This window comes from Zalophus californianus, chromosome 4 (genome assembly GCF_009762305.2).
Source record: "Zalophus californianus isolate mZalCal1 chromosome 4, mZalCal1.pri.v2, whole genome shotgun sequence".
Lineage (NCBI taxonomy): Eukaryota > Metazoa > Chordata > Mammalia > Carnivora > Otariidae > Zalophus > Zalophus californianus.
In genome coordinates this window covers 2,231,612-2,299,944 of record NC_045598.1, presented here as the reverse complement: position 1 = coordinate 2,299,944, position 68,333 = coordinate 2,231,612, and the positions used below count along the sequence as shown (strand labels likewise).

The following is a 68,333-nucleotide window of genomic DNA, read 5'->3' as shown; positions in this document are numbered from 1 at the left end:
ATCAATGCTCAAATGTATCACATCCCTTTTCTAAGTAGACCTGTTTTTCAGAGCAGTTTAGGTTCACAGCAAAACTGAGAAGATACTGAGAGTTCCCATATTTCCCCTGTCCGCCCCCGACTATCACTCAGCTTCCCCCACTACCAACACCCCCCCCAGAGTGGGACATATGGTTATCATTGATGAACATATGTTGACACGTCATCATCCCCCAGAGTCCACAGTTTACACTGGGGTTCATTCTTGCTGTTGTGCATTCTATGGGTTCAGACAAAATAGAAATTACTCCCCCAGAGTCGCTTCACTGCCCTGAAAGTCCCGTGTCCTCAGCTCATCCGCCTGCCCCCACCCCGTCCCCTGGCAACACCAACCTGTGTGCCCCATCTACTTTTGCCTTTTCCAGAACGTCACATGGTTGGAATCATACAGCATGTCTATTTTCCTGATTGTCTTCTTTCTCTTAGCGTGATGCATTTGAGCTTCTTCCATGTCTTTCCATGACTTGAGAGCTCATTTCTTTTTAGCGCTGAATAATATTCCATTGTCTGGATGGACCACTTTTTTATCCACTCGCCTTTTCAAAAGGACTTCTCGGTTGCTCCCAAGTTTTAGCAATTACAAATAAGGCTGCTAGCAACGTGCTTATGCAGGCTTTTGTGTGGACATAAGGTTCACCTCCTCTGGGTGGATTCCAAGGAGCATGATTTCTGGATCACATGGTAAGAAGGTGTTTAGTTCTGTAAGAAACCACCAACATGTCTTCCCAAGTGGCCGCACCATGTTGGATCCCACCAGCAATGAGACAGTTCCTGCTGCTCCATTTTATTCTGTGAGCTTTTTTGCTTGTGGTTTTCCCTCACTATTTAGAAAAATGATTATATCTGTCTTTTAAATATAAAGGGTCAGCATATAAGAGACAGTCCTTCGCCATACAGGCCACCATCTGCTGGTAGTAAGGATGAACCCCGCTAACAAATCCACTGACTTAATCAATTGAAAATTCCCTTCAACTTTCTCGCCAGCCCCGCAGTGTTCGTGGAAGGCAAATACTGAGCTGTGAACATAGCAGTGTTTGGGTGGTGAGCTTGTGTTGTGGGCGAGAATACAGAGTTTCCTCCCAATCTTCAATCCACAACTTCCTTATACGCATTCTTACCACCATCCATCCCTTCAATAAATATCTGCTGAGCACCTAGCAACATGTCCCAGCCACTGAGCCGGGCTCTGGGGCCATGGTTGAGAGCAAAATACAGGCCTCGCCTTCCAGGAGCCCAAAGGCAGGGGCACAGCTAGTCTGGAAGAGGGAAATGAAGGGCATGTCAGGAGAGAGAGCATCCAAGAACATTCTCCTCCACCAGCTCTGGGCTTCTCACCTCACCAGAAGGGGCGGCCTTGGCCCAGGAGTGGGCTCCTGCCTGCTTCCTCCTGCTGGACCTGAAAGGGACTTGGTCCTGGAGGGAAGTGATGACCCTGAATAACTCCCAGTCACTTCCTACAAGGAGCCTCATCTGACAGCCCCACCCTCCACCCCCCACCACCCCTGCTGTACCCTGAGCGCCCATCCCCCTACCCCCACCCCCAGTTGACTAAAAGCATGACAAAGGCAGGCTGGGTGACTGGCTTGAGTGCACCAGCATTGTAACGCCAGGCCTAGCTCAGTCCCAGGCACACAACAGGAGCTCAGCACACAACAGGAGGTCAGAAAACACACACTAGAGGGGAGGGGGGTGGGGGATGGGTTAGCCTGGTGATGGGTATTAAAGAGGGCACGTTCTGCGTGGAGCACTGGGTGTGTTACGCACAAACAATGAATCATGGAACACCACATCAAAAACTAATGATGTATGGTGATTAACATACCCAATAAAAAAATTTAAAGAAAAAAAGTTCAAGGAAAGAATGAAGGACTCTTGCAAATTAAAGAAATACGACAACTTAAAAAAAAAAAGAAAACACACACTGAATGAGTGAGTGAGCGAGCAAATGAACACGCCATGCTCCAGGAGAGGAAAGAGGCAAGTTGCCCCTCGTCCTGAAGGAAAAGCAGAACGCCAAATAAAGCTATAATGAGGAGACTCAGCTTGTGGGGTGGCCTGGAGAGACGGCTGGTAATGCCCCCTCCCCCCAAGGACATGCAATTTAAGCTGATTTGAGGTTTGAAGTGGGGATTAGCCAGGAAAGATGGGGGGGGCTGCGGAGAACAGGTTTTCCAAGCAGAAGACACAGCACGGGGCTAGGTGGGGAAGGCAATTTGCTGCACTCTGAGAGCCAGGAGGGGAGCGTTGTGAGCAGCTGAGGGTGAGGAGAGAGGGCAGCAGGGCTAGAGGAGTCTGGAGGACGGGCAGTGGTGGGCACCTTGCCTCCTACACATTCATTCAACAAACATTCCCTGAGCACCTGCTCTATGCTGGGCCTTAGAGGTCGTGTTACGTCTGGTTCTTGACCCTAGAAGCAGTGCGGCAGCTCCCGAGAGCTTCAGCAGGGGGTCAGGCCAACACTGGTAAGTGACCACTCCGCTGCTGTGGGCAGTGTGGGCAAGAGGAGAAGGGCGACCAGCTGTGTGGTCTAGAATAGCAGGAATGGGCACTGATTGGGAGAGGGGGTGAGGGAGGGTGCGCTGACAGGGGTGGCCCTGGGTGTCAGGCCTGAGCAGCTGGGGGACGGGAGATACTGTTCACACAAACTGGGGTGGGGGGAGGGGGACAGGGCATCTCTGTGACCTGAGATGAAGCACTCCCCTCGGGGAGGCTGAACTCGAGGCACCCGGGGCCCGGGCCTCACCGAGCCAGGCGTTGCCCAAGCCGGGGTCCCGACATCCGCTGCCGCTGCCCTGAGCAACTGGAGAGCCAAAACCTGGCTGGTGGCAATCCACTCCCAGTTTATGAGAAGTGGAGTTCTGAAGGACTCCAGAATAAAACCACTGAACCTAGCCCATTAGGAAACCGATCGCAGCGAAAATGGGACAGGTTAGCTGTTGAACACGGTTTGGCCTTCGGTGTCCCTCCAACAGCACTGATTATATTACTGTCCTTTCCAAATGGATTTTTCCGCCAGCCCACATTTGTCTTCTCCCTTCCACACAGACCGCGGGAAAGAGCAGCAGGAAACACAGCCCTGGGAAGGAAGAAGGAGCCAGCAAGCCACCGGGTAGATGAGTACGTGTGAGCGTGTGAGCGCAAGTGAGTGTGTGAGCACGTGTGAGTGCGAGTGAGCACGTGTGAGCAGTGTGAGCATGTGAGCAGTGTGAGTGCGAATGAGCGTGTGTGTGAGCGCGTGAGCGTGTGACCGCGAGTGAGCCCGTGAGCATGTGTGAGCGCGCGTGAGCTTGTGTGAGCACCAGTGCGTGTGGGAGCGCGTGTGAGTGCATGAGCGTGTGAGCCCGTGAGCGCGTGTGAGCGCGTGTGAGCGCGTGAGCATGTGTGCACGCAAGTGAGCATGTGAGCGCGAGTGAGCCCGTGAGCACGTGAGCGTGTGTGAGCACGAGTGCGTGTGGGAGCGCGTGAGTGTGAGTGCATGAGCGTGTGAGCCCGTGAGCGCGTGTGAGCATGTGTGCACCCAAGTGAGCATGTGAGCGCGAGTGAGCCCGTGAGCGCGTGTGAACACGTAACCGGGTGAGGGCGCGTGTGAGCGCGTGCGTGCAAGTGTGAGCGCGCGTGAGCGTGTGCGAGTGCGCGCGCGCGCACCCGTCCCGCGTGTGTCTTCAGTCGCTGCCGACCCCGCGTGCGGCGAGCGGAAGGGGCTCCACCGGGTGCGCGAGGCGGGAGAATCTAATGCGTCTGACAAAAGCGCCTGATTTAAACGTTCTCACCTGTAAACACACCGGGACGGTGCTCTCATCCGCTCGCCGAGGGCCCCTGTGGCCACTGCTGCCGCTGTGCCGCGCCACCCGCAGGCCAGTCCCGCAGGGACACCGGGGGGCCAGGGGGCGGGGCTGCTGTCCCTCAGTCCGGGGGGGGGGAGAACTGATGGGTCAGGGGGCGGGGCTGGTGTCCCTCAGTCCGGGGTGGGGGGAGCTGATGGGCCAGGGGGCGGGGCTGGTGTCCCTCAGTCCGGGGGGGGTGGGGGAAACTGATGGGTCAGGGGGCGGGGCTGGTGTCCCTGAGTCCGGGGTGGGGGGAGCTGATGGGCCAGGGGGCGGGGCTGGTGTCCCTCAGTCCGGGGGGGGCGGGGAACTGATGGGCCAGGGGGCGGGGCTGGTGTCCCTCAGTCCCGGGGGGGGGGGGGAAACTGATGGGCCAGGGGGCGGGGCTGGTGGCCCTCAGTCCGGGGGGGGGGGAACTGATGGGCCAGGGGGCGGGGCTGGTGTCACTCAGTCCCGGGGGAGGGAGCTGATGGGCCGGGGGGCGGGGCTGGTGTCCCTCAGTCCCGGGCGGGGGGAGGTGATGGGCCAGGGCGCGGGGCTGCTGTCCCTCAGTCCCGGGGGGGAACTGATGGGCCAGGGGGCGGGGCTGGTGTCCCTCAGTCCGGGGGGAGCTGAGGGGCCAGGGGGCGGGGCTGGTGTCCCTCAGTCCCGGAGGGGGGGAGCTGATGGGCCAGGGGGCGGGGCTGGTGTCCCTCAGTCCCGGGGGGGGGAGCTGATGGGCCAGGGAGCGGGGCTGGTGTCCCTCAGTCCCGGGGGGGGGAACTGATGGGCCAGGGGGCGGGGCTGGTGTCCCTCAGTCCCGGGGGAGCTGACGGGCCAGGGGGCGGGGCTGGTGTCCCTCAGTCCCGTGGGGGGGGGAGCTGACGGGCCAGGGGGCGGGGCTGGTGTCCCTCAGTCCCGGGGGGGGGAACTGATGGGCCAGGGGGCGGGGCTGGTGGCCCTCAGTCCGGGGGGGGGGAACTGATGGGCCAGGGGGCGGGGCTGGTGTCTCTCAGTCCCGGGGGAGGGAGCTGATGGGCCAGGGGGCGGGGCGGGTGTCCCTCAGTCCCGGGCGGGGGGAGGTGATGGGCCAGGGCGCGGGGCTGCTGTCCCTCAGTCCCGGGGGGGAACTGATGGGCCAGGGGGCGGGGCTGGTGTCCCTCAGTCCGGGGGGAGCTGAGGGGCCAGGGGGCGGGGCTGGTGTCCCTCAGTCCCGGGGGGGGGGAGCTGATGGGCCAGGGGGCGGGGCTGGTGTCCCTCAGTCCCGGGGGAGCTGACGGGCCAGGGGGCGGGGCTGGTGTCCCTCAGTCCCGTGGGGGGGGAGCTGACGGGCCAGGGGGCGGGGCTGGTGTCCCTCAGTCCCGGGGGGGGGAACTGATGGGCCAGGGGGCGGGGCTGGTGTCCCTCAGTCCCGGGGGAGCTGACGGGCCAGGGGGCGGGGCTGGTGTCCCTCAGTCCCGTGGGGGGGGAGCTGACGGGCCAGGGGGCGGGGCTGGTGTCCCTCAGTCCCGGGGGGGGGGAACTGATGGGCCAGGGGGCGGGGCTGGTGGCCCTCAGTCCGGGGGGGGGGAACTGATGGGCCAGGGGGCGGGGCTGGTGTCTCTCAGTCCCGGGGGAGGGAGCTGATGGGCCAGGGGGCGGGGCTGGTGTCCCTCAGTCCCGGGCGGGGGGAGGTGATGGGCCAGGGCGCGGGGCTGCTGTCCCTCAGTCCCGGGGGGGAACTGATGGGCCAGGGGGCGGGGCTGGTGTCCCTCAGTCCGGGGGGAGCTGAGGGGCCAGGGGGCGGGGCTGGTGTCCCTCAGTCCCGGGGGGGGGGAGCTGATGGGCCAGGGGGCGGGGCTGGTGTCCCTCAGTCCCGGGGGAGCTGACGGGCCAGGGGGCGGGGCTGGTGTCTCTCAGTCCCGGGGGCGGGGAGCTGATGGCCACCGCGGCCTCTTCCCAGGCTGCACCCCGCGGAGGAAGGGCCGTCCGCGCGGCGCGAAGAGGGGCTAGCTGCGGTCCGCCTCCGCCGGGGGACAAGCTCGGGCGCGGTCGCCGGGGTCCCTGCCGCCAGCTTCGGAGCAGGACCACGCGGGGCCTCGCCGCGCCCACCTCCAGCCCCTAGGCCAAGCGCACTACAGAAAAGTCGCGACGCTCACACACCAGGGGCCCGAGCCTAGAAGCCGACCTTCCTAGCGGGCCTGAAAGAGACAGCCCTCTGGTGAACCACCACTTCCCGCCTTCCCCCCAGACACGTGGCCGGCGCTTCAGGGAGATGCCCCTCACAAACATGGCCGCAGCCCCTCGTAACCGCCGTGAGCGCGGAAGCGGCCCGGTAGGTGCCCCTCACAAACATGGCCGCCGCCCCGCCCCCTGCGTCCATCGCCGACTTTGTTGGGTCACATGCCTGGGGACGCCGGGCTGTGATTGGCCAACCTTCCGGTGGCGTCAGACGCCGGGGCGCGGGCCGAGGGCCGCGGGGTGCAGCTCCTGGAGGAAGCGTTAGGCCGGGACGCGGGGATTTGGGGCGGTGCTGGGGGCGGCAGCGCGCCGCTCACACTCATGAGGAGCCGGAAGGTGAGGGGCCGAGGCCGGGTGGGAGCTGCGCCGAAGAGGCTGGCGCTCCGGCTACCCATCTTCTGGGGGAGTTGAGGAGTGGCCGCAGTACGCCCAGGGCCGAGGGGCGGCCTCTGGTCGGCACCCCGTAGGCCGCCCCGGGGTAGGGGTCTCCCAGACTACGGCCCTGGGTAAGGGGGTTCCCAGACCGCGCCACCGGGTGGGGGCGGGATACCCTGGGTTACGCCCCCGAGTAGGGGGCTCCCAGATCACTGCCGTGGATGCGGGGGTTCCCAGAGCACGCCACCGGGAGAGCGGGGTATCCTGGATCACGGCCCTCGGGTAGGGGGCTCCCAGACCACGCCCCGGGGGGGGAGCCGGGGGAGAGCATCCTGGGTTACACCCCCCTCCTCCCCGGGTAAGGGGCTCCCAGACCACGCCCCCTTCCCCCCGGGTAAGGGGCACCCAGATCACTGCCCTGGGTGGGGGTCTCCCAGACCACGCCACTGGGAAGCGGGGCATCCTGGGTCACGCCCCCCAGATAGAGGGCTGCCAGACTAGTCCCAGGAAATACCGCTGCCACCACCGAAGCCCTCAGTTCTTCAGCTTGGCCGCAGTCAGCTCAAGTGCAGAGTGGGGTGGGAGGGGACGGACGGGGCGCTGGTTCGTGCACTGGGGACCTGGCGGCGGCCCCGGACCCACAGCTGGGTCTTGGGGTGGGGGTGGGGGTGTTTTGCCAGCCTGACATCTCTGTGTTTTATGGAATTGTTTGGCCCGTTCACATTTGAAGTTACTGATAAGACTTGGACGCACATATGCCATTTTCCTTTTGTTTTCTTTAAACATTTCTGTTTCTTGTTTAAATGGGTTAAAATGAATATTTTCTAATGCAGCATTTTAACTTCATTATTTATCCACTATTTTTTAACATTTTTCCCCAGCAGTTGCTCTAGGTTTTACCACACGCGTTGTAACTTAGTGGAATCAGCTGCAGATTTGTAGCCGCTTCATTCCAGTGAGACAGTCCCTTTTCCCGCGGCCTCGGGGTGTTGTTAACAGATTCCATCTCTTTGGTGTTAGGAGCCCGCAGTCCCCGCTCCAGGTCTCTGTCCGTCTGCGGGCATTTCCTCAGCCCAGTGCAGCCTTGCTCCCACCCCTGTCCTTTGTGCTGTTGTTGCCAAACAAAGCACATTCCTTGATGAGTTGTATACTGTTACTGTCTACAGCTGCTTTTTAAATCAGTTCAGAAAGGAGGTACATGTGCATGTAAATGGGGTTCTGTAAGGACAGAACCACTTTCCTGGTGCTCTCTTTGAATTTGAATTCCCATGGGGATCGCGGAACCTCCTTGAGTATTCCTTGTAAGGCGGGTCTGCCGGCAACAAATTCCCTCAGTTTACCTGAAGTGTCTGTTTTGCTGTCCTTTTTGAAGGATAGCTCTGCTAGATAGAGGATTCTTGGGGGATTTTTTTCTTTGAGAACTTTAAGTATGCTTGGCTGTATCCATTGTTTCTGCTAAGTTAGCAGTTTATTTATCTAGCTCCCTTGTAAGTGAGGAGTCGCTTTCTTCTGTTTTCGAGATTTCCCTTGTCTTTAGCTTTCAGCATTTAAACAGTGCTGTGTCTGTTTATGGAGCTCGTTGCATTTCTCCTGTTGGGAGTTCAGTTCTTGGAAATTCCTGTATGTGTCTGTGGTTGTTTTTCAATAAATTTGGGACGTTTCAGCGATTATTTCTCTGAATATCTTTTCTGCTCCTTTCCTTCCTGGTACTCCCGTTACACGTATGTTGGTGCACTTAAGTGTGTCCAGTGTTTTCTCAAAGACTTCCTTTTTCGTTCTTTTTTCTCTGTTCAATTCTTTAGCTGTGCCTTCTTTTAGCTCTTGAACATGTTCATAATGGCCACTTTTAAGGCTTTTTCTGATAAACTCAACGCTGGTCACTCTCATGGGCACTTCTGTTGCTGGCTTTTATTCCAGTAGAGGGGTCTGCTTTCCTGTTTCCTTGCATACTCCATGATTTTTTGTTGAAACTGGACATTTCAGATAATAGAGCAATTCTGGGTTCCTGTCTCCCACCCCCACCCCCATGGCTTGTCGTTGTTAGTAGGCTTTGTATTTGTTTAGTGACTGGGCAGATTATTCTGTTGGACTCCTGATTTCCCGGCTCTCACCAGGCGAGGGTCTGGTTGGCCTGCCCGGGGCAGCCCTGGGCACGCCCACATTCACCGTGGGTGGATGCTCTTCCTCTCCTCCCAGATCACACCTTGGCTGTTAAACTCCCATTAAATGCCTTTTGATTGCTCAGTTGTTTTCAGCAATAGCCTGGGGCATAAATTGCTCTGCAAACTAATCTGTCACTGGGTGGCTTCTTTGAAGGCCAAGGCCTAGTTTCTATTGTCCTGTTTGATACCTGTTCCGACCCCAGGAGGGCTCCTCCAGCTTTGTCATTCCCAGCTTCCCACCTGCGGACTATCTGGCCTAAAGTTTATCTTGATTCTTGTTGTGACTGCCTTTTTTCCACATCCTCTACTGTTCTTGAGAGCCCCCTAAGGCCAGACCTTCCTGACACTCCTGCAAATGAAGTCAGTTCGGTTGGGAAGAGATTAAGAGCTCCCTGTTTTAATGTCTGCCTCTCCCTCAGGCAAAGCTGTGAGTCGGTGCTCAGTCTCAGGACAGTGAGTGACTGGCTTCACTGCAAGACACCTCTCATTCGGAGTGCTCTCAGAGAGGCATCGTGGGGGTAGCAGCCTGAGATCCCTTTGGCTTGCTTCTCCAGGCCTGGAGCCACCTCCACAAGCCAGGGGCGGGGGTGATGGGGCCCCAGGCTTCTTGGTGCTCTGCCCAGGGTGAAGCCTCTGTCCCACAACTGGGGTCTGGGCAGAAGGAAGCCCCCTCCTCTCAACCACACCCCTCCCCCAGGACTTAGCGTCACAGCAGGTAGGATGAGGGCAGAATGAGAAAGGCTGACGTCCAGGGGCGCCTAAGTGGCGCTGTCGTTAAGCCTCTGCCTTCAGGTCATGATCAAGGGTCCTGGGATCCAGCCCCGCATCGGGCTCCTTGCTCAACAGGGAGGCTGCTTCTCCCTCTCCCTCTGCCCGCAGCTCCCCCTGCTTGTGCTCTCTCTCTCTCTCTCTCTCTCTGTCAAATAAAATAAAATCTTAAAAATAATAAATAAAAATAATGGAAAAGACTTTTTAAAAAAAAGGCTGACATCCTGCCCCGAGTAGGGGGAAAGCCCTCTGTCAGCGGTAGGGCGCCCTGTGTTCTCGCCGGTGTCGGTCTAGAGTTCACATACCACTGAGTTTTGTAGGTGGTCTTGAGTGTTTCTTCATTTGCTCTTTGCCCAAAGGACCATTTCCAAAAGCCTTAAATGGTTTTTCATACTTCTGCCAGTTCTGTAGGGGGTCAGCAGGGTTCCTCATGCTGTCCTGGTGGAGGTTGGTCTTGTCCTGCTCTTCTGGGAAACCACATTTTTGCCTTTGACATCCCAGTTTTTAACAGTCTTGGAAGGTGGAAGACCTCAACAATGGGAAGCTTTTCATTTGGGGATTAAGTGGAAGCAACCAGCTCTCCAAGGCAGAAGAAACTGCTTGATCCTTGACGTGTGGGAGCGGGCACCTTGGAGGGGGTTCCACCATGATTGAACTAAAGCCAGCACGCCGCCAGATTTGTCTGCATCTCCCGAGTGGGTGACAGGTGGGACCCAGAACAAGCACAGCTCCTGAGTGTTGGCCTAGACGCACCAAGTTTGCGTCTTCGGGGGCCTGGAAAGTCGGAGATGAACACGCCCACCCGGGGAGCCAGGTGCACCCCAAGACTACAGTCCCTGCCTCAGAGATGAAGACAGAAGGCATCTGGAAGCACACTGCCTTGGAGAAGACCCAGGACAGCTGCCCCCCCCCCCCAGCCCCCACGGAGCAGCCGAGCAGCTTCACGCAGGCAGCTCTTGGAGCTTGTATGAGGGAGAACCGTGCGAGATGACGCAGGGCAAGGAGGACTTGGAGGTCACACATCACTTGGCTGACCTCAAACAGGCTCCTCACCGGAGCCATCCTCATCTTAAAGGGGGGAGGCTGCTCTTTTGGAAGCTGTTTAAGCACCAAGCACAGCACCTGCTACATCAGTACTCGGTGATACTCGGTGATAGCAGCAGCTGTCCTCAGGGCCAGTTGTCCATCCGTCTGTCCGTCCCCCACCCCCAGCCAAGCACAGTCACACGGGAAAGTGTTGGGAGGAGGACTTGTAACAGAGAAGAGAAGACAGTTGGTGGCCTGGACGAACGTGGCCATTCCCTCCTGGAAGGGAGAGGGCTTCAGGAGGTGTGCTGGTGCAGGCAGGGAGGAGGGGCATTCTGGAACCTGTGCAGGCTCTGCTCCCTGTGTGTGGCTATGACCCCACCACGGCCAGGCTTCAGCAGACCCCGCTGTTGACACGACGTGGGCCCAGACCCAGGGCACCCACCCGGCAGGCCCTTTACCTGGTCCAGAGCTCCTTGTCCCCGCTGTGCGCACAGCTGGGAGGGTACCCTGCCCTTCCACAGGCCACTTCCTTTCCTTTTCCTTGCATTGTGAATGCTCTCCGGGAACACTCCTGGTATCTCATAGCCTGGGTGAGCTGCCACCTCTCAGGGCCTCTGGAAACCTCTAGGGCTGCGGGCGGGGATGGGGGAGACACCACTGTAGAGATTTCTAAGCCAGCTCGTCTCCTTTTTGACCGCTTTCCTCTTCTTTTGAGCATGCTGCCCTTCACCAGTTCTGGGGCCTGCTGTGATGAGAGCCCTCACGCCTCCCACCTGCATGCCCACCCATCCTCGCTCACTCCTCTGTGTGACTCACTTTTATTGTCAGCTTTCAAGCTGAGCTTTAAATGTATCGTTTTCTAAGTGCATGCATTTGGTATCCACTCCAGAACGGAAAAAGGAATTAGTGGAAAAACTGGTGAAATTCAAATCAAGTCTGTAGTCTAGTGAGCAGGGAGGGCTGCACCAATGCAGACTTCGTTTTGCCAGATGCACCATGGGTTATAAGTTTTTTACTGTTTTAGTTCATTTCTTCCTTGTCATTAGAAGACTACCTTGCATTCGGAGTAAAATGGACACAGACTGTTGATAAGATTAGCCAGAAGTTAACTGCTTTAAACCAGTAGAATCAGGACTGTTTTCCACGTATAATTTGAGGAAGGGTGAGGTGTGGGGGTGGCTTTTGTTTTTCACGTCACCTTTTATCAAGAACTTGGACACCATGTAAAAGTTAGAAAACGTTCTGAGAAAGGGTATGTGCTGCTTCTAAACACATTTGAAGTTGACTTAATATCTACTAACTCCCAGATGGAGGTTCCTAAAAATGTGTAAGGTAAAGGAGACAAACCGCCCCAGGCTTCCAAGACTGTAGGAAAGAGTAGATCTGCATCTTTTACCCAAAACAGTTTTGTTTGAATTTGCACAAGGCCACAGGTGTTTTTTTCGGAAACGGGGGTGGGAGGGACTCTCCAGCATTTTCTTCAGGTAGGAAATCCCTGTGTCCATGCTCAGGTCTCCTAAGCGCACTTTCTGACACTTTGGACCTGGTCTAGCTCACAGGTGCAGTGCGGTCCTCAGCGCGCCTCCGAGCCCGCCGTTGCTCAGCCAGGTTGGCCTCTGCTCGGGAAGCCGGCACCGCCACGTCTGCCAGGACGGTATGTCAGGTGAGCCTTGTTACCACAGAGGTGCCAGGACTTGACTGGTGGGTCCATTTTTGTACAAAATGTTGGCCCTGAGGTGTATCGGGGAAGAGTTGTGTTGCCCACACCCCAGAGAAGGCAACGGTGCTGTGATCGCTTTCGGAGAAAGGTCTGGGGCTGTGCCTTTGGAGTGCTCACCCCTCAGCGGGCATGCATGTGCCACCTCCGTCTCCACATGCACCTTTCCTAGTCACTCTTGTAATGCAGCCTCCTGCGTGAGGTCAGTTGGCAGGGGGCCACGCCCCTTCACCCCTAAGGTCTTTGAGAGGAAGGTCTGCCCACGTCTGCTGTACAGTTGCCAAGCAGCCCAGTGCCCAAGGTTGCTGGAAGGTTGAGCTCCCTCAGGTCACGCTCACGGGTCTGGTTGGGACTTGGTTTGACACCAGCAGCTAACAGTTCCACTTCCGTGCACTGCTCTAAAAACCATGAAGTCCCTTTAACAAATAATTGCTGAGCCCCTGCTCTGTGCCGTAAAACAGATCCTGCCTTTGTGCAGCTGATGTTCTAGCAGAGATGCATGGAAACTGGATGTTTTGTTGGCATTTTATAATCTGTCAATACCTGCTTCTGGAGTGCCCTCAGGAACTGCAGCGCCCTTGGGGGAACTGGCGGAGGGTGTGTGTCTGGATCTCCCCCACCCTTTGGAAGCAGTGACCTAATAACCCTATCATACGAGTGTGGCAGCAGCACCTGTATTGTTTAAGGGGTGAGAAGGAATCCTGGCCTCTGGGACTGAGACGTTCTGAATTTGCTGTCTGCCCCATAAGCCTAGATGTGTCTGGTTTCCCCTTACACTTTCCTCTTGACAGACCTCGTCACACAAAGCTGCCGACAGGCGAACTTCCAAGAAGTTCAAGTATGACAAAGGTCATCTCGTGAAGGCAGAATTACAGAAACTTGTCCCTAAGAGCGACAGTGCTGCTTTGCCCAAAATACCACCCGAGAGCCCTTGTAACAATGAGCCTCTGGGGTTTGCTGAAGACCACGTGCCGCCTGCAGGAAAGGGAGCTGGTGCTCCCACACAGCCGGAGACCGCGGGGCCCCCCCTCGGGCCCCGCACAGCTGTGGGTGACCCTGGCCCGGCAGAGACTGAAGACGGCCTGTGCCTGCCCGCCCCCGGGGCTCTTACAGGGGAGGAGCCGCACGGCAGCCGCGCCGCGCGGGGCGGCTCAGCGCTGCAGGGGGAGCAGGCCCCGAGGCCCCCGCTGCAGACAGATGACAGTGTCTTTCTGGACGAGGACAGCAACCAGCCGATGCCGGTGGGCCGGTTCTTCGGGAACGTGGAGCTCATGCAGGTAAGACAAGTGCCCCCCCACCAGCTGCACACTCACGGCCTGCGTGTGGCGCTGCCTCAGGACAGACTCGTGTGCCCGCAAGGGGACGACACCCCGGCTACCTGGGAGCAGCCCCACCCTGCCCTGAGCAGAGAATCCTGCCAGAGCACCAGCGTCTGCTGGGAGGCCTCTGCATCCTTGCTCGGCCCTCGGGGTGCGGGCTGGTGTGTGACTCTGGGCTCCCCCTCAGCTGTGGGCAGGACGCAGCTGCCCCAGGCTTGCTGGGCATCCTCTTCTCTCAAGTCGGCTGGGGGAGCGAGCCCTCACCCCGAGTGCTGACCGGTGCAGTGCGCTGGCCGTGCCTGAAATGTGTTTTCCTCCCCCAAGGACCTTCCACCGGCGTCTTCGTCTTGTCCTTCGATGAGCAGGCGAGAATTCAGGAAAATGCATTTCAGAGCCAAAGATGATGAAGATGACGATGACGGCGCAGAAATGTAGAGAATAAAGTACGTGGTGATTTCCTTGCATATTTAATACAGTTAATAGTTTGACAGTTTAGCAAGTGACGAGATTTATATCAAGTTATCTCCCAAAAAAATGTATTCTGAACCAGACGTTGGAACAGACCCAGGAAAGTCCTCTTGCACAACACCAAGTACCTGGAGCGTTGACACTCGCTCCCCAGAACCATCTCTGAGTCTGCGCAGCCGCTGCTACACGCACATGCATTTTCCTGTGTCTGTGTGTCCATGATGACGGTTTGAGTCCCCCGAGGGGCGCGGGGTTCAGTGGGAGAGACCTTTCTGAAGAAAACTCCTCACTTAAGCCATTTGGTTTTGATAATACACGAGTTTATTTTCCATTATCAAAATTTGATCATTCTTGTGATTGAGTCAATGCCAGTTCTTAAAGAACTCTCCTTTATTTCTGTATATGAAGCTAATGTTTACCTTGAAAATTTTGCAAAGTACATATGAGAAAGAAATAAAATATATTTTGAAAATATTCTTAAATCTTTATGTTCCTAAAACTCTGTTCCTTTCAAAAATGTTTGTGAGCCAAGTGCTCACAAACGAATCCTTTCCTGTGTTCTGTGTGTAAGGCTGGGTCACCAGCAGGGAAGTGACACCCTTGAGTGCCACCCCAGAGGGAGGAGCTGAGGCTGTGCACTAGGAGGGATGCGGCACCCCTCGTGTAGGGTGTGGGGTTCCTGAGATGGCACTTCTGCTCCACGCAGTCCTCACCCCGTGTGGTGACGAGGCCGTGCGCTCCTCGTGGTGTAGCGAGGTCCAGAGGTTGGGGTGAGGGAACACCAGGAGGGAGCCTGGCTCCCCCATGGCCAACACAAGGAGAGAAGCCGCCTGCAGTCAGGAGACGGGGGCTGAACATCCGCTCATGAGGAACAACAGTCCCTTCTTGAGCTGTGGTTGTGCCCCCGCCCCCAACCATTGTCCACGGTTTCAGTTATCCACGGTCAACCACGAGTGAGAGGCGAATGTCCTCAGAAGATGGGCAGTAGCCCAGGGCTGTGTCGCCTGCCCATGTCGCTCACGTCCATCTCCGCACGCAGGCAATCATCATGTCACATCCTCCCAGGCCAGGGAGAGCGGGAGGCCACGATCATCTGACCTCACGGCAGCGCGTTGTTAGGATTGTTCTGGGTGACTCTTGGTTCCTTCCTGTGCCTCAGTCACACTTTCACTCAATCACAGGTGTGTGTTCAGGAGAAGAGTTAGCACCTACAGGGTTCGGGACCAGCTGCGCTTTCAGGCATCCACTGGGGGTCTTGGAAGGGACCCCCCGCCGATAACAGACATTTCTGGTTTAGTTATAACAACCCTATGAAAATGTCCTGTGAGGCACGGAGGGTACCTTACACGAAAGATCGTTTGGTTCACACAAGTACTGAAGGTTCTCCAAACACCCACAGGAGAGATCTTCCCCCGCGGCCCCTCCACTTCTGATGTGATCATCTTCCCATTAGCAGCTGTGACTTCCACCTACTCTGGATAATTTGGTGGTTTATTGATCAGCAAACTACTCTCTTTAATCATTTGAAGTTATTGCTCCTAAAGGCATTTTGATGGCAGCCAGGGAAAACAACTAACTACTTGAGGTTACTGTAGAAATAGCTAGTAATCATGGCACCTGGGTTTGCGGTGACCAGGCTGCCTCAGATTCCAGGAGTCTCTGTGCCCACGTACTGGCTTCTGGGAGAAGCATATGCCTGAAGCAAGCACACCCGCAGGAGATGTGTGGCCACATTCCCACCAAAATGCAAAGTGAAAACTGCGTGCTCCTAGGGGACCAACCCCTGCTCATGCCACACGGAATCATCTGGTGTTGGGAAGATGGTACAGGTGTGTAAGTCTGCTGGTTACTCCCAGGTGAGGGCGGACGTTAGCAGGTGTCCCCTGCGGAGCCGGCACCAATCGGCGGAGCTCACGTGCTGCAGGACAGCACAACAGAAATGTCACCCTGAAGCCTGTGCGGGGTGACGTGGGCCATATGGAAGGAAGCAGGTTCAGCCCTGGGGACAAAATGAAGTTTCAGGAAGCCTATTAAAAGAGCTGTCAACTCTCACCCACTTTAGTTGTGAGTGTTTGGTGATCTGTCCTGCCTCGGACGTCTGCCAGTGTTTAAAATGAATGCCAGCTCCAGGCCCCGTTACACTGTGAATTTTTAGAAACACTCTAATGTGGGTCTTCACACGACGGGCCCGTGGCTGGGTGAGCAGCGTAGGAACTAGGAGAGCCGTCCTGCCGCGCTGTCTTCAGCGGCCGTTGGGCAGGGGACCCTCAGACCCGCTCCTACAACTCTCAGGACTCGGGAGAGAAGCCACGATACGGTCCCGTGTATCACGGGGAAAGCACACACGGGGCCCAGTGCCGAGGGACGGCCTCCCACGGTGTCTCCCAGTGGTGGCACAGACGCGGGCCTCATTCTCCAGCCACCCGGGAAGCTGCCCCAGGCCTTACTGGGATCAGTCACACAGGCTTGGAGTGCGCCATCTGGGATTGAAACCCCCTTCCCCCTGGTCTCACCTCACCAGCCCCGGCCTTGCTCACACCCCTCACTGGCTTCCTTTGGCACTGACCCCCCCACTCTGCGTGGCCGGCTCCCTCCTCTCGCTTCCCTGCCCCAGCTCCCCATCCTGGCTGCCATCAAAGGCTGACTGCCAGCCGCCCCCTCCCGTAAGCTGCAGGACTGGGGTCTGGAGGTCCTCCCTCTGCAGCCTTGCCGACCAAAGAGCCTGCGGCAAGTGGAGGGCCTGCCAGTACGAGGGACCTCATGCCCAGATGTCACGGCAGTTCTGCACCTGCAGATCACCAGACCCTACACTCCCAGCTCCTAGATTTTTCTTCCCTTCTTTTGTTGAAAACAGACTGCGAACCCCTATTTTGCAAAGAGGTTGTGCCACCAACTCTATCCTGGGAGTCTGAGGGGGATATAACTGCCTGGTGACCCCCTCCCGTCTGTAACAGTCACCCAACACCCAGGCCAAGGGCCCCGAAACAAGTAAACTCAACCGCATCGCAGCCAGGAGAGCCTCACAGCTCTTGCTCAAGTCAGACTGGATTTCCGCATCCTGCATCCCGAGGGGATGTAAGTGCCCGTCAGAAAGGTGAGCAGGAGCTCGCTCAGGAGCAGAGGGCAGTGGGGGAGGCAGCAGAAGTCCTAGCAGATCAGATCTCAGAGCCCAGCCGGGCGGGCGGCCCCTGCCCTGCTGCTGGGCTGGAGGACGGTCCGCAGGACAGCTCAGCAGACACAGTGTCGGGCGCACGTCCCGACCCCCCACCGGCCCCCGCCACTGGTGCGCTTCCCGCGGGGCCAGGTGAACACCACGTGCTAAGGTCCCATATGCAGGACAGGCTCATCCTAAGACATCGCTATTTCAGTGAAGAAAATGGAATGATTTGCATCATTTTTTAAAAATCACTGACCCTTTATTTTTGTCCTTATTATGATTCCCAGCAAACTTTTGACACGTCTACTTCTGAAAAATCTTTATTGGTTTTTACGATTATACAAAAGTAAAAATTCAAATATTACAATCTGTAGGACTTTAAAAAGTAAATTTTAAAAGATTATGAAATAAGTGCTTATTTCAAAAACTTCAAGTTTTATGAAATACATGATTTGGAAAATTAGCCCTTTATAATCCAGTGCACCCCCACCACGGCCCCAGGGTTATTGCTGTCCAGATGGCACGTTTCCTCGCAGACTGTCCCACGTGCACTAACACACGTGCGACACACGCACAGGCAGTTATAAAACCAGCAGGTCACACTCCAAGTGGTGAAGCCACTGACCGCCTTGTGCACCTGACGCACAGCCCCGTTTCCATACTGAAACACACAAAACTGCTACACAGCTTCACATAACGTCGATGGGTAGGGACTGAATCGCGACATCTGACCATTTCTGATTTACAAGAACCGCAGTTTCCTGTGGTTCAGCACAAGACCACAGAGAGCCCTTCCCCCACGGACACACATGTGGAGGGTCTCCCACTCTCTGCCATCATAAACGACACGGCAGCGCGTGTCCTTGCACGTGCTCTATGGAATACAAACGTTTTACCCCAGATGGGCTGTAACTTGGGAGCAATCAGAAAAGCCCAGAGGATAGAGCTCTGCATTTGTCGTGGGAGTGGAGACCCACCCGAGAGCTGACACAGACTACTTGTCCCTCCAGCCAGTGCAGCCACGTCTGGCCCAACGCCGTGTCAGGAGGGGCCCCTGAGCTGAGGACAGGGCCTTGTCCCTGCAGACCCACACGCGTCCTGGCCGTGCACCAAACTGGTCCCCTGGCGCTTGGGCTCTCAGAGGTGCAAAGGCCGATTCAGAAATGTAGTGAGGATCTCTGAAGTGTTTCCAGGAGCCATCGATAACAGCCACTGGAATCCCACGCACCCAGGGGAGGAGGCACGTGCGGCCTGTCACTGGCACTTGCGGGCCGGCCGCCGCCTCTTTGGCTTCGTCTGTGGTTTGTAGATCCTGCATGGGTCACAGCTGAGCTTGTGGGTGGTTTTCTTATGGCAGGCAATGTGGACCAACTTCAGGTTCTCCGAGGTGAAGAGCAGGCTGTAAAAATACTCCCAGGCCACTTCTCTGCCGTCTCGCTCTGTAACAGCTTCAGCCAGTGCGGGGACCACCGTGCGCTTCTTTTCTATTCTGCAAAGGAAGTGAAAGCCGGTCACTGTGCGCCATCGCCGTCCCGCGGCACCTGCCAGGACGCCTGCTGCGACAGCACAGAGACACTCCATATGGCTTCCACTCGGCCGCTGCAGCTGAACCATGAACCAACGTGGGGGCTTACAGGAAAAGACACGAGCACAATGGTTCACACTTCAAAAGGAGCCACACTTGGAAACACCCCAAAGGAGCAGCATCTTGCTGTCGGCAGGAGGAAGACTGGGTGACAGTCCTTCTCGGGGGCACACCGCACACGGCCACGCCTGCCAGCCCGGCCTGGTACAAGCAACTTGGCTTGTCTCCCGAAGGATGGCTGGGGCTGTGCACATCTTTAAGTCCTGGGAAGTACGCAGAAGGAAAGGGGTGGAGCCCGGCGTCCTCAGTCCCTCCTCAGCAGAACCCCAGAAATAAAGCCTTCCCCCTCGTCCTCCCTGGAGCGTGTCGTGGTGAGGGCTGATGTCTGTCTTTCCAACCCTAGCCTCATGCTGGTGTGCATCCATACTGCTTTGTGTAAGCCTGTTTCACTTATAAACCATTCAAAGCCCGTGTACTAATGGGGATGGAAGCTTGCAGACCGACAAGAAGGAATCCGAAGTACCACAGCTGGAGGACCAAGGCACACAGACTCATGTCCCCACAGCACAGAGAAATGCTGAATAAAAGGGAAAAGAAGTACATACTTGAGATCACAAGAAAGAAGGGGGTCCCCCCTGCCAGAAACAGAGATGTCCATGCTTGATCTGCAGGGGTGAGCCCCCGTCCTGCAGCCCACTAGGGCTGTGGTCCAGAAAGGGGCCCAAGGGGAGAGCCGGGGAGGTGGGACGGAGACCCCACTGCAGCCATTAGTGTGGGAAGGGAAGTGGCAGGGAGCCCCGGGCTCTGGGGAGGGAGAAAAAGCCACCCCATCGGCTACCTACTGCTGCATGCCAAGAACAGTGGTTTGTGGGGGTCGGTGTGGCAGGGCTCCTGCTGACCCTGACCCACTCCTGTGGCTGTACTGGCCAGAGGGCTAACTGGGGGCCAGGCTTTCTCCCCAAGGAGCCAGGTTAGGCCCCTCCCTGGGGATGAAGTGCCCAGAGAACAGGCCCCAGTGTGCAAGCACGTGTCCGGCCTCCGCTGGTATCCAGTCTGCTGGAGCCACGTGGCCGAGCCTTATTCAGTGACGGGAGGGGTCGGGAGGACACACACTGTGCAGGGAGCGGGAGGTATGATTCGGGGAGCACCAACAGCATGACCATTTCCACTGTCACCCAGAAAGCCAGGACCCTCAGCTCACTGTTCACAGACACACAGTCCAACCTCCCGCTGCCACACATGTGGGAGCCAAGCAAGAAATTAATACTCAGTTGTTTCAGAGCCACTGAAAGCCCTGGGTGTCCGGCAGAAACAAATGCAAAACCACTCTGTGGGGAAGGACAAGCCAGCACACACAGGACGTCCACAGAAAACAATCCCACGGGGCGCCTGGGGGGCTCAGTCATTAAGCATCTGCCTTCGGCTCGGGTCATGATCCCGGGATCCTGGGATCGAGCCCCGCATCGGGCTCCCTGCTCTGTGGGGGGCCTGCTTCTCCCTCTCCCTCACTTGTGCTCTTTAGCTCTCTCTCTGTATCACTCCAATAAATAAATAAAATCTTTAAAAAAAAAGAAAAGACAAAACAATCCCGCTGAGGATGAACTCGGAATCCAGACACACCAACGTCACCGGGAGCACACAGCAACGGGCAAGGACCCCCGAGAAGGACCCGGGCTACAGCTTCTGAGGCAGACCGCCAAGAGCTAGGGAGGGCTCCCTGAGACCTCTTCCAACACCAACTGCAAAGTCCAGGGCTCCCCAAGACCACCCCTTCTTCCAACGCCAACTGTAAAGCCCAGGGCTCCCCAAGACCACCCCTTCTTCCGACGCCAACTGTAAAATCCAGGGCTCCCCGAGACCACCCCTTCTTCCGACGCCAACTGTAAAGTCCAGGGCTCCCTGAGACCTCTTCCAACGCCAACTGTAAAGTCCAGAGCTCCCCGAGACCACCCCTTCTTCTGACGCCAACTGTAAAGTCCAGGGCTCTTGGAGACCACCCCTCTTCCGACGCCAACTGTAAAGTCCAGGGCTCTCCAAGACCACCCACAGGTTTGAGAGTTTGCTCAACAGGCTCAGAAGCCCCTGGACACTGTTACACTCACAGCAGTGGTTTATAATCATGAGAGGATGCAAATTAAAATCAGCCAAGGGAAGGGACTCACGGGGTAGAGTCCAGGAAAGTTCCAGATGCAGAGCTCCCGCCACCCTCTCCCCACGGAGGGCACAGACCCCCTTCAGCAGTGGCGGTGAGCACACGCGTGGGGTGGCGCCAGGCAGGGAAGCTTCCCCAGGCTTCGGTGTCCAGTCTGTCGGGACTCGGACACACGGGCATGGCTGGCCACCCAAAGAGGAGCCTCATCTCCGGCCCCCACGGGACCCACAGCCTGCACCCCAATCACACTGCTAGACCGCACAGTGAACTATGGCCCTCGGGAGCAAGGACCCCCTACAGGACATTCCGAGGGCTTCGAGGTGACCTCCCAGGGGTCAGGGGCCGAGACCACACCTCTCTTTGGACACAGCTCAATTCCTTACAGCCATAAAGCAAATATGCTTAAAATGAATAAAGTGATTTAAAACAAATAATGAAAAAGCCTGCTTGGTCAGAAGGGCATGCAACTCTTGGTCTTGGGGTTGTGAGTTCAAGCCCCCCACTGGGTGTAGAAATTACTTAAAAATAAAATCTTTAAAAAAATAAAATAAAAATAAATAAAAAATATATTGAAAACAGATTGGTATGGAAAGGCTTGTTTTACAAAGAACGCAGAAGCACTTCCAGGAAGGAAATATGGACTCAGTGGACAGACGGGAGGCACCCCAGCTGCAGAGGGAACAAGTGAATGAATGACAGGCAAGCGTCCAAGGTGGCCCGGCGCATCACAGACACCACGCTCTGGGGGTCCAAGCAACAGACGTAATTTCCCCAAGTTCGGGGGCTGGGGGGTCGGCTGGGGCGAGCTGAGAGTCCCTGGCTCAGAGAGGCGGCCTCTTTACTCACAGGACAGTCTGGCGGGTCAGGCCTGCCCTCGCCACAGCCACCCTGGGGACCCATCCCCAGACACAGTCACGCTGGCCATCAGGGCTTAGACGTACGAACGCGGGGCCACAGCTCAGCCCGTGGCCGGACGTGGCCAGGAACACCCCAGCAGATCTGGAGTCTGAGCCGATGCAGCCCGGGGGAGCCATCATGAGAAGGCCCAGCACGCAGCCGCGGAGAGTTCCAGAAGAGCCGGACAGGAAGAATCCGAGAAGTTGTGACTAATAAATGCTTAGGAGTCTTCAAAATCCAGGAGGAAGTTGGCTCAGAACAAGGAAGACAAGTCCCAGTCAGAATGTGAAGGCAAGATCTGCCCCCGCACACGCTCCATGTTCCCGGAGAGAGAGCCGCTCGAAAGCGGCCACCGAAGAGGCAGAAAGCAGCCGGCGCCCAGAGACCCTGCTGTCCCACCTTCCAGGTTCTGAAGGGGGACCCCTGACGCCCCAAACAAGCACACGAGAGTCCAGGCTACAGGGACGTCTTCCAAGACGGAAGAGCACAGAGTGCCCACAGACCGCACGAAAGCCACGCGTCTGAAATCAGAAAGGAGGCTGGAGGTCAGATGCGCAGAGAAGTCAGCCGGGTTGCTGGAAGGTGTCAGTGCCATATTTACAGAGAGAAAATATGACTGAAGCCACCGGTACTCCACTTCTGCTGCCTCGTCTGCACACTGCTCCAGGCTGGCCTGTCCCGCCCTTTAAAGCTGGGACCCACCCCTCGATCCATGTCCCCATACCCCAGTGAGTCACGGAAAGTAGCAGACGATGAGCTGGAGAGCCAGAGGTTATCTTGGGGTGCTCGGTGCCCTTCAGAAGGGGTGAGACCCTGCGCCCTCCCTAAAGGGGAGCTTTCTCCGCGGCTCAGGCACCAGGACAGTCCTAGTACCCTGGAGGTGCGCCCCCCTCCCCCGCACCCGGGTAATGGCCGGCGGGGCCCGAGAATCTGCCTTCCTGACCAGGCCGCAGATGCTGATGCAGCTGCCAGCCCACAGACCACACCTACATGGCCCAGAACCGGAGACCATGCTCACCCCAGGCTGTCCTGTAAACAGTGGAAACTTAGACGAGACACGCCTACCAGTACAGAAATGCAGGTTCCCGAGACATTCTATTCACAGAGTGAAGTGCTCACAAATGTCCCAAAGCTCATCCCCGTAAGCATAACGTAGGATGGTGAAGCACGGTGTGCCATCACCACGTGTGACCCTGTTACGTCCGTTCTCAAACTCAGACCTCCCAGGGAAAGGCTTGGAGCCTGATACCTATCAGAAGGAAACGCACAAACCTCAGAGGAACAGTTCCTGTGGGCGGAAGGGAATGGATCCAGAAGGGGTGGGACGGCAGCCTCGACTGTCCCCGTAACGTCCTGTATGCGCTCAGTACCATCTGACTCCCAAAAGCGGTATGGCCACTTGAAGGGCATTGGAAGACCTCTGTCTTCATAAAGCAGAGACAAGGACGTCATTATATTCCAGGAAAGCGTCTCCATTAAGATAACACAATTTTATTTCTGCCGTTTCTTAAAATGAGCTGGTACACATAGAAAAACAATCCTGCTGGCCTTCACTCATCCGGGTGAAAGCAGGAAATACCCTACACACTGAATCAGAGCTCCTGCTCTGAGCTCATCCTGGTTGAGGAAGGAGACCCCCCCCCACCCCACTGAGTGCGCCCACTGGGCCCCACAGATGGGAGCTGGACGGGATAGAGGGGGCATGCACCAGGTCACATGGAAGTGGACAGGGATCTGGACCAGCTCCTGTCAGAGCCTGCCACGGTGAAGGACACCTAACCACACAGGTTAGGAGTGTGCATCTGGCAGCCGACCTATACCCTACACACTCAGAACATGGTTGAGTCCATAACCCACAAGCTCAGCACAGGAAACACAAGGCAGCCTGCCAGCCACGCATGCCACGGATGCCACGGCACGGACAGGCCCCAGCAGCTGCTCTTTGGGTCTGTGAACTTAGTTCTCAACAACAGTCCTGACCTCTCTGGAACCCGTACTCACATGTGGTCCAGGTTCCACGTGCTGAAGAGGACCCGGCTCTCCCTGTTACCGTAGGGGTTGATGGAGTGTTTGGATGCACAGGTGTCCACGTCAAAAGGACCCTAGGTCAAAAGAGAATGAGGTCCACGAAGTGAGCCCACTTCTTACCCACTGGTCTCCTATCAAGTTAGAGGAGCTGAGAAGAAGGTCCCGCCCGGTAGGGGATTCAGTCTGTTTGGGGCTATTAGGAATTCTGTCTTTGGAATGGTCCCCCCTCTTTTCCCTCGGGACCCCCAGGATGATACCCCACATTGGCCACGGGGACAAGCCAGCTCCTGCTATTGTTAGGAAAGCCAGCTTCCCGACCGTGCGCCTCCTGGGTCTCCACACCCCGACAGACCCACTGTGTCCAGCCCTGCGAGCACACACCATCACCCGCCCTCGTGGGGAATGAAGGCCCACGGCCGGCGCCCACATGCTGGCTGCTCCCTATCTGCTCCACGTGCCTTCCCGGTATTTCCCTACAATCCCAACGCAGAGGCTGGGCATCAGAGACATCAAATAGTCTGGATTGCCCGGCTTTGGTTTTCCTGCGGTCGGCATTCCTGGCCATGCCACGCCTTCAGTCACTCCCTCACAAACGCCTGCTGAGCACACGCCACATGCTGTGGCCCCCACCCACTGTCCTGTGTTCCAGACGCCCCAAGGCTCGCAGCTCCCCAACAGAGCGCACCGCCCCCCCCCACCCTCGGGCCCCCTCGCAGGGTCACTTATCCACTCCCACCACACTGTTCTAAGGCGTCACCTCCTCCTTGAAGCCCCCCGCCCACCCCACCCAGGACTGGCCTGCTCCCCAAGGGCCTGCACAGCCTCCCAGCTCCAAGCCCACTGCCCTCACTCGCTTACAGGCCTCGGGCCTCGAGCCTCCCGATGATGTCAGGGTGAAATCTTTTGTCTTTGCTCCTCCCCTGTGAAACACCTGGGCTCAGGCGACTCTCATGGAGAGTACGCATGAGGTCATTCAGAGGCTAACGTGCAGTTGGTTGGGAAGGAGCAGTGTTCTGCTGGTCTGGGCCCATCACCCACGGAAGGAACTGCCCAGGCAAAAGCACTGGGAGCCCGTCTGTGGGAGGGAGGCCGTGCCGGCCTCCAGGGTCTGTACCCTCAGGCCCCCAGTGGGGGGAGGAGATTTTACTGGAAATGCAAAGGGGCCCAGGTACTCGCCGGAGCCCTGGAGGCCAGGAAGGAGGCATGGGCAGCAGAACAGCCCCTGCCCGTCCTTGCAAAGGCCACCAGCTCCAAGCCCCATGACTCGTGACCCTGGTCGGTAGCCCCTGTTGGACAGTGGTGCCTCTGTAATTTCTCCGAGTGCCCGGGGGGAGGTCCGGAACGCTGCTTCCAGCCACTGCGACCCCACCAGGTCACATCTGGCCACAAATCCTGAAATCTGAGCTGCCATCCAGAAAGCTTCCCCAGGGGGACACGTTTCAGCAGCTGTGAAACTGTCCTTATCTGCCCATATCCCCCTCCTCCCAGCAGGAGCCGAGGGGAGGCCTCCACTCCCGGGGCAACCGCGCTCTCCCACCACAACAGCGGTTCTCAGAGGAGGGCCCAGACCAGCAGCGCCACCAGGGACGCTGTCAGAAGGGCTGCTGAACCAGCAGCTGGGGGCTTGGAAGCAGGGCGTCTTATATCAACCGTCGGGTGGGGAAGGGGGTTCCAATTCCACTGCAGTCAGAGAACCACGGGCTGAGCTGACCCTTCCCTCACACCGACACCCGGAGGGAAGCCACGGGAGGGCTGGCTCAGCAGCCGCCTGGGTGGCCCTGGGACCCATGGCGCACCTGGCAGCAGAACCAGCCTTCGGGCGTGCAGAGCCGGCCACCTGCCTTGGCGCCTCTGTCGAAGTAGCTGCCGTTGTACTGCGCCGCCCTGAGCTCCCGGCACATGATGTCCACGATGCGGGAATACTCCTCCTGAGCCTCCACGCTGACCACGGAGGCGTAAGAGTTCACCTGGAAGAAACCAAGGGCCATGGCTGAACGCTGGCGCATGATGTCCCAAAACCCACAGTCGGGCGGGCTCCACGGCCTCCGCCCCTCTGCCCGCACGCCCGCGCACCGACCTCTCTCAGGTAGCTCCGGATCCGGCTCTCGCAGCTATACCTCAGGTACCCAGACTTACTCCTGAATCGAGACTCCAAACCTGCCAGGAACAGACAAGGGCCTTCTGGTGTCCGCGGCCACAGGCTGGGCACACCGCCGGCCTCACCTGAGAAACGTGCAGTGTCCTGCTCGCAGGCTTCGGTTCTCTCTGCCTGGAGATGGTCCCCTGGCCCCCCGCATAGGCATCTAGAGGCCACGAGGGCCTCTGCTCCTGCCCCCCCCAGCCCCCTCATCCACGGAGCTGCTCCAACCTGCTTAAAGGCCAGCCCCGAGGTGGACGCACCACGTGTCCATGGCCAGGTGACGGACAAGCAAATGTGGTCCAGCCACACAGGAGAATGTGAGCCAGCCTGAGGAAGGAAGGAGGCTGTGACACACGGGACAGCACACGTGGCCCACGAGGGCACGGTGCAGAGTGAAACCGGCCAGGCTCGGGACACACCCTGTGTGATCGCAAGTGAGGCCCTATGGGAGTCAGATCAGAGACCGGGCGAGTAAGCGCGGGCACCAGGGGCTGCAGAGCGGACGTGGGGGCTGGTGTCTAACAGGCCATGGTTTCAGTTGAGGAACCTGAGAAAGTTCTGCAGATGCTCAACCCCATTAAACTATGCGCTTACACATTAAAATGGAAAATTTTATGTTACGTCCACTTTTCCACAGTTCAGAAATAAAAAGGCCAGCCCCAGGGCTGCAAGAGCAGAGTAGCCAGGCAAGGCCTGGCCCAGGAACTGCAGCGGGATCAGGTCCCCCCTGCGAGGGCGGTTCTGAGCCAGCCCTCCCGCCCCCAGCCCCCTAGCTACCTTCGAACCACGGCGGGTCCTCGGCCCTGGTCTCGGCCGCGATGTTCTCGCTGATGGTGTGCAGGAGGTCGGCCAGCAGCTTCTGCCGCAGTGGAGCCTGCTCGTCGGAGAGCAGCTGCTGGGCGGCCTGGATGAGCCCTGCGTGTGGCTTGTGGAACGCGCTGAGGAAGCGACTGATGTCACTCACATCTGCCACCAGAAGGGGGACCGACAGAAAGCAAGCAGTCTTTGAGGGCCGCCACGGGATGACACGGAGCTGCCGACCGTGAGAACGGGCTCTCGCACGTCCAGCACCTCCTCGCTTCTGGAACTGCCCAACCTCAGGGATGCCCTGGGCCCCAGTCCTTGCCCAGATACCAGTGAGCCGCTCCCCTGGGCCTGCACCTGGGTACCCGCCCCGCAAGTGGTGCGGGGTCGAATATGGAGAGGACAGCATCCAAGCGAGTGGCTGCCCTTCTCTTCCCCAAACGAAACCTCCCACATCCTTGGGCTTCCTTCTAGACCTCCCTCTGGGTCTCCCCGCCACAGTGCTGCCCCCGCAGAAGCCTCCCCACACACCCCTGCTCATGGCCGAGCAAGCACTGAGGACCCAGTGGAACCAGAGTCTGAATGATGCCCCACACCCCAGTGGGGCCGTTCCAGGGACAAGACTGTTCAATGCTCGAGAATCAACCAGTATCATCCGCCCTTGATGAGCTAAAGAAAAATAATCCCATGATCACATCCACTGATGCAGGAGGCTGCAGAGAAACTTTTCCAGGCCAAGGACTTGGTGAGAAGTTTCCAGAGTTCACCTGGAGAGCACGAGCATGGAAGGAAGCACGGACAACGTGGGCTTCATCAAAATGGGAAACTTCTGCTCCACCAAAGAGCCTGTTCCGGGGACGCAAAGACAAGCGACAGAGGAGGAGGAAATGCCCACATGCCACACACCTCACAAAACACTCGTATCCAGAACACATCATGAGAAAAACCCAAAACTCAGCAGTTAAAAGCTCCAATGAGAAGACAGACAAACGGACAAAGAGACACTTGCCCAGAGAGGACAGACGCATGGCCGACTAGCCCAGGGAAAGGCAGCCACACCGAGACAGCCCTGCACACCCACCAGGGTGGCTGGGACAGAAGACAGCCACACGGCCTGAAGCGGGACACGGGACGGGTGCCGCCACTCTGGAACACAGTCCATTTCTCTGTTTGGGAAAAAAACACTTGATTGAGATGGGGTCCCCACCCCTCACAACTCACCCACCCAAAAGGTACAACCCTGTGCTTCCTAGTTTGTGAAAAGATGGGCAAAGGTTATATATTCCACCGTGTGAATGCACCACACTTTGTTCACCCGTTTGTCTCTCAGGGGACACTATTTGGGGTTCCACCTTTGGGCCATCATGAATAAAGCTTCTATAAATCACGCACAAGTCTTCATGTGGACGTGTGCTTTCGTTTCTCTGGGGTGTGCACTAGGAGTGGGGCTGCAGGGTCGCAGCTGATTCTGTTGACTCATCGGGGGGGCCACCAGCCTGTCCCCCACGGCAGCTGCACACTTCACACCCTCCAGCAACGGGCAAGCGTTCCAGTTCCTCCACGTGCTGCTCACCAGCATGTAACTAGCCCAGCGGGTGTGAGGGGTTGCCTCACTGTGGGTGTGATTTGCATTTCCTGGTTGACGAATGATATCGAGCATCTTTCCATGTGCTAGTTTGCCATCTGAATATCTTCCCTGCAGAAATGTCTATTTCTGCCCGTTTTTAAATTGGGTTGTCTTTCACTGTTGGGTTGTAAGAGTTCCTTATTTACTCTGGATACAAGTCCCTTACCAGATACACGATTCGCGAATTCCTTCGCCCATCCTGTGGGTTGTCTGTTCACCTTGATGCTGTCACAAAAGTCTTACATTCTGAAGTCAAATGTATCTATCTTTTTTCTCTAGTTGTTCACGTTTTTATGATATATAAAAATCCTTAGTCAAATTCAGGGTCATGAAGATTGACTGCCCTGTTTTCTGCTGAGGGTTTTAGATTTTTAGCTCTTGCATTTGGGTCATTTACCCCATTTTGAGTTGATTTTTGTATATGGTGCCAGGTGAGGGCCCGGCCCACTCTTCGGCATGTGGATGTCCCATTGTCCCAGCACCACTTATTAAAGAGATTATTGTTTCCCCCACTGGATGGTCTTGGCACCCTTGTCACCATCAGCTGATCACAGACACATCAGTTCATCTCTGGACTATCTTCTAGTCCAAGGTCTTGACTACTGTTGCTTTGTAGTAAGTTTTTAAATTAGGAACTGTGGATGCTCCTCCTATGTTCTTTCTCAAGATTGTTTTGGCTATTTTGGGTACCTTGAAATTACATATGAGTCAGGGATTAGAATCAGCTTGTCGGATTCTGCAAAGGAACCAGCCGGAATTCCAATAAGGACTGGCATGATCTGCAGATCAATTTGAGGAGTATGGACATCTTAACAGTGTTAAACCTTCTGACCCATAAACACAGTATATTTTCCCATTCATTTGAATCCTTATTTTCTTGGAACAACATTTTATACTCTTCAGATTATAAGTTTTGCACTTCTTTTGTTACATTTATTCCTAAGTATTTTATTCTTTTGGATTCTACTGTAAATATAACTGTTCCCTTAATTTCATTTTTAGGTTATTCATTGCAAGTATACAGAAACAAAGTTGAGTTTTGTGTATCGATCGTGTATCCTGCAGTGCTGATGAACCCACTGATCAGTCCTAAGAGTTTTTTAGTGGATTCCTTAGAATATTCTATACACAAGATCACAGTGTCTGCAAATAGTGACAGTTTTACTTCTTCCTTTCCAATCTGGATGCCTTTATTCTTCTTGACTAACTGCCCTGTGTAAAACCTCCAGTACAATGTTAAAGAGAAGTGACAAGAGTAGACATCCTTGTCTTTAAAAAATTAAACACACACTTACGATACGACCCAGCAACTGTACTCCTGACATTTATTCCAAAGAAATGCAAACTTGTGTCCGCACAAAAACCTGTACCTGACGGGCCACGTGGGCTTTATACGTAATAGCCCCAAACTGGAAACCAAAACGTCTCTCAGTAGGTGAATGGGTAAACAAACTGTGGCACAGCCATGTCACGGAATGCCACTCAGTGATAAAAAGGAACAGACTGCCGGTACACACACCACGTAGATGGCTCTCAGGGGCTTACTGCTGAGTGAGAAAAGCCCCTACACCGTGTGATTCCATTTCCCTCGTGATCTCGAGATGACAACGCTACAGAGATGGAAAACACATCAGTGGTTGCCAAGGATGAGGGACGGCGGGGCTGGGAGGGGCAGGCATGGTTATAAAGGGGCAGCGTGCGGGAGAACTTTGTGGTGGGGGGTGGGCTGCTTCTGTACCTTGACTGCAAACACACAAGCCCACACAGTGATAAAACGACACAGAACACATGCCCTGGACCAAGGTCAGCCTCCTGGTTTGGATGCAGCACTATGACTATGCCATCTGCACCCTTTAGGGGACACTACCTTTGTAACTTCCTATGAATCTATCACTATTTCAAAATAAACAATTTAAACTTTTTTTTTTTTAAAGAAGTTTACCAAGTAAAAGGACTAGTGATCTCAGTGGAGAGAGGGGGATAAAGTGCCAGAGAAAGACAGACAGAAAGAAAGAGGGAGGGGGAGAGAGGGAGAGAGGGGAGAGAGAGATAGAGGGAGGGACAGAGGAGACAAGGAGGGGGGGCAGGTGGGAGCGGGGACGACAGCAACCCAGCCTGGTCTGCTCTCAACTACATCATGAAGTGGGAAAGGGAAGGAACAGCCAAAGATTCTCAGGACCACAACCCTGTCCTGCCCAGTCCCCACCTCCTGCAAGAGGCCATCCCAGGTGGCATCACGGTGACTCTGCTTTCTGGCTGCCTCCTCCAGAAGGACAGGGCCCCACAGAGAAGGAGCACTTGCGACCTCGGAGCACACACTAGACGTGTGACCCCTCACTGCTGACAGGAGAGTCCCGACCGCAAGGCAAAGCCACACGCACACTACTCTAGGGCGTCCTTCTGGCCCTCAGGCCGAGGAGGCAGATATCTCCATCCTCGGGGCTCCCACTTCCTTCCCCAGGCACCAGAAGCATCTCCTGAAATGTAAGCCACTTTGCATAAGAGCCACACAACCCTCCTAGGAGAAGAGCACACAGGCTTTGCCACTGGCCTACGGCTGCACAGTAGGGAACCTGTCGTCCAGCTGGTGCTTAAATACAGACACCCCTAAGGAACCGCTCCTGGAAATAATTGCTCTGATAAGGCCCCCAACGTGAGAGCATGCCAGCAAGCACCAACACAGAACAGACACTGAGCGCAGCTCCAGCCACCCTCGGAGCCACACGGCCCAACCGCATGGAAAGGCGTCCCTCCCTCTGGCTCTGCCTTGCCCACAAACCCATGCAGGCCCCAACCCCCCAATCCCTCCCTTCCGCCCTTGGGAGTTACTAGGACAATGAACAGAAAATTTAAATAACTTAGAAAAGAAGACAAGACACCTTAAACACCCAGCTGGACAACCGGGGTCCTGGGCAAGAGGAGGGGCAGCTCCCTCTGATGCCGGGGGCTTCCCCCTTTGGAGTTCTGGGCAGGAAGACCCTCCCCTTCCCCCCTTCCCAGGCTGGTGTCCATGGCAGGCCCCCAGCACCTCCAAAGCCAGTCTGGCTTCCCCGCCAAGCTCCCACGTCCCCGCCACTTACAGCCTTGCCAGGTCTGGCCCGAGGTGAGAAGCACCAGCTCCGAGTTGTCAGGGACACTCCAGAAGTAATCTCCGGTCAGCTCCGTGCCATCCTCATAGAGGCACAGGCGGGAGCCGGCGACAGGGAGCTGCGGAGAGGGAGGGCAGGGAAGGACGCTTCTGTGTTGGGTCTCAGGCGGGCCCACCCTGGGAGCAGTAACCTGAGGCCCTTCCGTCTGCGGTCCTCACAAACGTTTTAAAAGAATCAAGAGCGGGATGCTGTCCACATTCTACAGGTGGACGAACACCTGAGACAGTGCTGGGGTCTCAAGTACCCACGTGTCGCAACAGACACCTCCTGCAGGTCGTTCTAAAACACAAGTCGTGTAAAAATGTAGACACAGCGGGGACGACTTTGCAGAATTCACCACACAGACCTTTCCGACAGGAGCTCCTGAAGGGCACTGAAAATCCCAGCCTGTTGCAGAAAAGACGACTGACCACTTCCACTAAGCCCATAAACACAACCCCATCAAGAGCGCACATCCCCTGACTGGTGTGGAGACACACCCACTCAGCGCACTCTGCATCCTAGTCGATGATTTATTAAGGAGAACATCTTACTGAAAAGGACTCAGGGCCTCTGGCTGACAAGGCGTAACCAGCATGCGGTACCACTAGTCCGCTAACACTTGCTGGACGCTGATCAGCCTTATGGACGTTGATGGCAACTCCGCGCGCACCTGCACCCAACACATACACACACCCACAACCCACGCTGCTCCAAGTCCAAGTCCAGCCCAGAAAACAAATGCAGTAAGAATCCAGTAGGAATGATGACTGGAATCGCTGGAACAATAGTGCTAGAAGGGCCTTTCGTGGGCCTCTTCGCTCAAGTCTTTCATTTTACAGAAGGGGGAAACTGAGGCCCAGAGAGGCCACAGGGCTGTGTCCTGGAGCACACAGCAAATTAGCAGACGTGCGCTAGAACCGGAGTCCCAGAATCTCAGGCCAGAGCTGCAGCGATCCTCGTGGTCAGAAGAGGGAGGAGTTGTCCCAGAACCCCTCCACAAAGTCCCGCTGAATGGGGCTCAGTAACTAGAGGAAGAAGTTAGAGGCGGCGCCCGGTCCCCGGACCCTGGCCACGGGCAGCTGCACGTGGAGGCACCCGGTCCTCCCCCTCCCACCCCGCGCCAGGCACCTGAAAGTGGAGGCACCCCTTCTGCAGCACCTCCGGGCAGCTCCGCCCCGCCACCCCAAACTTCTTCTGGCTGTGCAGAGCCCGCAGCCTGAACGTCTTGGGCTTCCGGAACACGGCAAACATCCTCAGGGCCTCCGACCCCGCCGGCGGCACCTGCTTGGCGGACCAATCAGGCGGGTCCTCGCCCAGGCCGCAGAGATCAGCTGAGCGGCGAGGGTCCTGCGCCCTGCGGGCCCTGCTTGCGGGGACCAAAGTCGCGCGGAGTGCCCCGGAAACTCCATTACCCAGAAGGCCCGGGGAAGCGGAGGCGTGGCCCCGCCTTGTGCGCAGGCGCTATGCCCTAGAGACTCCATTACCCAGAAGGCCCGGGGAAGCGGAGGCGCGGCCCCGCCTTGTGCGCAGGCGCCGTCCCCCAGAGACTCCATTACCCAGAAGGCCCAGGGAAGCGGAGGCGTGGCCCCGCCTTGTGCGCAGGCGCTGTGCCCCAGAGACTCCATTACCCAGAGGCCCGGGGAAGCGGAGGCACTGCCCCGCCTTGTACGCAGGCGCGGCCTGGCCCGGCCGGCCTGGTTGTCATGAGAGCCGCGGCCGCGGCCCTGGCGCTAGGCGCAGGAGGCCGGGGCTGCTCCTCGGCGGCCGCCGCCGCTGCGGCTCGGGGGTGCGGACCGGCCGTGGACGGCGGAGGAGGCGCCACCTGAGCTCCGCAAGGCGCTGCCGAGGGGAGGCGGAGGGCCCTGGGGACCGTGCAGGCGCCGAGGTCCGGGCGGGCCTTCGGTCCTGACAGGTACCCCGAACCCCGACAACGCGCGGACCCGCGATGCGGGGCCTGGCGGATGTGGGTGTGGGCGCGGCCGGGAGAGTCGGGGGCCGGGGGCTGGGCCCAGGGCGCGGGGCCTGCCGGGCTGGGCGCGATCTCGGGGCGGGGGATCCGGCCGGGGGCGGCGAGCTAGTGCGGAGGGTGCCCCTGCCGCGGTGGGCGCTGCCCGCCACAGCCCAAGGTCGCGTCGGCGGTGGCCTCCAGCCCGCGCCGGCTTTCGCGGCGGGTGCCCTCCGCACGGCCGGACCTCCCTGTTGTGGGCGCACAGAGGACCCCGAACCCTACCTGAGCCGGGGCAGGAATGTGGCTCCGCCCCTGTGCGGGTTCCGCGCGTCCCTCCACCCCTGCCCCCACTTTGGTACCTATTCGATTTCGGACAGGCTCTGTGGCACTTTCAGTCTTTGAGATTACTTGACCAAAAATCATTTACTCTTGTAACATGTAGGTTTTCATAAAAAGAAAAAGTGGAAACAAGGTTTTTGTCTCCTAGTCTTGTAGCAAAATTTGGGAAGTCGCCGAGTTGTTGCGGTTTGATTCATAGATGTCAACGATCCTGATTCGTCACTGGAAAGGTACATATTGATAGACCTGGGGAAGGAACCCCCGAGCCACCTGGGTGCACGCAGGCGGCTAGCGTAGCACGGCAGCCGTGGTCAGCAGTTGCCGCTTGGAGGCCTGCTCGCCAGTAGCTGAGTATTCAGCAGGGCCTTGATTTTTCCCAGAATGTCCGTGGTGATTTTTATAGTGTAATAGTAGCGTCCTTCAGGGACACCGCCAGTGTCATGTAACACCCTGGAGGGTTTCCTCAAAGAGGACGCTCGGGCACAAGGTGGAAGAGCTTCGGAAGAGGGTAGCCAAAAAGGAATCCTTTTCAGCTACTTAAAGTGAGGCAATAATGTTGTCTCTACGGTGCCCAAGCACGTCTCCTACCTGGTTCCTAAATGCCAGTACTTTGTTTTGGATATTTGAGGCAATATAGTATATGGACACAACCTTTGTTTGGACTTCAAAGGTCCTATTTTAAGGCTTAGAACCTTGGCAGAGGGGGTGGGTGAAGATCAGGGACTCTGGAACCCAACCAGCTAAAAACACTCTGGCTCCGTGGCTTACTAGCCGTATAACTTTGAGCAGGGGCCTCTCTGTACCTCAGTTTCCATATCTCTAAAGTTGTGTGACAACAAACCTATATCACAGTTGTTACGAAGGTTTAAGTGTGTATCTAGGGCTGAGGACAGTCCTTGGCACACAGTAAGTGCTGTAAAGGTAGTGTCCATCTGCAGGCAAGAGTACTATGTAAAGGAATACATGTCTAAATACAAGAGGGGCAATATAAAGGGTATTTCAGATTTTAGAATTTCGAGATATATTCACATTCAGTTGAAAACATCTAATAAGGGCCACTGGGTGGCTTAATCGGTTAAGTGTCTGCCTTCGGCTCAGGTCATGATCCCGGGATCCTGGGATCGAGCAGGGCTCCCTGCTCCACGGGAAGCCTGCTTCTCCCTCTCCCACTCCCCCTGCTTGTGTTCCCTTTCTCGCTGTGTCTCTCTCTGTCAAATAAATAAATAAAATCTTTTAAAAAATATATCGAGCCCCGCATCAGGCTCCCTGCTCGGTGGGAAGCCTGCTTCTCCCTCTCCCACTCCCTCTGCTTGTGTTCCCTTTCTCGCTGTGTCTCTCTCTGTCAAATAAATAAATAAAATCTTTTAAAAAATATATCGAGCCCCGCATCAGGCTCCCTGCTCGGTGGGAAGCCTGCTTCTCCCTCTCCCACTCCCCCTGCTTGTGTTCCCTCTCTCTCTGTCTCTCTCTCTCTCTCTCTCTCTGTCAAATAAATAAATAAAATCTTAAAAAAATATATTTAATAGATGCCTACTAATTTCAAGGTGGACTAGAAGTAACGGGCCCTGCTCTTAAAGCCTTTATGATTGAAGGACTTGAGAAATTCAGAGCAGGGAGCTAGAACTAAGCTTTAGTTAAGTTTGGCTGGACTTCAGAATTCGAACAGCAGATTGGGTCAGGACACAGTTGACCCTTCAGCCCCGGACAGGGAGCACATCAAGAGCTCTGAGTTTGGGACACAGATACTGATGACCCCAGTTGGACTTGAGAAGGAACACAGGACAATTGGGGGGAGTGCTCCAGGTGGGGGGAGCTGGCGACAGTCCGTGGTCATCCTCTGTAAAAGACAGCGGGGTGGAAAAGAGTGGATTCAATCATAGTCAGTCATCTGAAAGGCAGGATCAATGAGACTTGGCACGTGATGGATGGGAGTGGGGAGGAGCAGGTGCAGGGTACGTCCGGGCTGAAAGCCCAAGCCCGTGGGAGGAGCTGCAGGGTACGGAGGACAAACCCCATCCCTGGGGGGAGCACAGGTGGGGTTCTGCATCACACCTGCGTGCAATCACACTCAGCGTTGGTGCTTGACTACTGTTGCCTTGTAGTAAGTTTTTAAATTAGGAACTGTGGATGCTCCTATGTTCTTTCTCAAGATTATTTTGGCTATTTGGGGTCCCTTGAAATTACATATGAATCCTGATTTTACATATGTAATTACATATGAAATTACATGTGAATCTCTGAGTGGGTTTACTTTAGTGTTCCCCTGATGTACTGTCAGAAATTACAATCTTTAATGATGGTTTATTTATTCTGTTACTAATGCTTTTGTTCATATATTCGAAGAAGCATTGGCAAGTACCAACCAATAATTAATTTATTGATGTAGGTCATTTGAGGTTCTGAATGAAAGTAAAAGATCTAGATCATGCATCAAGCATACTAAAATAAGCAAAATCGTGCAGAATATGTTTATGTTACCTCCTATTCAGGATTACAGCTGACAGAATGTCCTATCTCAGAGAACTTTTTGGAGAATTCTTTATTTTCTATCTTAGTGAGGGGGAGTTTGACTGGCTCAGGAACTGGAAATAACCAGAAGTTTATGAGTAGTTTGGGCCTTAAATGTGGCTGAACCTCAGGGTTCCCGAGGTGGCTGTTTTCCCGTGTCAGCCAGCTCTTTGGCAGGACCTCCCCACCGGTGGCCGCCAGTAACCTCCCAGAAATATTCTATGGCTACAGCCCCAACAAGAAGGCTTCTCTTTCCCCGTAGCCCCAGCAGAGTCCAGGGATGGACCACACTGGTCCCGTCTGGGTCCTGCTCTCGTGTTCCCGCCCCTAAACCAGCTGCTGAGGAGGGACGTGGAACCCGCAGACTGACCGAGCCCGGGAGCGGTGCAGGCAGAAACTGCAGCTGAGGTGCTGTTCTCAAACCAGGACAGGCAAAACCAGACATCACAACATCCATCCTCAAAATGATATTCAACTATGAACAGTTTACCAAACAATGACAAAAATTTCATCCAACCAATACATAAATATCTCAAGCGGGCCCCAGGTGCACATCTCCACCCCTGGCATATATCTCCCTATAGTCCTGCCCTCCCTGCTCGAGCCATGCATTTGCGTTCAGCAGTTACCATGCTGTTGATTAAACTGTCCCTTTTCCCCTTATTTTTGTACACCTTATTAGCATACTGATTATATTAGTTTCTTAGTAATTATAAAAAAAAAAAAAAAAACTTGGTGTTTGTATCTTAACAAAACTCTTTGGTTTTGCCATAACAAAGTGCCACAAAGTGGATGACTTCGAACAACAAAAATGTACTCTGGAGGCTAGAAACCCACAATCAAGGTGTCAGCAGGGCCACGCTCTTTGTAAAGGCTCCACGGGAGGATCATTCCTGCCTCTTCCAACCGTCTGGTGCTGACAGCAATCCTTGGCATTCCTGGGCTGGCCTCCTTGTCTGTGTGCCTGTCTGTGTCCCTCAGATGGACACCGGTGCTTTCGTATCAGGGCCCACCTACTCCAGCACGACCTCGTCTTCACCCCATTACATCTGCAAAGACCCTATTTCCAATAAAGTTCATATTCACGGGTACCGGGAGTTAGGACTTCATCCTCTTTTGGGGGGGAAACCAACGCACAACACTGGTCAAACTTTTAGGACATATATTTGGAAAAAGTCAAGATAAATGGTACCTTAAATAGAGTTAGAGGCTCCTAGGGGAAACACTTAACAAAAAAACCTGGATTTTTTCAAAGTGATGGGAAAATTCTGATACCTTGTGAATTATTTTGTCTATGAGCAAGGCATGAGCTAACATGTTCAATGTTGTAAAATGTTACCAAGTTCCTTTATCTTAAAGTCTTTCCTGCCCTATAAACAGCCCAGCGCCCAGGATGCCCCACAAGATTGGCTTCGTTGTCGTCAGCTCGTCTGGACATGAAGATGGCTTCAGTGCCCGGGAACTGATGATTCACGCACCAACCGTCAGCGGGTGGAGGTCACCGAGGTGGGCCAGGCTGGGGCCGTGGGCTGCCTTCATTTGATGCTTCTGCTTTGTCTTACCACTCAGGCCTCAGAACCACGCACCTTCTGTGCAGTGATGGGATGTTGTTTCCTTCTATTTATGTTTTTAAAGAAAACTTGTTGGACCTTTTTCCCTGAAAGCATTAACTGACGTTCACTTAAGAAATGTGTGCAGAGGAGGGGGGGAGAAGGGCCCACGCAGTGTTGTTTAGCTGTCTTCCCTGGCTGCCTGCTGGGCCCCCCATTCCCACCCGTGTTCTGTGCCGAGCTCCTTAGTTTCACAGCTGTGCTCCTTGTGGGTAAGATTTTTGTGAACCCCAAACTTTAACCAAGAGCACCTCTTTCAAAATGATTACCTTGAATATCTGTATATTCAAGATACCTTTAAAAATGCCCATTACTTGCATAACGTAACAGTAGTTAGTATCTTTCTGAAACTAAGCCTTTTCCTGAGAGGTCTTCAGTGTTCACCAAAGATAGAGTCGTAAGGGGTCGGGAGCCCAAGTGCCTGATCAAGCTTCTTGCCCGTGAGGCTGGCTCCCCACCCCGGCGCGCCCCCTCTCAGTGTCCCTGCCTCTCACGCTCCCCACCATCCTGTCACCTCTTCGTATCCCTGAAGGACAGCTTTGATTCATGCTTGAGTTCTATAAACTACATTTGAATAACACAGTCCTAGGCCCATCTTCTGAAGGATTTGAAAAAAACATACACTTCCAAATTTTGTCCATTGTCTTTTCTTTAAACCACTTCAGAGGGGTTTTTTTCATGATCGATCACTAAGTGTCTCTATGCCTGGAGTGACCTCACCAGCGTCATAACCCACATGCTCGGCATTTGAGAGCAGTAAATATCTTACACACCTGGAGCCACGCTCGCCCGCCATGGGGGACTGAGGAGTGTCCGTGTTGCAAGCCTGTCCTATAGCTGCCCTCCTGCCCCAAGTGCACCTCTCTTACGAGCTTTTCATCTCTGAAGACTCTGGGCGACTGCGCCTCCGAGCTGAGAGTCCATCTGATCTGAGCCCACCCGCCCCTCCTCACCGCACACCCTCCGCCAACACCCCGGCACACCCCCCGCAGTTAGACACAGATTGCCGTGCGCTCTCCCTTCCCCGTTACTAATCGTGCGAACAGGGCCCCGGGGGCGGCGGTGCCTCCCGCTGGTGGCAGAGCAGGGGGACGAGGAGATGGGCCCCGAGGGATCGGGGAGGGTGGCTGGGGTCAGGAGTTCGTTTTGTCTGTCGTATGTAATGCCTGTCAGGCGTCTGCAGGGAGATGTCACGTCACCAGCTGGAGCATAGGCTTGGACTTGGGGTGACATCTCTTTGGGGTTCCTTGACAAGCGGGAGGTTTTTAAAGCCCCAGGGTCTGATAGGCTCCCCGATGGGGAATGTAGGGAGAGGAAGGAGCCTGGACCCCAGCCAGGGGCAGTGCATGCCTGGACAGAGGGGAGGGCACCCGACAGTCATCCGGGCTCAGGCCTGTGGGCTGGATGAAGCCGGGACCAGGAGGTACACTTGTACGCAACGTCCGGGGGCTCAGTGGTGGCCGTGGTGAGAGTAAGCTGTGGAAATATGGGCCGAGCGCCCTGGAGGGGGAGGGGTGCGAGAGAGGGCTGTGCCGGCGTGGGAGCCAAGGAGGATGTGGGGTCACAGGGGGGATTCTTACAATGGGGGGTTCTAGAGTGTGTGTGTTGGGAGTGATGGGGAGAGAAAAGCCTGGGTGGGGGCAGGCAGGCTCTGGTGCCATTCAGGGGAGTGAGTAGGGGATGGGGCACCAGCAGGGATGCTGCTCCTTTCGGGGAGCAGTCCCATTTGAGGCCTGTTTTCTCAGTGGAGTGGGGGGCTGCTGGGAGAGGTGGCAGGGGGTTGGAGCATGGCCAGTGGGCAGGAGTGGGCTCACCCACAAGGCCGCCGGGCCCTTTCCAGCTCTTCCACCCTTGGCTGCTTCCCTCTCCCAGGGCCTTCGACGCCCCACTGTTCTAGTAACCCAGCGCTTGCCAGCTCAGCGTACGTAGTATCCACGGTCTGAACACTGTGCTCTGTTGCTCAGTCATGATCAGATCCTGCAGCCGCGGTTCTCCAACCCGTTCTCATGTAGGTGGTTAATGTGCTCTGTCACTTAGGAGGCAAAAACTAGAAGCTTCCCTGTGGACAGTCGTAGGCCTCTCCTGCAGACCACTGAGCATGCATGGTAGGCACTCGTCACTCGGATTCCCTGAGCAGGTGGCTTTCCTAAAGCATTTGGGTTCCTGGGCAAAATCCTTTGGCTCTGTCTTTCCCATCAGTACAGCCTCTTAAGATTGATGTTTTTATCTTGTGTTGAACTTCATTTGAAACCGTTTCATTTCAGACCATTTTCCAGTTGCCAAAAGCATCGGGTGGCAGTCCGAACTGCAGCTTCAGCTCCACCGAGCGTGGGGCGCTGGCGCCAGCCCCTGCAGACCACCTCGATGCATGCGGGGTGCCATGCACACAGCCGGAAACCCTCGCAGTAACCGTGTGACAAACACGCGTGTTTGCTTTCAGATTTTGCCAGTTTCCACAAGAAATCGTCCTTCAGATGGTGGAGAGGTGTCGAATCAGGAAGCTGCAGCTGCTTGCCCACCAGTACATGATCCCAAGTAAAGTGGAGTTCTACATCAGCGAGAGCCTGCCCGAGTACTTTGTGCCCTACCAGGCGGAGCGGTTCCGGAGACTTGGGTAAGGGTGAGACCGAAGGCTCGTGACGGGAACTTTTGGCCCGACTCTCCCTGTGTCTGAGCGGTGGGAACACAGGGACCGCCCTGCTCCCGGTCCTGGTCAGACTTCCGTGGGGGTCAGGTGCGCTGCCTCTGAGCGGAGACGTGCTCGGTAAGCAGTACTGTTGGGGTGTCAGCACCATTCGCCTCTGCTCCTCAGATGCACAACTTGTTTCAAGAGAACGGGTTAGAATACCGTTCCTGGGCTTTTCCCAAGGTTTTTCCGTTCTAGACTTGACTTGGACCAAAACCCGTTGAGTTCAGTTTTGCTGCGCACACGTTTTCTGTCAGCATGATTCCGGCGTGTGCTCTCCCTTTCAGCTACATCTCTCTCTGTGACAATGAGAAGACAGGCTGCAAAGCCCGGGAGCTGAAGTCCGTCTACGTGGATGCAGTAGGACAGTTCCTGAAGCTGGTTTTTCACGAGAACCACGTCAACAAGTACAACATATACAATCAGGTGAGATGCGCGCCCTCACCTTGACTGCTCCCCACCTCCTCACAGCATCCCAGGACCCTGCGCCCCTTGGCAAAGGCATTTCAAATCTTTTTTTAAGATGGTAACTTTTATGGCAGAACGTTAAGCTCTCTGGGAGCCGTGCGGTGCGATCAGGAGCCACCACCCCACACAGCGGGAGCGCGCTGGGCACCTGGCCAACCCAAGTGTGATGGGCCGCTCGGGCTAACTGGACACTCCAACTCAGAGGCTTTGTGTGAGGAAAAGAATCAGTTAAGCAGTGAAATGATAATATTGTGGTGATGTTAGGTTTAAAAATCAATGTCATCTGCTGCTTTTTACAATTTTTTTTACTGTGTCTACTAGAAAATTTAAAATTATCTAGCTGGCTTGTGTTGTTTCTGTTAGGTGACACTCTTTCTAGATAAACGCGCTAAACTTTTGCAGGATAAGTCCCCTGGCAGGACTTGGGGATGTGATTTCAAGTCCTCATTCTTCTCTCTCCCTCCCTCCCGTCCCATCTTTCTGTTCCTTTTTCTTGTCTTTTCTTTTAGTTTTGTTTTTGGCGTGATTCATGTAGTAAAAATCAGTTGTGTCCAAAGCAGACTCTTCATTAGCATGGATATTGACAACACTCCCCACCCCCTCTAAGAGGAGTGGAACATTCCACTGTGAGTTGAGGAGAGCTCTGGGATGTAGTTCCGTGGCTGGGTCCACCACAGTAGTGCTTGACCGTGAACCTGAAGATTGATCGCTAACCGCTTTCTCCGTCGGCCCCACCAGTAAAACCCCCTCACTTAGTTCCACCGCGGTGATGCTCAAGGGAGAGAGGGTGTGGGAAGGGGAGTCCTCCCCCTTCAGGGAGAGCCACAGACCCAGACAAACTGAGCTGTGTTAACACAGGCTTTCAGTCCATTGTCCCGTTTACCAAGATTGAATAGATGGGTCCCCGTACTGGACTATGAGGGAAGGGTTTGATGTGATGCTGTGTTAAAACTGTGGAGCTTTTAGCCGTTATTGTCTTAATGTACTTTGGACGTTAAAATAACCATTTGATTAGGCATTAGAATATTAACTTACATAATTTACAAAAACTATAATAATTCTATAGCTTGACATTTTACAATGAATGTGCTTTGGTGTACATCGTCCCATTTGATGACAGTAAGAGCAAGCAGTTTATAATAAAGGGGGGAAGTCATCACAAACATTTTATACTTAATTTCGATTGGTTAACTCTTTCTTAGGTTGCTCTGGTTGCAGTAAATATCATTGGAGACCCTGCAGATTTCAGTGATGAAAGCAATATCGTAAGTTTGGGACGTTTCATTCTTAAAGAAGAAAATGTATTTCTAATGAGGGGATTGATTATTTTTGTCACAAAAAGTGTCATCTTGAAAATCTTTATAAAATTGTTGAATAATTAGCAGATAATTTTTAGCAGCTGTAGTGTATTAAACTTTCTTTTACTCAAGAATTTTAACTGTCTCTCCAAAAGACTAAGATTCTCAAAGCCTGCTGACATCTATGTATTGCGCCACCTCTTAGTTAAGGCTTCGTGTTGTTCCTGTTTTCCTCTGAGACACTAACCAGAACTTTTTGCTCCCAAAGACCTCTAGAGAGAAGCTGATTGATCATTATCTGGGGCACAACAGTGAGGACCCAGCTCTGGAAGGAACTTGTACTGGGTAAGAATCCTCCCCACAAGGCCATCAGCTCCTAGACTCCCCTCAGAGTTGCCAAAGTGTGAGTCAGCTCTAGAGGATTGAGGGTTCGAGAGCCTCTAAATTCAGTTCTGAGCTAGTTAAGCCACTAATGGGATTGACTTAAATACTTAAAGATTAAGGTCACTGTTTTACTTAGCACATCTTTAATTATTGCCCTTTGGAGACCGCTCCATTTCTTGTGTGTTCAGGTATTACTAGAAAGTTCCTACATGCAGGTAAAAGATCTGTCGGCCATCCTTTGATATTTTATTGGCACAGACAACTTTGTAGGTAAGAATTAAAGGAATTAATTGACCCAGATGATCAGTTACTAGAGCCTTCATCTTATATCTGCTTTAAGCCCTCCCCACTCTCGTCCACCCCATGATGGTGTGGCTCCCACCTCCCTCAGCCTGGGGCCCTCGTGAAGCCCAGGCTGCCGGTCCAGGGGAGGCTCCACCAGAAGCAAGGCTCACTGTCCACTGGTGCACACACTTAGCACAGCAAGTGGCTCCTGAGTGACCACAGAGAGACTCTCTCCATATTTTATGCAAGCACAAGAGCCCGGCTTAAGAATGAAGAACTTTCTCATTGCTTTGGACTGCCTTGCTTCCTGTCGAGCCTCCCTGGGCCTCCAGCCTTGGCTGTCACGGGGTGGATGTCAGTAGGGAGTGCTTAGAAAGTAAAGGCAGTCCCTTAATGTGTATGAAACAGTGAGGAAAGTGACCTCTCCCCTACGCAGCCCGTCGGTCTCCCGCAGACTCTCCCTGTGCCTGACAGTAACGGCAGTGCCCCCCTTACCTTTCCAGGTGGGGACTGCCACACTGTCTCTCCCTGTCCGTCGGCACCAACCCCGGGTCAGCTCTTTGGCTCTGCCCTCAGTGAAGCTCCAGCTGGTAGAACATGGGCAGCCAATCCCACTGGTCGGTTTTAGGATCTCCCATAGAAGTTCTTTGGGTTATTTGGACTCTGTTTAAATCAGTTCTTTATCAGGTTAGCCACCTGGACTGGCAGACCGCGGTCTGTCTATCCTGACTCATCTGCGGGGCTTTCCTGAGGGTAAAGAGAGAGCCGTCTGTGGAAGGCTGTGTGCTGGGCCGAGCCAGGGTCACCGCTGGGGGGCGGTCGTGGGCAGGGCAAGACCGGCTCTTAGGAAGCTGCCCACACACAGCCCTGGAGCTGTGACTCCCACGCCAGATGACGTCATGTGTTTCTTTGTAGCATTTTCATAATAAATTCTTTGTTTTCGTCTCCAGGACTTCAAGGCAAAGTAACTTTGACTTAAAAGTATAGTATGTATTTAGGTAAAAATAGTTAACCTTGTGCCAGTACCAAAGCGTGTTGCTGTTTGGTCCTCACTGAGATTAATTGATATTGTTCAAAGCTGCCAAAGCTGAGCCAACCCCCAGGCCCGGTGGGGGTGCTGTAAGCAAACAGCCTGATTTCCAGGAGTCGGGAAGTGTTAGGGGGATGTTTGATCATTCTGAAAAGTGATGTCATCACGTGTCCTGTTTCAATTTATTATTAGACAACGAAATTTCTTATGATAAGAAATATTTTCATTAAAATTTACCTGTGTAGGGCGCCTGGGTGGCTCAGTCGGTTGAGCGACTGCCTTCGGCTCAGGTCATGATCCTGGAGTCCCGGGATCGAGTCCCACATCGGGCTCCCTGCTCAGCGGGGAGTCTGCTTCTCCCTCTGACCCTCTTCCCTCTCGTGCTCTCTGTCTCTCATTCTCTCTCTCTCAAATAAATAAATAAAATCTTTAATAAATAAATAAATAAATAAAATTTACCTGTATATAAAAATACCCAAGTCAAAGCTAACACCTGGCTTATTTTATGTAGCTGATACAGCAGACAGAGACTTTGAAATGTGTCCTCTGCCAGCATTTTTGTTGAGTGGTTAGGCCTTATTCGAAGTGTTAGACCCAGGGCAAAGCTGCCAGCCTGCTGTAGAATTTGAAAGAAAGAATGAAGTGGTGACCAGGAACGGGTTACTCAGATCACTACAGAGATCTTTCATTCCTGGAGGGATTGTTCTGATCCAGCCAGGACTTGGGGTATCGTGCAGCCTGACCCTGTGAGCCGAGGCCCCGGCATGGCCCGTCTGCATCTTTCGTGCTTGTCATGCTCCCTGTGGCGCTGGTGTCGAATGTGGACACCTGGACCACCTGGGACCCACCAAGTCAGCCTCTCTACAGATGGGGCCTGGCAGTCTGCTTTGGCTTGGGCTTCCCCTAGTCTACAAATGATTCACAGGCACTGTTATGTGCCCGGTGCCCAGAACAGAGCTGGGCACAGAGTCCACACTCAAAATATTTGTGGAAGAACCAATGCACCAAAGGCTCAGATGCCCCCAGTACGGTTTCAGTAATGGGCGGGGGCACAAGCTGCGGAGTCAGAGAGACCTGCCTGCACGTAAGAGCTGGGTGACCTGAAGCCCATTCCCGGTTTTTCTGAGCCTCCACTTTCTCCGGCAAGAATGCTCCGGGAGCAGGTGTGGGGGCTGCCATTGCTGCACCTCTACCTCCATCATGAGCCCCTAGGGCTCCCTCTGCCACCACGCTGTCACCTACGGCAAAGTCAGCTCTAAAATATTCATTTCTCTCCTTTAGGAAATCTGACTATATTTCTCCACTAGATGACTTAGCTTTTGATATGTACCAAGATCCAGAAGTTGCCCAGATTATACGTAAATTAGATGAAAGAAAACGTGAAGCTGTCCAAAAGGAACGTTACGACTATGCCAAGAAGCTAAAACAAGCTATTGCTGATTTGCAAAAGGTACTGCTCCTGGAGAGAACAGTCCTCCCTCAAGTGTGTGAGAAGGCAGGCAGTGGTCCTGGCCCTGGTACAGCCAAGGCGTAGACCACTAAAAGCTATGGGTAATAGCGTGGGTCCAAGGGGGTAAGCAAAATAAAGTTACGGACGGATGAGCCCCTAAATAAAATGTAAATGAAGGCACACGCTCAGCCTCTTCAGACGTCATCCTCAGACGCCACATTGCCGCCCAAAGTGGTAGAAAAACACAAGATGTTTACCGTCCCTGTGGATTCATGCAGTTTCTTAGCCGCCCCTGCGTGGCCCAGCTTGGCCCCTCCTCCGAGCAGGCTACGCGGGCAGCAGCCCCGTCACCCAGGCCTCGCTTTGCACCGGCTGGGGGTGGGTGCACATTTGAAGCAGGGCGACCTCGTGTGCTTCAGGTCGGAGAGCGGCTCGGGCGGTACGAGGTGGAGAAGCGCTGTGCGGTGGAGAAGGAGGACTATGACCTGGCCAAGGAGAAGAAGCAGCAGATGGAGCAGTTCCGAAGCCAGGTGTATGAGCAGCTGCAGCTACACAGCCTGGTGGACCCCGAGCCGGTAGGTACCCGGGCAGCGGTCCTTGGGGCCGTGGAGACGCCCCACAGCGCCCGTGTGTCCGCAGTGCGTGTGTGCCGTGCGCATGGCTCCGTCACAAGCAGGTGCCGGTTCAGACAGGTGGCGTCAGCTGTGGGGCCTGCTGCTGGACGCACTTGCAGGCAGATCAGGGCGGAGGAGAGAGCGGATCTCGCCCCCCCCCCCCGGCTCGGCTTCCCCGTTGGTACAACGAACTGAAGGCAGCGCTGCCCCACGTTCGCCCCATGATGGCCTCAGGAGGGTCGTGTGCCGTTAATCCTAACGGCCTCGGCTTGTTGAGACCGTGTGTCCTGGGAGACGTTCCGCCGCTCACCTTTAGCACCCCACAGGTAGCTGGTGCTCACCCCATGTGGCAGAGTCGTGCGGGACGGTGCGGACTCCGGAGCCTCACTGCCTGGGCTCCGACCTGGCCCCTTTGCTGGCGGTGGGATCTCCGGGTCATTCCTTAGCCACTCTGCCTCAGTTTCTATCTCCCGTTGTGGGGTAAAAGGGGTGTGCATTAAATGAGAGCATCTGTCCGGCACGCTTACCGCCATGACCCACAGTAACTGTGTCGTGATGACACAAAACAGCCTGCTTTGCGGCCACAGGATACACGGCCACGCCAGGGTTGGGGTCCCGCCCAGGTGCTTCCTACCCCACGCACCATGTCTTTGCTGGCAGGTACGTGTGCGTGTTTCCACGCTGGGTGATGCAGGCGCTGTGCTTGCTGTCACGCAGGCACTCCGGTGTGCTCTGTGGGGCACATGGCCACCATGGAGGGGTAGTTGAAAGGCTGGGACAGAACTGGGGGACACCGTTGATGCAGATTGTCTCTCTGCCTTCCTAAATGGTCGCGTTCCCCCCCCCCAGAATGGTGTGGCAACAGCACTGGGAGTGAAGTGTCCCATTTTTCCCCAGGTGCGAAGGCCTTCCGACCTGCCCCTCCAGCCCCTTGCTCACTCTGCCAGTCCTCGCCACCAACAGCCAGTGCCGTCCCTCCCGCAAGAAGACAGGGCGCCAGAAAGCCAGTTTGCAGAGCCTTTCCTTCAGGAAAAGCCTCCAGCGCATGCCCTGGGCCCTTCTCAGCACTCCACAGTGGACCTGTCACTGCGCGCCACAGACCTTCATCTCAAGACCCATGTAGGTAACTCGGTTTCAGATTGTGTGCAGTTTATTCAGCAGACACATGCGGAGGACCCACACGGTGCCAAGGCTTTCCCCGTGCAGGGGATGGATCAGGGCACACAGCCGCAGAACCTTCCTGCCCAGATGTTCCAGCAGGTAATGACACCCCCCTGGGAGGCCCTGTCTACAGTCAGATGTGCAGGCCTCCCGCCTGCTTCTGCCCCATCAGCCAGTGGTCCGGGACACCCCATCCTTCTGAGCCTCTGCTTTCCTTTCTATAAAAATGTACAAATATCTGCTTGAAGGATTGTTTCCAGGAATAAATAAGACCATGTTTGTAAAGTGACAGAACTGACTTCAGTAGGGCCTCCATACGAGTCATGTATGGTTACTGAGCTTTGAGGGTTTGCTGTGTTGTAAGTAGCAGAAAAGCTAGCTCAGACTGGGGGCCTCCTGGTCTTAGGGCCGCTCGGGGCTGGAGAGCTCGTGTAGGTTTAAGGGTTCAGTAGCTTCACAGTGTCGTCCTCACCCACTCTCTTCCTGTCTTTCCACTCCATTTCCTGTGATTCCAAGTCACCCTGGAGCTGGAGCTCTCGCGTGGCCCTCAGCTTCACGTCTGCACGTTGTCCCCTGAGAGGGGCAAGCGCGTCCCATTCTGAGTTACCGGTCACACGCCGGCCTCTGAGTGATGACGAGGACCAAAGGAGGGCTTCACTGGGGCTCCAGCTGGCGGGCAAGGCGGTGCGGCCGGTGGGCTCTGGGGAGGAAGGCAGGGTGTCAGGTGGGCACGGGCCCATGTCCGCTGCAGCCTGAGGCCCAGGAAAGCCAGAGGGGACAGCACTCGTGCTGCTGGCCTCCCAGTGCACAGCTTTGGGGGTCCCCGTCATCCCCGCCGGGAGCATCTTGTCTGTGACGTCATGGCTTTAAGTCATACTCAGTACTTTGGTTTAAAATGGTCTTAACGTCTCCTTTGTCAGCATGTCAGCATCTTTTGTTTCATAGCAGAGTAGATTTTAGAATATGAGACCCTCACTCGCACACATAGCATACGCCCACTTAACATCTCAGTGGGTATTACATGGGAATGTCGCAGTGACACCTGCCTCGGGAAATGACTCTGGAATCCCTCTTCTCACTTAATTTCCCCAAAGTCTGCCACCTGCGTACATGTTCAGGTGTGCATCTCTGTCTCTGCGTGTGGATGGAAGCCCCAGGAGGTGGGGTTGTTGGGTCGCCCATTGCTTGGGCAGGGGGCCCGGCGAGCACCTGCAGGGCTGAGGGGGGACAGACAGCTGCCCGCCCAGAGCACAGGAAGGCTGTTGAAGGGTCGTTAGCTTGGCTGCCTGTTTTTAGTGTACGTCTGCCAGATAATGAACACATTTAAAATGAGGCCTGATATTTATAAGTCATAAACTAAGAAAAAAATCAGAAGCCTTGTCAAGAAAAAACGCAATAACTTTTACTTTGTAAGCTACCTGTCCGCTGAACTGTAATTACTGGCGGTAAATAGTAACCGAGGCCGAATCTACATCGCTTTTCTATTGGATCTACGGTGAGTTTAGAAAGGAATGGAAACCGTGACCTAATTTTTTCAGTTGAATCCTCCTGTATAAATTATTCTGATCCAATACAACTACCATCGTGCAGAGCAGTAGGCCTGCAGTGTAGATGCGGTGTTGGCAGGCGGACAGACCTGGGGAGCTCTGCAGCCGCCCTTCCTGCCCTGCAGCTCCAGTCCGTGCCCTATGACGAGCGGCCCCTCCCTGCCTCGCGGAAGCAGCCAGCAGTGGCCCTGGAGCCAGAGAAGAGTGACAGTGATGTCAGCGAGGCTCCCAGAGGAGGTGCGGCTGGAGAGCCGGAGCCCTTGACGGAGAAGGCCCTGAGGGAGGCCGGCCCCGCCGTGGACGTGCTGGGAGAGAGCCTGGTAGGCCGAGTGCCGAGGACGGGTGTGCGGAACGGGGAGGAGGCAGGCAAGGAGGCGCCCTCGGCTTTGTCCGTGATATTGTTGGCTCCCCTTTTGGCCTCAGTATTCAGCTGAAGTCTTTCAATAATCATTAATTATACAAAACAGAAGCAGAAACAGAAGCTAGAATTTATGATTTTATGAACGTGTGTTCATTTAAGACTGGGTGTTTCTGTCTAGTACTGACAGAGCTGGGATTGAAAATCTGCCCCTTTCTGGAACACCTGCCCATCCCAGGGGAAATGGTGGCAAAGCAAAGCAGAAGATGGAAGGGTCTCCGTGTGGGAATGAGCCCAGGGGGTTCTCCCCTAGTTCCCAGCTTCCCAGCATTTCTCTTGGCGGAACTTCTCATGTCCCCATGTCTTACGGGTCTTCGGTATTCCACATTAGGAAAGGCACTTCCTTAAACACGCATACTTATTCTGTCCCACAAGAGATTTGTCTCCATGTGTCGGGTCGCACGGTGTTGGGCGGTGGGGTGGCATCACTGACACGCCTGCTCTGAGTCAGGCCGGCCTCCGGGCTGTGGTAGGTCGCCGGGGCCTATTCCAAGACGTGGTCGTACCGGGAGGACGCTCTGCTTGCCCTGTATAAGCGACTGATGGAGACGCCCGCTGGAACCCCGAAGGAAGAGCTGAAGAGCATGCTGCGCGCGTCTGTCTTTCTCGTGAGAAGAGCCCTCAGAGACATAGTGACCCCGGTGAGTCCCCTCTGCCCCCCGTGGCCCCGGGTGAGGTGCCTCAGGAAGTCGGGTGGCCACGGGGGTAGCACAGTGTGTCACTAGGAAAGAAGGTTCTCTAGCAAGAAGTGTGGTCAGTGAAGAGCCTGCGCAGTCTGTCCTCACCTGGCCGCATGCCCTGCCCTTGAACGGGGTCGGCTTCCCCACGCCCTAGAAGCCAGGGTCCGCTGAGACCCGACTCATGGGGACTGATTAAACGCTCAGTTTCTGTTTTTATTTTTCATGGAAGCTGAGGGGCTTGAGGTTATTCCTGGATTCCCCTGACTCTGAAAGGGGCCGCGAGAGTGAGCACGCCCCGGGTGCACACTGCCTGCACGTATGCAGTTAGGAGTGTTCGGGGTGTGGCCTCCAGGCCAACGTGGGGCTCTTTCTGACACTCAAGATGAGAGCACACACCTTCCGTACACGAGGCGCTGCGTTTAGAAAAGCAGTCTTCAGTTCACCCTCACTGGCCCTGCTGGCAGTGTGGAATCTCCAGCATAACGTTCACATTTGTTACTGGCGGTAAATGTCAGGCTTTCTTTGCTGCTGAAATACAGTTACAGGAGCTCCTCTGTTTTTGCCGCTTTTTTCTTAGGTTTTTCAGGCTTCTTTGAAATTGTTGAAAATGATAATTACGCAATATATTCCTAAACACAAACTGAGTAAGCTTGAAACCGCTCACTGTGTGGAAAGAACCATCCCCATCCTGCTCACCAGGACTGGAGACTCTTCTGCTCGCCTCCGAGTCATAGCTTCAAACTTTATTCAGGTACAAATTTCACCATAAAATTTGAAACAGTAACTAATGAGCCCGTTACTACGCTATTTGACTTTCTGAGTACCTTACCAGGTTCTGTCTCTCCCAAGAGCGTTATTGATGCTCCTCGTGACTCCCTGTCATTCTTGCCTGGTGCTCCGAGAGCTGAAGTTTGCCTTCGACTAAAGTATAATTTGACTTGTCTAGTATTTCTCTTCTTCAACGTATGCCAGTAACTTCTAGTAAAAATATATGGAAAATTAAACCAGAATAGAAAACTAGGGGTAAAGAGATAATAAATGTGTAATGGCCTTGATCTAGATAGTTTTGTTCGTTCAGCAAACATGCCTCTTCCAGGCCGGGTATTGTGGGGTTACCAAGAGAGGTATCTTGGTATCTCTTCCCCTGAGTGAGGCCCGTGCTTCGGCTTCAGCAAGTCTATGGATGCCTCAGATTCTATACAACATTCTGTTGGGAAGGACTCCGTAGCTTTCCTAGTTTCTCAGAGGGGTCATTTTTCCAGTATGAAGAACCACTCATCTCATTTCCTTTCACCTGAGTTCTGGGGGGGAATGAAAAAGCAGTACATTATATTAACAGGAAGGTAAAAGTAAGTGATGCTCAAGTCCTACAAGATACTCCCTCTCAGTGTGGCTCAAGATCTGGGGGAGGTGGCACCTTTCAAAAGGAACATTGAAAATGAGAGTGTGTCAGTCCTTCATTTAGTCATTTGTGAAGAGAGTGAGAGGAAGGGCTGAGGAGGGGAGAGGGAGAGAATCCCAGGCAGACTCCCCGCTGAGCATGGAGCCCAGTGCAGGGCTCGATCCCATGACGCTGAGCTGCAGTCGAGAGTCGGACACTCAACCGAGCCACCCATGCGCCCCCAAAACTGATTGCTTTCTATATTGCAACCCATATGCTTCAGTATTTTATCGTTACTCTTTCTGTGTCTCGCTGCTTAAATGCTAAATACATTAATTATAGAAAGACTTACTCGTTGGCAGTGGGACTTCACGCTCTCCCGTAAGCCCACCAGCAGTCCCGTCAGCCAGAAACTGTGCACGGCTACCCCCTTGGCCAATCTCATAAAGACTAACACAATACTCATTTGTTCTAGAATTTTAGAAATTAGAAAACCTTTTTTCTGAAGTGGGGAAATCCTGAGAAATGAAATCTTAAGTTTTAGATCACATTTCTTGTAAAGCTTTCATTTATCTGTGAGTGATCATGGTTTTGTTTTTTATGATTTGGGGTTTTGTTTTTAATCATTATATCTTAAATAGAAATAATGAGGTTATTAGAGATAAATTATTTTACCGCTATTTTTTATTCCCTATTTTTTCCTTCGATTTTTACTTTGAGGATTATACTGAAGTATACTGAGTTGCCTCTAGCATTTTCTAGTACAAATTAACACAGTCATGTTGGTTTTTATAGGAAATGGCCTTGTTCAAAGAAGTTAGGTCTCTCCAAATTATTCCATCTTACCTGGTGCAGCCATTAAAAGCCAACTCTTCGAATCATCTGGCGATGAGTCAGATAGGCCTCCTGGCCCGGCTTCTGAAAGACCTGGGCACCAGGGGCACGGGCTTCACCATCGATAACGTGATGAAGGTAAGCGCACCTCTGGTGCCGAGCCAAGCACTTGAGATGAGCCTGGAGCATGGTGGGCGTCTAGTCAGTGTTCGTTGAATGAACGAGTGAGTGAATGACTTCAGAAAACCAGTCACTGTTTCATCTAACAAAGGCTTCCTGCTCCTCATTCTGCCGCGAGTCGGCACGTACGTGTGGACGTTGGCCCGTGGTGGCGGACAGACTAGGAAGAATCCGGTCGGTAAGAGCTGCAGCGTCACTGGGGATCAAGTATCTGGACATGTAGAGCAGCAGGAACGGACGACCTGATGAAACCACAGACATCCTGGGAGAGAAGCTGTCTGCCAGAGCCAGGATTCCCCCCTCCCTAATTTCGAATGTGATAGAAGCGCACTCTGAGCATACAGCCGGCGTCTCAGCCGGACGAGGAGCTACAGCGCCCTCACAACGGCGCGTTACGGCGCAGCCCATGCATCAGTGCTCCGCATTCCTTCCTGTCCGCGTGGGAAGGGAGGGTCTCCCTTCTCCGTGGATTCCACATGTGCGTCGACTCGGAGACCTGGACCAGGTCCTCACGTAATCAAATGTGCCATCAGGAAAGGCAGGATCATGTCAGGCCACTTCCGCTCATGTGTTTTCTCTGCGGACGAATGATTTAGACGCTGAAGTAAGTAAGCCTTTCAGACACTCCCTCCCTAGACTTCTGGAGCTCTGCGCCCCACTTACCCCACGCTTGGCCTCGTTGTCTCAGTCCTTTTTCTGGTTCTTCTTCATCCTCCTGATCTCGTTAACTTTGGAGCGTCCAGGCCTCCTCTTCTCACTCCTGTGCACACACCTTCCACACCTTCCCTCGCTGACCTCACCTGCGCCTTCCCACCCGTCCGTGGAAGACAGTTTCTGTGTGTGCCCTCCCTGGACGCCTGACTCCCCCTGCAAGCCGTGTCCGCCCCGCGTCCAGATGGAGCGCCTGCCCTCCTCTCTGACCTGCTCCTTCTCAGCCTTCCCTGTTGCCACCAGTAAATGGCAACACCATTCTTCTGTTGGCTCAGCAAATGCCGTGGGCTCTTCCTGCGAATATATCCAGACGCCGACCAGCCTCCCAGCTTCCCTGCTGCACGCAGGTCCAGCCCCCGTCATCGCTTGCCTGGTTAGCCACTGCCAGCTCCCCAGGGGACTTTCCCTTCTGACTCGCCCTGCAGTCACATGGACCAGCCTGTGTCTTGCCTCCAAGTGCAGTTTTCTTGTTGCCCGGCACAGAACATGAAGCCTGCCCCGCACACATGAATGCCCATTACCTGGCGCCCCGCTTCAAGACGCCAGCCTTGGCGTCAGTCCCGGTGAGCTCTGCTGCAGCGGCGAGGCGCAGGGAACGTTGGTCACTCTCCCTCGCGGCCGATGCAGCTACCAAGGAGAGAGGGTGCTCTGCCCCACGCCAGCCTTCAGGCCTCCAACTCCTTCCAGTAGGACGCCACCAGCTTTCTCACATGACTCAGAGATCACCGAATGGAGGAAGCGAGTGGAGGGTGGTGAGGGGGTCTTTATGGGCCGGGCCGCTCCTGCCCACCCTTCCCTGGACCTCAGCGCACGGGGCCAGGGGAGGCGGTATAGGTGTGCCTGGGGCGGGGGGGGGCAGCCGGCCTGTCGAGCACGTAGCTGTATTTGTCTGTATTTGTGCTTGACATCACGCCTGCGTGCTGGAGGGGTTGGTTACTGCAGGAGCGAAGTCCCTGAGTGGCCAGTGGGATTGGGCTCTGGTGTGTATGCAGCAGGGCTGGCTGCACGCAGAGCGGGGAACACGCATCCTCTCCACGGATGAAGTCCGCTCAAAGCCCAACTGGATAATGGAGGTTTGAGAGACAAGAAGGATGTATGAAACGCCCCCTTAACATCTAAGAAGGTGAACTGGCCAGAAATGCCTCAGGTCAGGTCACTGTGCACTGCCCGGAGCCCCCGGGGCACCTGTCATGGCGAGTCTGGCATGGGGCCAGTCAGCATGCTTCTCAAGGCTGCAGGCACGTGACTACACAGGAAGAAGGGGTCCCAGAAGTGACTTAGTGATGGACACATGGGGCAGGAAAGGCTTGAGCGAGGCGACAGACAGGAGGAGACAGTGTTGGGTCCAGAGTGCGCCAGAGGCCCCGATGGGGTTGAGGAATTATCTGGGGAGGGAGTACTAGAAAAAGTGGGAAAGGTGGGAGGTGACCCTCAGAGGGTGGGAGTCCTGGAGGCAGTGCCGTCATCTGGGGTAAAACCAACGGCCTATGGCAGGCTGAGACTGGGAAGTGAGAGCCCGGCACCCGAAGCCCCACAGGCAGATGGCAGTTTACTGAGCGTGGTATCGACAGTGTGGGTTGGGACGAACGTGTCATGGCACAATGCTGTAGAGCAGCGGAAGTGGATCGTGATGGACGAACGTCCTTGACAAAGAAATGTGGAGTAGGAGGAAAGAACGTTTCAGAAAGATAAGCACAGTATACTATTTAGAACGTCAAACAAAAACCCCATGTGTGTACCCAGCACGCGCGCGTGCGCACGCGCGCACACACACACACACACACACACACACACACACACGTAAACCCCTGTCTGGGTGGGAGCGCACAGGCCTGCTTCAGGAGAGCCGTGCCCTCTCAGAGCACGGGAAGACCGTGGGGCCCGGGGGGCTTCTGCTGGGACTCACACCATCACCACGGTGTTTCATTTCTTAGAGATCCGAAACAAACATGGCAAAATTATAACATCGGTTAATGTGGTTGGTGGATGCGTGAAGTTTCTTTTATTTCCTCTTCTCGGTGATTGGAATATTTTATAATATTTAATATGAAGTCTACAGAAGGATATAACCTAAAAAATGTTTGTTGGCATGTTAAATGGAAAAAAGCAAAACACAAACTTATATATAATCCAACGTGAGCTCCGCTGCGTGTGTGAGGGAAACATGGTGAGAAAAACTCGGTGTCGTAATAGCCAGAATTCTGTGGGTGTTGTTCTTTTCTTTTTCAAATTTTTATAATGTGCCTGTATTTCTTTTATGCTGGGGAAAAATAAACTCTGTTGTTGTCAGAATCAGTAACCACAAGAACCCCTCCCAACTTTGTGTTTAGTTTTCAGTGAGCACCCTGGAGCACAGAGTGTATGAGGTTCGAGAGACAGCGGTTAGAGTTATTTTGGACATGTATAAACAGCACCGGGCTTTTATTCTAGAGTACCTCCCTCCCGACGACAACAGCATCCGCAAGAATGTTCTCTATAAAACAATTTTTGAGGGATTTGCTAAAATAGATGGCAGACCTACAGAAGCTGAAATTAGGGTAAGTCAGCTTTTATGAAATTATGACTTAATCCTCTATTGAAGTTATTTGGTCACGAATAAACCGACAGATTACTCAAGGAGCTTCCTGTGCAGGAAACCAGGGAAACCTTGTCTCCCTGAGTTCAGATCCTAGCTCCTCCACGTTCTGCCTGTGAGACTCTCAGTTTCCCCATCTGTAAATAGGAATAGTGACAGACGAGAGGACATGTGTGGTTCTATCTGTCCGTAAACATTTATCAGATTAATTTGGTGAAGGTACTTTGATCCCAGTTATATTGTTAATCTTAGTGACTGTCATAACTTATGAAAAACATAACTCATATGCTGTAACGTTCTCCCAATTTCTAAGACTACCCTAAATAGCTGTTCTAATGGAAAAATAATTTTCATACCAGGCACAGAAGAAAGCAGCTACAGAAGAAGCAGAAAAACGAAAGAAAGAAGAAATTAAAGCTTTACAAGGGCAGTTGGCCGCACTCAAGGACATTCAGGCCGAAGCCCAGGTTGGGAAAGCTACTGTATCCTTCACCCCTGTGCGTGCGCGGACGCCCTGACTGCTCGTCCGACGAGACACATGCACGGCATGCTTGCTTTCCTTTCACGGCGTTATGTAGATGAGATCTGTAGGCTTTGTTGCTTTTTTAAAACTGGTTTGGGGTTACATAAAAGGAATCTTCCATCAGCTGGTTTGAATTAGATACTGACGCCAGGGAGTGCTGCTGCTGCTGCTTAGGAAAACCCAGGGCTACAGGGCGGAGGTGGGGGACAGATTTCCTCTTCGGAGCTCCTAGCCTCCCTCAGAGGCAAAGGAGGAAAATAGCTTGTATGTGAAGATCTGATTCCCATGCGTTGAAGAAGGCAGGTTTCAGGGAAATGTTCCCCCTCAGGAAGCCCCTGGTCCTCAGCCTCTGGGAGACGCTGTCTGGGGGTTCAGAGAGTGACTGCCCTGTTTCTGGGATTTACAGCAATTTCACGACGTTTATTTTGTCATTCACGTCCTTCAGTTGAAAGAAAAGGGGAGAGGGAGTGGGGAGGAGCTCATCACGGAGCATGAGGTTTCAGGGGTGCGGGAGGAGAAGGTTCCGGAGTGTGCTGCGCGGCACCGGGCCTGTTGTTGACGGGACCACACTGCCCACCGCAGGCTGCTAGGAGGGTAGACCTCGCGGTGAGCGTTCTTGCCACGGCTCGGAGAGAGAGAGAAAACACAACTGAGTGGGTGTTGCAGTGGCTGTGGCCCAAAGTCACAGTGATGATCTGGGAGGTACTGGCAGCTGCGGCGAACAGGACAGAGCCGGAGGGCCGTGGAGGGTTTCCTGGGGTGGGGCCTCACACCACGGAGTCAAGGGGGGCTTGGTTTTGTTTTGTTTTTAAGGTTTTATTTATTTTGAGCAAGAGAAAGGGGGAGGGGCAGAGGCAGAGGGAGAAGCAGGCCCCCCGCGGAGCAGGGAGCCCGATGCGGGGCTCGATCCCAGGACCCTGGGACCATGACCTGAGCCGAAGGCAGACGCTGAACGGCTGAGCCCCCCAGGCGCCCCTCAGGGGTGGTTCTTTAAGACATTCATGTTGGGTCCGGTTCTCACAGCTGCTTGCTAAAGCAGGTCCGGCAGGTACTCGACTTTCCCTGACGTCATACAAATAGAGAAACAAATTTATTTTATTTATTTATATTTTTTAGAGAGGGAGAGACAGAGAGCATGAGTGCGAGGGGGGAAGGGAGAGGGAGAGAATCTGAAGCGGGCTCCACGCCCAGTGCAGGGCCCGACACAGGGCTCGATCCCACGACCCTGAGGTCATGACCTGAGCCAAAATCAAGAGTCAGACGCTTAACCCACTGAGCCGCCCAGGTGCCCCAGTGGGCAAACAAATTTTTAAAACTAAGGCGACTTGCCCCAAGGACAGACCTCTCAGTGGTTAAGCCAAGACAGCCGGGCTGTGCTGCTAAACCCCTCTCTCCTGCCCAGTGCAGCACCGGGCCGCAGTGAGCCCAGCCCCAGATGCTGTGGGCGTCACTAAGGCCACGCGCCCCCCCCCATAGATGTCGGTGGAAACAGTGCTGGGTAGCCTCCTCCTCCAGCTTTCCCGGAGCGCATTCGCCAGCTCATCTCCATTCATTACATGTTTGCTGAGTACCTGCTCTGTGCCAGGCACTGTGCTGGGCTCTAGAAATAAGCAGGGAACACCACCAAGTCCTATCCGCCCCACCCCCACAGGGCCACTGCTCTAAGAGGAAGAGACAGTGAAAGAAAGAGCAACACAGGGTGGTCCGTGGGGCGGGGGGCGGACGTGGGCCCGCTGTCCTGGAATGATTGCTTAGGACGATGGAGTCTCTTTGTTGCTTTTACTGTGGTGAAATATTTGTAGCATACTTCCCAGTTTAACCATGTTCAAGTGTGCAATCCTGTGCCGTTAAGTACAGTCACAGGACTAGCACTGTGCCCTCCATCCAGCTCCAAAGCTTCTGGGAATGACAGTATTTTTAGATTGCCTGATTGCTCCCGAGTTTTAGAAAAAAGGATTTGAAAATTACTGATCAGTTTTCTAAGCTATTCAAAGCATCCAGCTTTTGGCATTGTTGACATTGTCTCCCTGCAAAATACACAAACCCATCTCTCTGTCTCTTTTTTTTTTTTAAAGATTTTATTTACTCATTTGAGAGATAGAGAGACAGTGAGAGCATGAGCAGGGGGAGAGGCAGAGGGAGAAGCAGGCTTCCCCCTGAGCAGGGAGCCTGATGCAGGGCTCGATCCCAGGACCCGAGATCACGACCTGAGCCGAAGGCAGACGCTTAACCATCTGAGCCACCCAGGTGCCCCCAAACCCGTCTCTCTTAAGAAGAGGTTTTGATGCCTGAAATCCAGTCCTGCTGAGTTTGCTTTCTGTGTAGGCACATAAATCGTGTGAGCCCCGTGCCAGCTTCATGTTAATCTACTAACCCTCCCCAGCTCTAAGATTGTGTTCTGGTGTGTGTGCCCTGCTCCGTGCTTGGCTGTGACGTAAGTCACTTACTCTGACATGAAGCTTGATTCTCTACAAATGCAGCAGACCGTACCCATGTTTGTAACACATCCCTTAAATGCTACGTGTAGGGCCACCCACTGTCCCTGTTCTCTGAAACTGAAAGTCTGGGAAGGCCCTCAACCCCCCACCCCCAGGCTGGGCTGGTTGGTCCTCACGGGTGCTGTGAGGCGCTCACCACACAGTTGGGCTTTGTAGGGACGATGGCAGTGTTCAGAGAGCCAGGGAGGAGACGTGCTGACGCGGCCGCCAGAGCTCTGGGGCGGGGGAGAGCTGCAGCAGGAAGGCCTGAGCCCGGCCACGGCTTGCCACCAGCAGGGACGCTGTGCTGCTCATAAGGGACCCCTCTGCCTGCTCCACAGCTTGGCGCTCCCCTGCGTCCTTAGCACCCCAGACGCAGGGTGTCTGACACAGGGCAGGAGCCTGGCGGGAAGAGCGCGGCCCAGCCCATCAGACTGAGGGCTGCCTCAGCGTGGGAACACTATGGCACGTTACCCGTTTAGTCCACAAGCGTGCTGGGGACAGTGTGCGCCAGAGAACAGAACAGACAAGAGTCTCCATCGTTGGGGACGCTCGCCTCTTTCAGGGGCGTCGGATGGTGATCAAGATACACGAGTGAGTGCGGAGCCCAGGAGGGGCTGCTGGCTGACACCTTGCTCTGGAGGGCCTCTCGAGGGGAGAGCCCAGGCAAGAGGAGGAGAGGGCCAGAGCTTGAGCACCAGGCCTTTGGAGGGACGGCTGGAGCCAGGTCACAGTAGGCGCTGCAGACTCGAGATGAGGGGACAGGTGACCTAGGAAGCTGGCTGAGGGTCTCAAGCAGAAGTAAATCAGCCTGCCGAGGCATTCACAGGCCCACCAGCCACTGCGTGGGAGGACCCCCAGAAGCAGGCCCCCGGGCCCGGCAAGATGAGGCCTGGCCTGGGTGTGCTCGAAGTCCAGCCTGGGACTTGCTGGCGGGCTGGTGGAGGCTGAGTGGGGAGAAGGTGAGACGTCAGAGGTCTCTCCGAGCGTGTGCCTGGGGCTCTGGAGCCTGATCTGCGATGGTGCGGGCTGGGGCAGCGGCTCGGCCTGGTCAGGAGAAGCTGGGTCCTGGGACCCCCAAGGAGAGAAGGTTTGAACCCTTGGTCATCCGCACCGGGGGCTGTGAGCCCGGGAACCAGGAAGAGCGTGCCTAGCATGAGGAGCCAGGAGCGGGGAGGCGGCCGAGGAGATGGGGCTCCTGGGGTGCCCCAGGCATCCATGGAGAAGGGTGATGGTCACGTGTTGCCCAGAGCCCATGGGCGCTGCGGAGGGTGAGCTACTGGGAAGCGGCAGCAGAGGCAGGAGCCCGTGGTGGGGCTTGTGAGGGGAGGACACACATTTAGACGTTAACGGCTCATAGAGCTCTGTTACTTGCTGGTAAAAAGTCTGAAAACAGAAGAACGTATTTTTGGCATCAGAATGCGTCCTGGACAGACTCTCACTGTGCAGCCATCTGTCCCTGATCTTTCTGTTTTTGTTCTTAGGGGAAAGAAGGCCCCTCGGTGGAGGCGGAGAGTCAGGGTAGGTACTGGGCATGGGGACTGTCTGCAGCGGCCACCTCATTCCCTGAGCAAATATCCAGGGGATGTAAGATTAACACAAGCAGGGGGAGGGGCGGAGGGACAGGGAGAAGCACACTCCCCACTAAGCGCGGAGCCCAACACGGGGCTCCATCCCACGACCCCGAGGTCATGATCCAAGCCAAGATCAAGTGTCGGATGCTCAACCACCTGAGCCACCCAGGCGCCCCTCAACTTGGGTGCTTTTAAATGTATTTCACATCAAACTGATTACTAAAAATTTGAAAATAATTTTTACAGAAGGTTATTTTAAATGCTTTCTATTTTCGTTTCAGACACACAAGGAGGGAAAGCAGCACCCCCGCCAGCTCCAGAAGTCCCAGATAATCACTATTTGGATAAGTGAGTAGAGGTTCTTTAGCCTTTGCTGTGAGGGTCGAAGGGCTTGCCGCGTGCAGGTGCCGCGAAGGAAATATTTTCCCAAGCCCGGCAGGATTATATAAGCTAACTGGCTCTTCTCGGTCATTCGTAAAGGTAGGGAATGGCCCTCCGGACCGACGGGCGCTCCCCCTGCCCCGGGAGAGTCAGGATGCCTTCCCCGCTTTACTCCCAGAGAAGTGAGCAGCCCGTTTGTCAGAACTGCTGTTAAAGGCACAGAATATTGTGACAGCAAAATACTTTTCCCTGTGCAGCCACCACGGCAAATCTACAGGAATTTCAGTAAAATATCTTTGTTCTTGTGACTTAAATAGTGTCTGTGCTTGATTATGCTGACAGTTTAGAATTTGAAGGGACCTTGAGCTAGTTTGTCACAAACACCCGCTCTTCCTACTGCGCACTAGCGCACTGTCCCCCCGCGGACCCCAGGCCGCCCGCAGACAGGGGAGGTGTGCATATTTCTAGACGACCCCCCGTGCCTTCATCTCTGGCTTCTGTTCTGTTCCAGTTTGTGTATCTTCTGTGGGGAAAGGAGTGAGTCTTTCACAGAAGAGGGGCTGGACCTGCACTACTGGAAGCAATGTCTCATGCTGACGAGGTGCGCCCACTGCAAACAGGTCAGTCCCTGCAAGGACAGCCCGAGCTGCCGCCTTCTAAGAGGAAAAGACCTGGGGAAGATAGCTGAATGGAGAGCCCCCTCTGTGTGTGCAGTTGGTGTGTTCTCACTCATTCTCACCGAAGTACGTAACGCGTACGTAAACGTGCACACACACCGCAGAGTTCGCGTGGGTTCTGCTGCAGACCACCACAGGAAAACAAAAACCGCACTAAAGCCAGTCAGTGATGTTTTGGGCTTCTTGGGGCACACACAAGTTATGTCCGCACTGTACTGTGGTCTGATATGTGTGTGACCGCGTGGCGTCCAAAAAACAACGTAAGTACTTGAAAAATACTTCACTGCTAAGAAATGCTAGCCACCGTCTGAGCGTTCCGCAAGCCCTACTCACTGACCACAGGTCACCATAACCAATGTGATTATAACGAACAAGTTTGAAATACCGTGAGAACGACCAAAATGTGACACAGAGACACACAGTGAGCAAATGCTGTTGGAAAAATGGCGCCAACAGCCTCACCCGCTGCAGAGTTGCCACAAACCCTCAGGCCGTAAACAATGCGCTATTGACGAGGTGCCCATATACAAGTCAGAAGTGTTTGAGCCCCTGAACCCCCACAGAATTGTGCCCCCAGCTCCCCAAGCCTCGAAGCCACCACCTCTCCCCCCAGAGTCACCACCATCCCGATTCCCAGCACCACAAGTCAGTGTTTCTTGCTTTTTGAGTTTATGTAAGTGGAATCGTACAAGCTGTAATTATTTCATGTCATGTTAGTCTTCCTGCTGTGTAGCAGTCATTGTTTGAACAGTCCACAATTATCCCCCCATCCTACTGTTTTTGGAAATTGGCTGTGTCCAGTTTGAGGCTACCATGAATAATTCTGGCGTCTGTCTCCCAGTGCGCCTGTGAAGGCAGCATTTGGGGTGCACCCCGGGGGTGGAGTGGCTGGGCGCGCCCCCACTGGGCTGCAGGGCTGACGCAGGTGGTGCTCGGAGGGGCCACACGTCCACGCACCAGCCCGGGCATGGGGGGCTGCTCCCCATCCTCACCACCTCCACGCTTTCTGCGGATGGTGAGGTGAGGCACCTGTCCATCTGTCCGTCCATCTGCTGGCTGCTCAACGGCCCTCTTTTAGAAAATACCTTCTAGTCTCTTGTTCATGGGTTGTTTTTTAAGATTTTATTTATTTTTACGAGGGAGAGAGAAAGCGGGGGGCAGCGGGGGGCAGGGGCAGAGGGAGAAGCAGGCTCCGCACTGAGCAGGGAGCCGGACACAGGACCCTGGGATCATGACCTGAGCCGAAGGCAGACACTTCACCAACTGAGCCCCCCAGGCGCCCTCTGGTTCGCGTTTTAAAATAGATTGCCGGTCTTGCTCTACTGATCTGTGGTCGTTCTTGCTGTGTCTGGACCGGAGTCCTTTGCCAGCCCCAGATGCCATAGCTGGCCTCTCCCGCTTGGGGTCCAGCCTGTCCGTCATCCTGATGTGTCATTTAAGTTTAACGTTGTCCACCGTGTCCGTCTTTCTCATGGTTGACACTTCATGTAGCTTGTTTAAGAAATCTTCTCCTACCCCCCAGATTTTTATCTCTTCTCTGATGCAGTGGCCTTTCTTTTGATAAAGGGGGAGAACGGAGAGAAGGGACTTCTTGCCTCTGCCCTGGGGCTCTTGCAAGCTCTCGCGTGGGCAGACCCCTTCATACCCTCAGGCAGGCAGTGCAGACTCTAGACCCCGATGGAGGTGCTGGCTTCCCCAGCAGGGTGTGTGAGTCTGTGGCATGAAGTTTCGTCATGCGTATGAGTCACTCCTGCCAAACGTACCAGCTTGGCAAGGGAGTCTCCTACCACTCTTCCTGCGCACACTACAAGCGTGAGGGAGCTGGGATTTGGAACCCAGAGGGCCGCACGGCTGAGCTGTCCTGTGGCTTTACTACACGTGTCCCACTGGAATTAACCATCACTCCTCCAGCCTCACCCTGAGCCGTGGCCTTTAGGCGCTGCCACAGTAACATGATGAGAGGACACAGGGTGTTAAGCAGAGCACCAGGAAGGATGGCACAAGCCCTTTGCGCTAGCGGGGTGAGGACTGAGCGAAGGTGCGCGAGCCCGGGTCGTGCAGGCTGGCAGGGGCAGCACACACTGCAGTGTTCTCGGAGACGTGCTTCCTTCTGCATTTCGGAATGCAGGTGGTGGAGATCTCCAGCCTGACGGAGCACTTGCTGACAGAATGCGACAAGAAGGATGGGTTTGGAAAGTGTTACCGCTGCAGTGAGGCTGTTCTGAAGGAAGAGCTGCCCAGACACATAAAAACGAAGGAGTGTAACCGTGAGTGCGGGCCCAGGCGGTGCCCTCCATGTCCCTAGTGCCCCTGGCCTGGGGGGCCCCGCTGCAGAGGGGGTGTCCGGTCAGGTGTGTCCTGCTCCTCGTGCAGGTCTCACAGGAGGAACTAAATCTTGTCTTATTGACACCATTTCAGCTGCCAAACCAGAGAAGCTGGCAAACCGGTGCCCTCTGTGCCATGAGAACTTCTCCCCTGGAGAGGAGGTGAGGGCCTGACGTGGGCAGGGGGCGGGGGTGTTCGGGGAGCACCCCGGTCTGTGGCAGCGCTGCCCGAACAGTTACTCTGTTTACCTGCCTGCTCAGGTGCTTTCCTCCTCCCGCAGCGCCGTGGACCCTCTGGGGGGGCGGGGGGCTCAGCTCTTGGCGGGGGGTGAGTGTGAGGGGCTCTGGCCTCCGTCTGGCCTCTGCGCTCCTCCGCGTGCTGGGGCCCCAGATGGCGTCTAGGCCAGACCACAGCACGCCGGTCCCCTCTCATGACTGAAGCCGAGCCCGGCACGGCGTGGAAATCCCACCTCTCGGGTGCCTGCAGTCTCTTGTCTGGAACCCAGAGGCCGCACTGGGTGTGGGGCCCTCACCCCGCCCCCCCCCCCCCCATCGGCCACGCTGACTCCACCCACAGCTCCGTGCGCTCCCCAAACCTACACGGTGGCACCCAGTCCATGACAACACTCCGTCTGCTGGGTCGGTCAGGAGCTGCAGCTGCCCCTGGTTTCGGCTCTGGCGGAGCTCATCTCGATTGTTCCCTCGGTTGCCTGGTTGACTCACTGTGTGCCTCCTTTGTTTCAGGCGTGGAAAGCTCACCTCATGGGCCCCGCTGGCTGCACAATGAACCTGCGTAAGACCCATGTGCTGCCCAAGGCTCCTGTTCTGCTGCCGGGTAAGGCCCGCGCCTTCCTGCACGTCGGTGCCCGCATGGCGGGGTCCCCGCTCTCCGTTGTCGCTTAGTCTTTGTGTCCTGTCTCCGGCTCTTAGTGAGGAGGCTCATTGCCTGACCAGAACTCTGTCAGCACTAGATGCTTGCACGGATCCTGCCCTTTCTGGAGGCTCCCCAGCAGCGTCATGGAGGCAGCAAACCCAGCCCCCCAGGTGTTCTTAGGGTGCAGACCCTGTTCTCGGCCTCTTTCTGCATCACCAAACCAGAGTACTCAGAAACACAAAGTTAAATGTAGATTCACAGACAATGCCACTACCTGTTTTATAAATCATAATTTTCAACATTTTATGTCAGATTTAGAATGCCTTAGAGGAAAATATGGTATTTTTCATTAGAAAATTATTCCCAACCAAAACACTGTTGGATGCGTAGCTTTATGTTTGGGGTGTGTAAAAGCAAGAGAGTCACCAACACGAGTGTGAGGAGACGTGGGTCCTGGGCTCCGTCCGTTGCAGGCGCCGTGCCGAGGGCTGTGCGCGGCTGACAGGGCCACCCCCCCACCGCCCCCACAGCAGCCTCTTCCATAAACCAGGAATACGGGCACTTGGAGGGGCCTGCCCGGGTTCCTCCGCCCAGAAACGAAGCTCTAGTCTCACGGCCGCCCCTTTCTTCATTTCTGGAGCTGAGCTTCTGAAGCCAGCAATTGGCGAACAGCTCCCTTCTCTTCCCTCCATCCCTGACGTCAGGCTCGTCCTCTGAGCTTCTTCTTTCCTCTCTGCCGGTTCACGTGCACGTCCTCCTCAGCCGGTGCGGCCCATCCTCGCGCCTGCCCTGCTCAGCCCGGGCCCTGCGGACAGAGGGGCCACTGTGCCGTCGCCGCGGCCACACACTCTGTTCGCGTCTCTGTCTCCCTCCTAACACGGTGCCTGTGTTTTGTGTGTCTGTGTGTCCAGCAGGTAAAGGCCCAGCCACGGCCAAATCAGGGACCTCAGGATCAAAGGTTGGAAGCAAGATCCCAACCCCGAAGGGACTGAGCAGAAGCTCTGGCAGGACATACACAAAGCAGTGACATGACACGCGTTCTGTCTCCTTTGTCCCCACAAGGGACAGAGCAAGTTTCCTGACTGTGAACCATCTCTCCTAAAATCTGTCCTTGGACATGGTGACCCATCCACCGCCCCCGCTGTCCCTCCGCTCTCGGCCCCGCTCGTCCTTACCTGTCGCGCCAGCTGCACAGCCGACCGAAGAACCTGCATCCCGGGGCTAGGACCAAGCCCTCCGCAACTTCAAGCAGCCAGGCGTCTGACCTCCCAGCCCAGTGGGAACAGAAGAGCATCAGTGTGTTTGAAGGGCACCGACACCCTTGCCCGGGTGGGTCAGGTTGCGGAAGCTGTAGTGTGAGCACAGCGCTCTCCCTCACGTGCTCGCCGTCATTTCCATAAAGGCTTCACTGTGAACCTGGTGCATGTTGGTCTCCCTCACCCGTGGCAGAATGCCCTCCGGGCCTTGGCGCCCCGGCAGTGGTAACCGGCCAGGAGAGAGACGGCGTGCACGAGGCTCATCGGGCGCCTTCCCCCGCCCCCAGGCGCCGTCTGCCCCCCCCTGCCCGGCGCACCACCTCACCATGTCCGCGGAGCCCACGCTCCCCACTCTCACAGGTCACCGCGCATGGGTCCCCCTGCGGCACTCGTGAGGAGTGCCGGGGCCCGTGAGGAACGTGGGGTCCGCGGCAGTCCCCCCGGCTCCGAGTCAGGGCTGTGCTCAGGGCGCTCACGTCCCCTACACGTGGGCAGCCCCCAGACAGAATTATGAAGTGACTGTCCCCTAATTGTCCTGAGCTCACCTGACCACCTCGGTCGAGCAACCCTCTCCTAAACCCTAGAGGCAGATGTGGCATGGCGGACTCTGGCACGGAGTAGCTTCTACTTCATGTACATCACAAGCGAGCCTCCAGCCCAGACCGCAGAGCGTCTGCCTCGGGCCTGTCGTGCTGCCCCTCACACATCTATGCTGGAATTGGGACCGTAAGTTGGTCCTGTGATGCTTCAAACACCAAACACCACTTCAAATGAGGAACCCAGACCTCGCTCCTGGCCAGCCATCGGGCCCCCGGGCAGTGGGCCCGCGTACGTCCCCTGCAGGCGGCTGTGGCAACCAGCCCGTGTGCGTCAGCAGTCTGCCGGGAGGCGCCCCGGTGTCCCCCCGCGCAGGGCTGTACTCCTCGCCGCCGAGCTTTCCCCGGGGACCCGAGGCAGCTCGCCCTTCCTTTCCCACCGTGCGGCCTCACGAGCGTCAGCAGGCTCTCCAAACACCAGCGAGAACTGGGTGCAATGGATGAAATGTGGACTATATGATTAGTGCGTAAGTATTCTGAGTTCCCAACCGTGTGAAACAGCAAAGTGTATTTTAGAAGACCCCTAACAGCTGTTTGAGTGGTGTACTCCCTGAGTACGTTCGTGACTGTGAATTTGCACGACTCTCTCCATCCTGGGCGAACTAATACCTTCTCATACACAGCAAGAATAAGACTGAGAGAATTACCTTTAAAAACAATAACCAATTGAAAAATAAAAAGTATATGGGGAGAAATAACATAAACCTTCAGTGGACAGAGCAGAGTGCAGATGCCAACCGATGACCCACGAGCCTTCCTGGCCTGGGAACAGCGGCTCAACCTGCCGGCCCGTCCTCCACGTGCAGACCAGCCGCTTCCGTAACCAGAGCAGTGGTGACACGAGTTAGTGAAGGAACGATTCCTTCCTCTCCGATCAAAACTTTCAAATATCTGTGTCCTATTTTCTATATATTATAACATGTAACTTAAAAAAATATTTGTAAAAATACTTAATTTTAGTGATTGACAAAATCGGGTGCATTTAAGACCAATTAGCGTCGTTGGTTACGGAAGAATCGTGCATTTATGTTGAAATGATCCCTAGCAGTGACTTGTGGCCACTGAAAGCCTTACAGAGTTATAGACTATTAAGGAACCACAAATAAAAGATAAAAAATTTGGAAGGAACTGTAAGATCCCTTGGCCATTTATAAACAAATATGTAAATTTGGAACAGGAATTAATAATTGACTTTTCATTACTGAATATGTTGTGGATATTTAACTATTTATTTCTATTATTTTCATATTTCAGAATATTTTATCAAGCTAATTTAAAAAATGTGTATAAATTTGGCATCAGAATACACATGTAAATACTTTTAATGAAAATTTGCAACTTTTTAATGTTTTAACATAGTTTTCTATTTGTCTTTATTTCGGGTACCAGAATTATAATATCTAACTAATATATTTTTGTTGTTACTTCTGGGGCTAGGGGTCACTTCACCCTGAGCATATGAACATAATAAAAAGATCACTAAAAGAGCGTTTTGTCCCTTTTATTTCAAGATTAATATTAAAAGGCAAACAGAGTGCGGTCCACTCTGGCACACAGGCTAGGGGCTCGGCCGGGGGAGGCGCGGAAGGGACAGAGCCCGGCCCCACGATGCAGGGTGTGTGTGGACATGACCTTCCTGCTGAACAAGCTGAAGGACCGTCAGCTCCATGTGACTTGGAGGAAATGGTTGCCCAGCTTTACCCTGTGGGAGGAAACCGGAATGTTCCTCAGACGGCCTCACGGTGCCCACTGGACATCTCCACGCTTGGCCCCCTTGGCCAGAGGGACGGCGATCTTGCTTTCAAATGAGTAAAAAGGCAGGATTTTCTCTGTTCATGTGTGGAGTGACTTTAAGCTTTTAGCAGTTTGGGGAATTGTAAAATCGCTTCTATTTTGAAGCTGTAATGTCCACGAATACATAGTAACGTAAAGCTGAGGGCACTGCGGTTTTGACGGGACAAGGACTTAGAGTGTTCTCTCTTGTTTGGTGACTAGGGCACCTGCGTGGGGGAGGAGCCAGGTGCGCCGCAGCGTGTAGGACGAAGGAGAAGCGCTCCCCTCACCCCTGCCCCGGTGCGGGAGGAGGAGGAGCCCTTCCTTCCTTCCGCGGGCTGCCGGAACTGG

General features: G+C 54.9%; 3 protein-coding genes across 16 annotated transcripts; 2 read left to right on the top strand and 1 right to left on the bottom strand.

Annotated features, from left to right (window-relative positions):
• The first annotated feature begins 6,277 nt into the window (after window positions 1-6,277).
• On the top strand, window positions 6,278-14,381 carry C4H1orf174 (chromosome 4 C1orf174 homolog). 3 transcript variants are annotated; one of them, XM_027569144.2, is made up of 5 exons: window positions 6,278-6,397; window positions 11,948-12,058; window positions 12,904-13,389; window positions 13,756-13,874; window positions 13,982-14,361. In XM_027569144.2, exons 1-4 carry the CDS (start codon window positions 6,383-6,385, stop codon window positions 13,864-13,866), a joined length of 723 nt encoding a protein of 240 aa, XP_027424945.1. In that variant the 5' UTR covers window positions 6,278-6,382; the 3' UTR covers window positions 13,867-13,874; window positions 13,982-14,361. The 3 variants fall into 3 exon arrangements, with proteins under 3 accessions (XP_027424945.1, XP_027424955.1, XP_027424934.1); XM_027569154.2 differs by having other exon boundaries at window positions 11,948-12,049; window positions 13,756-14,381; XM_027569133.2 differs by having other exon boundaries at window positions 13,756-14,381.
• Window positions 14,382-17,319: 2,938 nt separating this feature from the next.
• Window positions 17,320-32,818, bottom strand: DFFB (DNA fragmentation factor subunit beta). 5 transcript variants are annotated; one of them, XM_027569114.1, is made up of 8 exons: window positions 32,549-32,818; window positions 31,370-31,496; window positions 26,636-26,824; window positions 25,796-25,875; window positions 25,515-25,685; window positions 23,692-23,792; window positions 22,963-23,110; window positions 18,361-18,545 (listed from the first exon to the last, which is right to left on the bottom strand). In XM_027569114.1, the coding sequence occupies exons 1-8, from the start codon at window positions 32,669-32,671 to the stop codon at window positions 18,507-18,509; spliced, it is 978 nt and encodes a 325-aa protein (XP_027424915.1). In that variant the 5' UTR covers window positions 32,672-32,818; the 3' UTR covers window positions 18,361-18,506. The 5 variants fall into 5 exon arrangements, 3 of the variants coding, with proteins under 3 accessions (XP_027424908.1, XP_027424915.1, XP_027424900.1); XR_003515582.1 differs by having other exon boundaries at window positions 18,415-18,545; window positions 22,963-23,114; XM_027569099.2 differs by lacking the exon at window positions 18,361-18,545 and adding an exon at window positions 21,859-22,211.
• Window positions 32,819-33,065: 247 nt separating this feature from the next.
• CEP104 (centrosomal protein 104) lies at window positions 33,066-67,691 on the top strand. Of its 8 annotated transcripts, XM_027609964.2 has the most exons (24): window positions 33,066-33,332; window positions 33,856-33,937; window positions 36,478-36,623; window positions 37,596-37,721; window positions 40,266-40,439; window positions 40,799-40,937; window positions 42,182-42,244; window positions 42,546-42,622; window positions 45,258-45,426; window positions 45,846-46,001; window positions 46,938-47,300; window positions 48,874-49,068; window positions 49,640-49,807; window positions 50,424-50,597; window positions 52,023-52,199; window positions 55,283-55,489; window positions 55,887-55,994; window positions 60,012-60,048; window positions 60,383-60,449; window positions 60,994-61,102; window positions 63,288-63,426; window positions 63,578-63,645; window positions 64,228-64,318; window positions 65,269-67,691. In XM_027609964.2, the coding sequence occupies exons 4-24, from the start codon at window positions 37,609-37,611 to the stop codon at window positions 65,382-65,384; spliced, it is 2,910 nt and encodes a 969-aa protein (XP_027465765.2). In that variant the 5' UTR covers window positions 33,066-33,332; window positions 33,856-33,937; window positions 36,478-36,623; window positions 37,596-37,608; the 3' UTR covers window positions 65,385-67,691. The 8 variants fall into 8 exon arrangements, with proteins under 8 accessions (XP_027465765.2, XP_027465781.2, XP_027465809.2 ...); XM_027609980.2 differs by lacking the exon at window positions 33,856-33,937; XM_027610008.2 differs by lacking the exon at window positions 36,478-36,623 and having other exon boundaries at window positions 46,938-47,159; window positions 65,272-67,691.
• The last annotated feature ends 642 nt before the right edge of the window (window positions 67,692-68,333 follow it).

Coding starts and splice junctions, on each gene's coding strand:
- C4H1orf174 (XM_027569133.2), top strand. Junction 12,059..12,903: donor CTGCCAGGACGGTATGTCAG/GTGAGCCTTGTT, acceptor TCCTCTTGACAG/ACCTCGTCACACAAAGCTGC. Junction 13,390..13,755: donor GGAACGTGGAGCTCATGCAG/GTAAGACAAGTG, acceptor TCCTCCCCCAAG/GACCTTCCACCGGCGTCTTC.
- DFFB (XM_027569099.2), bottom strand. CDS start 32,671: ATGTTTGCCGTGTTCCGGAAGCCCAAGACGTTCAGGCTGCGGGCTCTG. Junction 31,497..32,548: donor AGGGGTGCCTCCACTTTCAG/GTGCCTGGCGCG, acceptor CCCTCTCCGCAG/CTCCCTGTCGCCGGCTCCCG. Junction 23,111..23,691: donor ACGTGGAACCTGGACCACAT/GTGAGTACGGGT, acceptor TTATGAAGACAG/AGGTCTTCCAATGCCCTTCA.
- CEP104 (XM_027609973.2), top strand. CDS start 37,609: ATGCCCCACAAGATTGGCTTCGTTGTCGTCAGCTCGTCTGGACATGAA. Junction 49,069..49,639: donor ACGTGCTGGGAGAGAGCCTG/GTAGGCCGAGTG, acceptor GGGCTGTGGTAG/GTCGCCGGGGCCTATTCCAA. Junction 61,103..63,287: donor GGTGCGCCCACTGCAAACAG/GTCAGTCCCTGC, acceptor TTCGGAATGCAG/GTGGTGGAGATCTCCAGCCT.